This window comes from Lissotriton helveticus, chromosome 7, assembly GCF_964261635.1.
Source record: "Lissotriton helveticus chromosome 7, aLisHel1.1, whole genome shotgun sequence".
In the NCBI taxonomy this organism is placed as follows: Eukaryota; Metazoa; Chordata; class Amphibia; order Caudata; family Salamandridae; genus Lissotriton; species Lissotriton helveticus.
The window spans coordinates 1,436,286,887-1,436,358,975 of NC_136068.1; the positions used below are offsets into that span (position 1 = coordinate 1,436,286,887).

Sequence of the window (72,089 nt, forward strand, 5' to 3'; positions counted from 1 at the left end):
GATAGAATCCGCTCAGAGAATTTCTAGCCTTAGGGATAGTTCTGGTCTGGTCGCACGTGACTCTCGGGGAATTCTTGCTATATTTCATCAGTTTTATACTGAGCTATGTACTCAGCAGAAGAACCAGGGAGATGTGAACAATATTTTGGACATCGGGGGATTTATACAGTTAGACCGGGAGGAGGTGTAATGGTTAGACGGCGGTATTACTATGGAGGAGTTAGAGGCGACTGTTAAGGGATTAGCTAGTGGAAAGGCTGCTGGTCCAGATAAGCTTGGAGACTATATGCTCCGCTCAATAGGGTCATGCACCTAACTCATGGGATGAAGCCATTGTCGTTGTTTTTAAAAAGAAGGGGTAAACTTCCGAGATTCCGGGTTCATATCGACCAATTTCATTGCTCAATTGCGATGGTAAAATGTATTCCAAAATACTGGCTAATTGAATGGCTAAAATTATATCTCCTTTGGTATCTCTACACCAGCACGGTTTTATCCCCTCTCGAGGGACTGTGGATCATGTTAATAAAGTGGTGACATTATTTGATGTTGCACAGGCTGTAGGACGAGACCTGGGACTAATATTATTAGACGCGGAGAAAGCGTTCGATCGCGTCCCATGGGATTACTTATGGAGCATCATGGGCCAAGCAGGTTTCGGACAAGGTTTTATTCAGGCACTACAGGTGCTATATAAATCACCACAGCTAGAATGTGTGTGGGGGGCAGGGTATCTGATCCTGTGGTAATAACTAGAGGCACACGCCAGGGATGTCCCTGCTTTCCTTTACTATTTGTGATTTAAATGAACCCTTTAGTTAATATGCTGGATAGGAGTCCTTCAGTGCGACCGTTTATTGTTCAGGGAATACAGCATTCCGTATTTGCTTATGCGGATGATATTGCGATTACTACTAGCGACCCGGCTATGGCAGTTATAGAAAAAGAACGTTTAGCACAAGAATTTTGGCATGTATCAGGTTATAAGTTAAACAAGACTAAAACACAAATATTATGTACAAATGATATGCTGTGAGTAACTGTTCTGAGGAACTGCTTCTCTGTTTTGCTGAGCTGCCCTGCTGTCTGCTGATCTCTGTCCTGTTGAGGACAAGGACTGGACCCATATCACTTGAACCCAGAGTGACTCCAATGGCTTTGCCTCCTGTTTTCAGAAGTCTCAGGGGCACAAAAGAGTTCCTGCAATCCTGCTTATGCTTCTGGACTCCGCCATCTGTAAGTTCTACCCTTAATTAAGATGCCCACTCCAGTCCTGGGCCTCAGACGTAAGTTCTGCAGATGATTTCAGCAAAAGCCAATTCATTGCTTCAACTGCATGAGAATTTCTACCACATCGCCTTTTGACTCCGACACAGAGGCTGCTCAACAATAAATAATCCACAGTCTCAGTGGCTTTATGACAATGCTCTGTGCGGCTTGCCGATGACGCGTTGCATTCAGTTCAACAATGACACCGGATCCTATTTGTGCGGCTTGGCGATGATGCAGTAGACTCTTGACATCGACAACAGCCGGACCTGTCTGGATCTAGTATTCAGCCCGTCCTCCTCAGTTGGCCTAAACTTTGAATTTGCACCGGTCCCTCGCGACCTCAAGTAATCTTTTGACTCCTACTGACTTCTAAGCACTGTTTTCACATTAAAGGTTTAAAAATTCATATCTCGACTTCTACTTATTGAATTTTTGTTGTTTTGATCTTAGTTCACTCTGACAAATAATTAATTCATGGAGGATCACTAGTGTCATCAAAGTATAGTAGGACTGCTGGTTAAGTACTAATAAAGTATTACAGACCTGCTGGGAAGTGTTGGTAAAGTACTTAAGTTGGTGGAGAAGTTCTCAAGAACCATTGCAGATTTCTAAAGAAAGGCTAGTAAGGTGCAAGATGGTGCTGATTTGTTTCATGTGTGAACTCCTAACCTATGTTAGCCTTCTGTTTAAGTACTGTTAAACTAGTGTAAGCCTTTTGAGTTGTGCTGGAAAAGTGCCGAAGTCATGTGGAAAAGTCCAAATGGGATATTAGAGAACATTAGAGAAAGACTGATAAAGCGCTCTACCCCTGCTGAGAATTGCTTGTACAGTTATCTGCTGTGTATAAGTGACAACGGTTATCACAGGTTTACAAGAAAAGCTGATTAGGTGCTGTAGCTCTGTTATGAAGTAATGGAGAAGAAAAGTAGAGAAGTGCAGTAGAGCTGAGGAGTAATGCAGATCTTTAGGGAAGGCGATAAAGGTGCTATAGCCCTGCAGTCTGGGGTTGGTTCAGAAATGCAAGTCTTGGAGTGCTTTATGTGCAAAAATCAAATGAGCACCAGGGCTCTCGTCAGGAGGCCACTGCAACTTGCATCACATGTAGCCCCGGCCACTCTGACAACAATAGTAACAATGCAGGTACTAGCCATCTCACTCCTACCAGTGTGACATGTCGGACTATTTCAGGCCCCCAAAGCTATAAGAATGGTAATTGTCATTTTTAATGTTAATCGAATGAATTACCTGTTGTGGTCGTGTTAGACCTGGCATCTTTGGCGTGATTTCCCCGGACTTTTTGCCTCTGCCGCCCGTATTTTCGACGCTGTGCTGGATTTCGTTTTTGCTGGTTTAGATGCTTTGGGCACTTTGCCACTGCCGATCAGTGTCAAAGTGGAAGTGCTCCCTGGGTAAATTGCTATTATGATTAGTTATCCATGATTGGCAGATTTGTTTCATCAGTAGGTCCCTAGTAAAGTGCAATCAGTGTGCCAGGGCTGGTGATTCAAATGCTACTAGTGGGCCTGCAGCACTGATTGTGCCACCCACATGAGTAGCCCTAAAATGGTGTCTCAGGCCGGCCTCCATAGTGCCTGTGTGCAGTTGCTAACTGCCATACTGACCTGACCAGTGTCCCCACTGGCCAGGCCTTTCTGTACACATTGGACACCCCTATGGAAGGCCCAAGGTACCCCCCTGGGCAGGGTGCAGTGTATGTGAAAGGTAGAGCATGTACTAGTGTGGGTGACATGTTCTGATAGTGAAATACTGCCAATTTCGTTTTTCACTATTGAAAGGCTATCTTGCCCATAGGCTAGAATGGGGAATGCTGTGCATAATATTTACCTGCATATCTTCCCATAGGAGCAAAATAGAAAATTGAAGTCTGGTATCCCTGAACTCAGAATTTAATAACCCATCTTTTAGGAAGGATGTTTTTTAAATCGTGTTTTCAAAAACAGCACTTTTAGAAAGTGGCTGTTTTCTTGTCTGACCTTTCTGTGTGCCTCTGCCTGTTTGCGAATTGACTGTTTTTGAGTGACAGGGTCTGGGGTGGCTCCAGGAGGCTGGGTGAGTCAGCACTAGGCTGAAAAGCTCCATCTGCATCTTGAGTGGTGGGACAGGATAGCACTTGGGCCTGAATAGGGCTGTGTCTCCCTTCCACAATGCTGGCTCCCCCTCCTGCTGGGCGGTTGGTGACCCTGCCCCTCTCTCTCAAAGGAAAGAAGGAGTCATGTAACAGAGTGCTCCAGGACAGACCAGAGCTGGTTTGGACTAGGCAAATGCCTTTCTGTCTTCAGAGAACCAAGAGAATATTGGTATACAAAGGGGTACCCAGGCCCCAGAGCTTTAGATCATCCTGGAATCAATAAGGAACCTCTGCCAAGGAGAAAAGCTGGAAGAATGAAGAGGAAGGACTGCCCTGCTTTGTGTGTAGGCTGCCCTGCAGTTGCTATTCTGCCAAGGAGAGGGGATGGACTTTGCTGTTGCTGTGTCCCCTGCTTGAAGAGATCTCCAAGGGCCTGAGAAGAGCTGGCCTCCTGTTAAGAAGTCCCAGGAACAAAAGGACATCACCCCCAGTTTCCCCCCTAAACTCTGCTGTGTGAGTTCTGACCTACCTAGAGTGCTTGATCCATTTTTGGGGCCTCTGGGGGGTGTTTCCTGCTGTTTGGGGAGCTGGAAAAGAAGAAGATCTACAATTTTGCACGCATCGCTCTCTTGCAGAACACATCGTCGACAGTGCAAAAAGATTCCTGTCGCCGCGAAGATCGTCGCAGCGCCTGTTGCTGTTGCAAGACCCGACGCGTTGCCCGCTTGCGGAGCGCATTGCCCCGGTGTGGGAAGATTCCTGTCGATGCAAATATCGTCGCAGAGCCTGTCGTCGCTGTGAGGCCCGTCGCACCGCTTGCCTGGGGACCGCATCCCATCGCTGCAAACATTGTCTCAGAGTCCAGCGACAATGCAAGGACTGCGACAGAAGAGGATCAATGCTGTGCCATGCATAGCCACTGCACAGAAGATCGGCACCGTCCTGAAGATCGGCGCATCGTGCCTGTGCGAGACGCTTCCTACCGGAGAACCTGCAAACCAGAATCCATACAAGGCATCGCATCGCTCCCCATACAAACCGGATATGGCGCAACCCGTCCGTTGCGTGCAGCGGGGTTATCGCATCGCCTTCCCAGCGTCTCAGGAGTGACGCATCGCTTGTTTTCTGACGCTGCAGCTGCTGCTTGGAACTATAGGTCCTTTCGGCTAAAAGTGATGCAACTGTGGATTATTATGGTGCAAATCCTTGAACTCTTTTTAAAGACTTATTTTGGAACAGTGTATGTTGGATTTTTGTCGTTTTGGTCTTGTATAGTTTAGATAAAGATACTTTATTTTTCTAAACTGGTGTGGAGTCCATTTGTGGTGTTTTCACTGTGTTACTGTGAGTGTTGGTACAAATACTTTACACATTGCCTTTGATAAGCCTGTCTGCTCGTGCCAAGCTACCAAGGGGGTGAGCAGGGGTTATCCAAAGAGTGTATACCCCTTACCCTGACTAGAAGCAAGGGTCCCTATTTGGACATTGGTACCTACCTCTGCCAACCAGAGACCCCCAGATCTAACAGGTCATCTCCAAATTAGAGTGACAGTGCCACCTTGTGGCAGCTATCACAAGCACCGGTGTTGAGAATTAAGTGCCAGTGCCAAGCACCGGAAACCACCGGCTCAAATTAAGCACTACTTGTCGGAAGCATTGGTTAGGTATTAAAGCAGCCAGTCTGAGAAAAGAAAAATGGTGCCTTGCTTTGCATCATCGACTGTCTTTCACCAACAATAAGCGTTCATGAATGTCCATTTTTTTAAATGATGACTAATTGGTATGCAACGCCTAGTGTGACATGAGGAGATTGATGCCACAGTCAAGAGACTCAGAACGAACCTTGGAGTGTTGGCAGTTCTACCAACACTGGTTCCCTTGCTCAGAAATGCCCTTAGACCAGGTTCATTGACAAAACAGGAGAGGAAATAAGGAGACCCATCAAAGGCTGAGTGGCAGATGGCAGAAGGGAAGAGATGCAGGTAAAAGATGGAAGGGGGGGCGAGAGCTCACAAAGAGAATGATAAAGTACAAGCATTTTAAGGAGGGATAACTTGTTTTTTTTTTTTAAAGAAGAGAGCATGTCAGCAACAGAGGTACAGAGAAGGGAACAAAATATAATCAAGCACTGGCATAGCCAACATGACTGGCTTGCACTGTCAGTCCTGACTAAAACATTAATAAAAAGCAGGACGAAGTGAAAAAAATAAACATCAGAATAAAAAACGATCATTTGTGTATTTAATGTACCAACGCGATAAAGAATGTAAGGTGTGCTAATTCAGAGTACTTTGGAATATAAAATAGATCCTCAACTATTGCGATGCAAGCAGTCAGTAGGATCAGGAGAGATACATACCCTGAATTGCCAGAAGAGTGTGGTGAGAGTGGAAAACTTCTCTGAATCTAGCAAAAGCGCACTCTACTTATATTTTAAAGGACTGGTAACAAGAAGGCTTGCAGACCGCAGCGCTGACATGCCAACCCCGAAAAGTGGTAGAGGAGAATGAAAAGACTGGGGAAGAGATAAAACAAGGAGTCGAAAGAGGAAAATGCTGAAATAAAACAGATTAGACCAAACAGAGGAAAGTAAGAAATGGGAGGGAAAAATAAATGAAGACAAAGAAGGCTTCAAGCAGATAATACAATGGGGAAATCATGGGTATGATGGAATAAAGTGGGACCATGGGATGTAGAGCAACAGCAGACATCTGGGCCCCCTGGCAGCGTCCGAGTCTCCATGGAGAGGGGCCCAGGTGTCATTTGCAAATGACAGTGACACAAGGCATTATTACTAATTGGCCTGTGTTTGAAGCCTTGGAGGATATGTTGCGAAAGATTCCTCGACATATTTAAAGGCCCCCCTCACCACTCACCACTGGAGCAAGCAGCCTCCCCAGCGCTCCAGCCTCACAGATGTGTACCGGCGATTAGGCAACTAGACTGCAGCCTATTGTAGAGTACGTTGGCAGACATTGAACGTTGACAAATATTGCAGTGACATTTGTTGTAGCATTGGACTCCTAGCTACCTATCTACATTAGCTGCATATATAATTCGATAACTACTTACAGATCTGTCTATCTGCCCCCTCCCTGAAAGTCTATCTGTCGAGATAGTCATTTTTTTATCAGTTTATATCCCTGCTTACTACATCAATCTTTATATCTGTGTATTTCTGCCTGGATGCCTGTCTTTCAGGCTCTGTGACAATGTGCCTCTCTGCCACTGTCTGCAAATACGGTTGTTTGCTTCCCTGGCTGTCTCCTCAATTGTCTCTCTGGGGCATATTACCAACAACTAGCGATAATTTTTGTCTCTAACTTGTTTAGAGACAAAAATGATCGCCGCACATCGGCGATTTTTATCGCTGATAAACCTTGCTATTAGCAAGGTTTATCGCAAATGCGATAAAAAACGGCCGCAATGCATGAATATCGCTGAAAAGTCAGCGATATTCATGCATTATCGAGCAAATGCTCTTAGCCATGTTATCCACCTCCCATTGGATAACATGGTGAAGAACTGCTCAGGGCAGGTGTTAGCTTTTGGAGATATTCGCGCTTAGCGCGAATATCTCCAAAAGTTGGTAATAGGAGATAGCGATGTTAGCGACTGTTTCCAGTCGCTAACATCTTGGCACGCCCACTTTGCATGTCATTAGTGATAAATATCACTGACATGCAAAGCGGGGCCCAAGATGGTCGCTATCTCCTATTAGCTGTCACTAACTGGTGTTAGCGACAGCTTGGTAATAGGGAGATAATTTTATCTCCGCTTTCTTGGCTTTTAAAGCCAAAAAAGCGGAGATAAACCCCTTGATAATATACCCCTCTGTTTTTCTCCTGACTGTAAGGAAGGGAAGAGTGCAGCGCGTCCTGGCAGCAGCAGGGCTGTGAGTATGACACCTCTTCTATCTCTGATGATTGTCTGTACATTGGCGTCTCTTGTAAAGTACATGCATGTTCATTCTCACGTGAGGCGATGGGAGCAGTCGGTGGCTATGCCTAGATTTCACTCAGTGCACTGCTTCCACCTGTCACTCTGATGTGCTTGGTTGAAAGGGTCGAGCTTGGCTTCACGCTCGTGTTTTGTTGAGTCGCACTGCTGCCCTCTCTTCAGCATGTATTGATTTTTACAGTGTGATTACTTTATTTTAAGTACAGTTACTGTGTAATCTGCAACATCGTCCATGGGATATTGTAGGTTCAGACATGACATGCTTGTTTGTTTCGTTTTCACTCATTGAAAGGTATTCAGGTCTGTGCATCTAAGCAGAGACAAGGATTCAAGAACATTCCCTGAACATGCACCGGCAATTACTTTACTCTTCCAACAGTTGAGCTGCTCATCGAGACTACCAGAGTGAGGGTCTAGTGGACAGACTGTTCACCTGATTGTAGTGACTAACAGCCCCAAACATAGCACTATCTCACATGCAAACAATACTGATTCGTTCTACAATTTCACATCCTCAAAGTACAGCTATGTCAAAAAACATTCTCTATATTCATAAAACCCTGCATGAAACCTGGTCTTTACTTAACACTTCTGTTCGTCACCTGACCTTTTTCTTTCAAATGACCCTCTCCTTCCTCATTCCATCCTTTGCAAGTCTACTCTAACCAGTGCTCAATTGGAGCCAGTGGTTTCCAGTGCTGGGCACCAGAACTTAATACACAACACCAGCCCCTATGACAATCTGCCACATGGTGGTGCTGTTTGTCTTATTTAGAGATGCGTACATTTCAATATAAATTAACAATGACTAATACTAACCTAAGCCATTCTTATAGCTTTGGAAGCAATGAGTGGCACGAGCTGAAGTGGCCTTCTGAGTCTGACGAGGGCCCTGCACTTATTTGTTTACAAATTAAGCACTGACTAACTCACATGCAGGTTTGCTTTAATCTCTAAAATGTAATAATATTTTTCAACAAATTGCCCAAACTGCAACACAGCAATTAATAATCCAGTCTATTAACTGCACCACCCATCTGCATGAAGTCAAAACCCCTGACCCCAGTAATGTTCACACCTGTTAATTTAATCTACCACAAAGAAACTGGAGTAAATGCATGTATTAGTTTACTTGAGTGCACAAGACTCATCCCGACGAGTATTAATACCAATCATACTGCACCAACCACTCCCCTTGCATTCCGAAGCAGCGTTATGCCCGGCGTAAAGCGCTTCAACATCTCGTCTGGGGCATTAAGCCCTATATAAACGCAATTGCAATACAATGACATGATATGCCTATGTGGTTGTCTGTTTTCCTGTCTCTCCATCCGTGCATCTACCACCACCGTTCATTGCTCTGACTGTCTGTGTGTCTGGTGTTCAACAGTGTACAGAAGTTCTGCGCTGTTTCACACCTGATATTGTTCGCAGCTGAAGAGCGCTCCACAGCCGGTGAGTTTGTTTTATTTTCTACAGCATTGGTGAATAGCCACATGTAATTGAACTATGCACACTCAGGTCTTCCTTCCATCCCACAGATGGAGAGCTAACTGAGAGGCGTTTTCAAACGTAATGAATGACCAGTGACCTTTTTGGAAAATGATAAAAGGCTAAATCTTAAAACCAAAAGCAAATAAAGGCGAAGTTTACAGCACCCTACCTCCATTCATATCGACTGCATTTCCCCAGCACGTTAGGTTATGTCTTTATGTTTTCATTTTAAATGTTGGTGTATATGTGAAGTGCATATGTACATGCTGGTGTATATGAGTATATGTATATGCTAGGCCTTGGGAGTCTGAGTTTAGATTTTAGATGTATTCCTTTTATCGAAAAACACCGTAGTTGTTCAATACTAAGTGAGGCTCGTATTGTAAAACACAAGTTACAAAGTGGCTATTTAAATTGCATGGTTTTGCATTACCCTCAGAAAAACACACTTTAAGTGATCGTGCTTCATATTATAATCCTATCTGCAAATATCCAAACTTTTTTAGAAACATTTTCCCGTTTACAGTTTTGCTGTGTTTTTCTCTAGCATATTACTTCTGATAAATGAATTGTTCACTGGCTTTAAGAAAAATACAAAAAAACTTTACAAGTTAAAAAAATTAACAAAGTTGAAGTATGCGAAGTTTCGCAACTTCGCCCACCCCTAGTTTAGAACAGATTTTTTGCAAGTATTGAAGTTGGCACGCCCTTTCACCCATACGGTACTCTAAGTAAAGCTGCTCTCGCCATCAACTTAATGACTACGGGGCATATTAACAAGGAACAGGGAAAATTAACGCTAAGGGTGCTTAGCGGTAATTTTTTGAACGCCCGCTATTGCTGGATAATATCGTCTGGTAATCGTGTTATTAACAACGCTAATCGCCTAGGCGATAATAAATCCAGCGATAGCGGCATTTTGGGAGGTTATCGCTAGTAATGCAGCAATAAAACTGCAAGGATAGGGATATCCTCGTTGATAGCCCATGGTGGATTTAGCCATGTAATCCACCTCCCATTGGATTACATGGCTAAATATGAAAATTAGCAGACGTAAAAAAGCAGCGTTAACCGTGGTTAGCGCTGCTTTTTTTGTCTTTAACAGGGTTAGCATGAAGCTTGAAAATAGGAGACATTTCTCCTATTATTTTGCTCTGGAACTCCCACTTTGCATCTGGGAAGCATAGTGAAAAATGGTGCTAACATGCAATTTTGCATGTTAGTACTCTGTTGTTGATAGGGCGATATTTTTAACACCGCTTCTTTGGCTTTTAAAGCAAAAAAAACCGAGATAAAGCTCTTGTTAATATGCCCCTACATGCCACAAAGTTAGGCAGATTGGGGAGGCATAAGGAACCAATGCACAAATATCTGTCAATTTTTCTAAGAATAATTTGCATCTGCTGTGGGAAACACGCATTAGCAATGGGGCCCTTTGTTTGCAAAAGCAACAGTCTTCTTTCAGGTAGGGTGTGGAAAGAGAGAAAGGGATACTCAAAGGACGTGACTGGTGATGTTCTGCAAATGTTATGTCAGATTTTGTTCTACTGGTTAGACATGATGTAGAAGTGTAAACGCTGCGACATAACGCACACTGTTCAGTTAGCGGCAATACTTTGAAATGGTCTTTGTTACCCACTGTCTGCACTTGTGTGCAGAAACCAAATTGTGTTACCTTATCATTCAATAGATGTTGATTCATTTGAAATAAACCAACTCCCATAACGGCGGAGTTATGCTAGTCATACTTTTCACATATGCGTACAAATGTGATGTCAGACACAATTAACAAGGTTGTGCAGAATCTGAGGACGACATCAATCAAACAGCAAACAGGAAGTATGATCCATATTGCAAGCAGACAGTCGGGAATGTAATGTTATTCTCTTAAGGATGAGAGTGAGACTTGCATTGTACTTGGCCAACATGTACTTCTTGAGACCCGTTTTAAGAAGAAGTGCTTCTGTTATCATCAGTGCGGCCCATTTCTATTCTCCCGCTGATATATACATGTTCTAGGGTAAGATACTGTGGAATATTGCTTATGGCTGCTTCTTCCTATATAGAGAGGGTTCGAATGGGTGAGGTATCAGAAACATCATCTGATTACTTTCATGAAATTGTATCTTTTAGAAACATCTTCATAACTGGTTGATGGGCTCAGAGGATTGGTTCTGTTAGCCATATCTTTATTTTACAAATAGCAGCAAGATAGTTTCCGGGCTACTGTAGGCTTTCTGGCATGTCATCCTTGATTTTTTGTATTCCATTGGTGTATTTCAATTTTGTTCATTCTCACTTGCTTTACTTTTGCATGTTACATTGTAGGAATGAATCATTACAAATTCATGTCTCTATCTCCCGTGTCACTCTGGAATATCTACTTGGGGCATTCATTTATTGATGTTATTCGGCTGTCTAGAACATTGATTCTAACCTTCACTTGACACCTTAAATGTATTAAATGAAACATCTGTTTTCAGAATGCACTGTCGTGACTAACCTTTAAGTATTTGCTCTCACTTGTTTAAAATAGTTCCTTTAGAGATAGGGTGGGCATAGGACACTCAAGCTGAATCTTTTCTTAATACTTGAGACCTTCCATGTGTGCAGCAAGACTGTGCTGCAGGAGCTTTCTATATCAATTGAGCAGCAAATTTTCCATTATTTAATATTGAATATTAAGTCAGACTCTTATTTATCAAATAATAAATCAGCTTTCAATAATCGTAACCCTCCTAAACTTAGTGTCACAAATGCACGCATGTAAAATATTTTGGTTGTATGCGTTTAGACCAGAAATGTTGTCTTTCATTTAATATTGTAGGAACATGTTTTCAGTGGATGGTTGCTAGATTGGTCTACATTTTGTTATGCATGGCTAACAGATAACATATGTTCCTGAAGAGCATAAGAAGGTTGAGACCATCACAGTTATCTTAAGTCCAGGGTTCAGAGTCCCTATTCCAGGACCCCACTTCAAAGTCTGTTATTGTAGCTGCAATCTCTTCAGACATCCTTCTTTCATCTTTATTGTATTACTTTGTTATTCTGCTAGCCCACCAAGACATGCTTCCCATACATCTAAGCATTTGGGCTACAATCACAAATCCAGTTTTGAAATTAGGTGCATTGCACCTCGTTACTTGTGTCCTAGAAAATGGCAATGTCATTGAAATCTCAGGACACAGTATTTGCCTCAGTCCTTTTCTTTGCAATGGTAGAGGTCAGTGTTTACACTGTCACATAAAAACCCGATCACTCACCGAGAGGACTCGATCAAATGGGGAGGACAGAGCACAATTTAAGACAAATTGCTGTTTCCATAACTTAAAATAAAGTGTATGCATTCTCCAAAAATCCACAATTCTGACCAAAGATGGATGTTCTGTTGAGTTTGTGTATCCATTGCTCATCAGTTTGCTCGCCCAGATAACTAGTTAATTTAAAACATTCCTTCCATGGCATTCCAATAAATGCTTCCTATTATTTTGAGTCTCTCCAAGGCAAGTTTTCAGAGGCAGCAAATGGTTTAAAGCTGAACTTGACAGCGTTAATATGAAACACTCTCATGGCATTACGATGAAAATATGACTAGTTGGAATATAGCAGGAGGAAATAATTTTCTGAGTTAGGATGCCGAACTAATCTTTCTGGAAACATTGTGAAGGATTCAACAATTTGCCAGCCATACAGTTTGAGAGGTAATACATAACATGGCAATGTATTGCAAAAACAGAACACCTCAATGCCAGGTGTCTCCTCAAGTACTTAGATGCAAAGAAAATATAATTGACTAGAGTAATCAAGCACAATTTGCGGAAATATAATTAGAAAGGCTGACTATCTGTTTCAGGTAGAGCAATCAAAATGGTCATAATCAATGCAAAGAAACAAAATGTTCACACTCAAAGAGAAAAGGTAGTAGCATGGGAAGTAGAGTGTGGAACACAGATCAGAAGGCCACCCCACTCCAAAACAAACTGGAGTGCAACTCAAGTAATTTGGTGATGAGTACTTAAGGAACGATGATGCAGCCACAAGGGGAGGAGTGAGGTATGGTTGATGTTGCAACAGGAATCAATGAAAGAGTTTCTGCGTGAGGATAAAAACATTTCAGAATGGTCGGAAGGCACTCATGTGCACTTGCTTTCAGTTCTTAATTACATTCCAAGTATTCTGTGTAGGACGGTGGAATCTGACTACATGGTTGCCCCCACTTTTTTCTGGTGTTTTGATGGTTTTTGACTTAGTTTGGCTGGGATCCTGCTATTCAGGGCCCCAGCCTATCTGATTTCCTCTCTAAATTGATTGCATGTACATTAGGTACACTCCATATTGGTTACTGGGTTATCCGTGTGAGTCCCTAGTGTATGGTACCTTAGGTACTAAGGGCATAGGTACCCCAGAGGCCTACCAAGGGCTGAAGCATGTATTATGCCACCCCTGGGAAGCCGTCCAAAATGGCACCACAGGTCTGCTACTGCAGCCTGGGTAAGGTGGTGCATGCACCCCTTACTAAGATATAGATTATCTATATCTACCTTTAATCACTGACACACATAAACCTATAAGTCACTCCAATGGCAGCTCTTATCAATCCTGAAGGCAGAGTGATTGGTTTTGTGTGAGAGAGTGCCCATGCATGAGCAGGACTCCTGTGCAGCTTTCAGAACCCAATCTCTGTAGCTGTTCTATGATGCAGCCAGACCATATACTCTTAAGTGCATTATAATCTTCTTCACCTGAAATCACCCGACATCTGTTGGCATCTTCTCATCGCCTTCCTGGTCACTGGCAAGTGACCCAGACTCTGCCTCCTGTGCTATCAGGTTCTTCAAATCTCCAATCCACCCTTGGATCCACCCGGACACCTTCCACTTTGTCGCCTGCAGCATTTTTTAGCAGCTCGCCATCGAAATCTACGACGAAACCCAACACGAAAAGACACCTATGCACCCTCTTCCCTGCGTGAGGTAACTCGAGTACTCTGGTGCTCCCGTGGGTGTTGATTCTAGAACCTCCTAGGTCTAAAGGGGTTTTCTCCAATTCCTCTTCTAAGTGTCTTTTCTCTTTAAAATTACGACCGCAACAATTCCCGTAGAAGATAATGAGGATTCGCCGCTGTGTTTAGACACTGCAAGTGTCCCCCTTAGGTCCCCTGTTTCACATCCTTGGGTGGTTCCTGGTGGCCCCAGCGGTTCTAAAGGCTCTAGACCTTGTATCTATGTCAGTCATGGTTCTTATACCACTTTCTTAATATATGGTTTGGTACGCCCCTAGGGCTCAACGTATATTGTGCTAATTTACCGTGTGCTAAATAAGTTTACTGAATGCACTTTTGCCTCTAGCCTCATAAAGAGACTAGAGGGATGTGTTTAGAATAAATACATATATTTTATATATACCTGGTGTGGTTCTCCTTTCATTTGGTCATTCATGAGATTATAGACTGGTAAAACAAGCTGCTTTACATTCCTCCACGACTCAGCCTGAAGGTTGCTCTCCACAGCTACCACTTGGATAGCTTTCTATATAGGTTGTCTTTAAATCTACTGTCAAGAAGGGTCGTTTGGACTGGTGCAAGGTGCCCACTGGAATAGTGGACAGCATATGCCAGGCAAATTTCTCACATTCTGTTTCAGGTAAAAAAAGGATCTTGTATGTTTGCTTGGAAAACTTTAAACTGGCTATCAGTAAAGGCAAGGATCTCACACAAGTTTCAAAGTTCAGTACCTGAATATCTGCAGAACGTAATATGTTTTCTACAGTCTAGTTAAAATACTGAGCTAAGATGGCAATATCTCATGAGAGGTACTGACACTTTGGTTCATGTGAAGATGCAGCACAAAAACATTATGTGCTGTGTGAGATAGACAAGGTTCAGGAATAATTCCTGGTTAGCATTTGCATGTTGACCACTTTTTAGTTCTACAAAGAGATTTCTTTATGACCACAGTACCTAATCCATAATTCCTTTCCGTATCAACTTGGGGAACTAAACAGTGGCGTAGGAAGGGGGGTGCGGTGGATGCAGGCCGCCCCGGGTGTCATCTCTGAAAGGGGTGACAACATTTTTTTTGCCTTCTTTTAATAATTTTAATGTGGGGGTGGTGACATTTCAATGGGGGGGATGGGGTGACAAGAACCGCACCGGGTACCACCTGACCTTGCTACGCCATTGGAACGCCAGGTGTACCAAGTTATTAGTGGTAGCAAGCAGAAAAAGTTCTATATCCCTTGCAAAATATCCCTCTTCTATTTGTGAGAAGCAAATGGCTTTTGACCGCAATGGAGGTTAGAAATCATTAATGAATTACAGGAACGGGAGTTGGTGTGGTGACTCTTTCACAAAGGATACGTTGCTCCTGTGGGTCGCCTTAAGGGGGCAGACAGTGGTCCTGGGGATGACAGCATGCTTTTAGTGGTGTTTGCTCTGCCTCTAAAAGTGCATTAAGCAGCATTTATACATTTGAGAGACACAAGCTTGTTTAAAAACACATGTTTTCAGGCAGGCACCGAGAATCCGGGATCATAAGGAAGGACCTTTCCTGTCGCTCATAGACCAACATCGCTGCGTTCACAGAAGTTCACAAGGGGTCACAAAATGCCCCAGGCTCATTAATATTTATGAGGTGGGAGTTTTTTTTTTGCTCTCCTGAGAATATGGGTTTTGCTGTGTGACTGATTAGTACATCACTCGCACTGTAATATTCAACTTTGCTTTCAAAGCAGTCAGTATGCTCTTTGCAACCTGTAATTTGTAAACAGAGCTTGGTACACGGGGTCCTAAATATGTTCATGGTTTGAATACCATTAAAAAATAAGGGCCTGATTTAGATTTCGTGAACAGGTCTCTCCATCGCAACTGTGACAGACATACCACTTGCTAAGTTACAAGTGTATTATATACAATGGCACTTGTAATACGGCAGACGGGATAAGCGTCACCGTTGTGACAGAGTAACCCATCCGCTGAATTCTAAACTAGGTCCTAAGTTTGCAGTGGTAATAATAGACGCCCCAAATGAAATAAAAAGTTAATTACCATTACTACTGATAATCTGTGAATGTGCAGTAAACACAGCATTTACTAACAGTGGTGGGTTTTCTGCTAAGGCAGAGAAGCATTGCCGCACTGCGCACGGAGCAGTGTAAAAGAAAAAAGAAAATGATAATAACATGAGTTATTATCAATTTATTTTAGTATCTTCTGGTGCGGGAGGGGCAGGGCCGGGCTCCTGTGATGAGGGAGGAGGAGTGGTTGCTGCACTTTAAAGTGTGCTTGATGGTTTGGTCGGAGGTCTTGGCCTGGCCAAACCGTCATGCGCACTTTGCATGTTCTCCACCCAGGCTGCCCTACAGCCTGGGTGGAGAACCTGCCAAGGCTACCATTTCCCGTCTGAGCACAGAACCGCGGCACTCAGCCTCATCACAATGCTGCATTGCAGTGTTGTGATTGGCTCATAGGAGCCTGTGTGCTTCCTTTTTCCAGCCGGATCGAAGGGACGATTTGGGAGAGATAGAGGAGAGACGTGGCGATCCGGTAAGTGAATTCTTTTTATCTAACCTCCCACCCCTCTTTACACCCTCCCCATCACCCCGCCTACCTGCCCCACCACCACCGTACTGGCCGCCACTGTTCACTAAATACATTATTTGAATTTCAGTTTGCCTACAAAAAAGCATGTGGGTCTCTATTTTAAACTGATTATAGGTCCAAATGGGCAATTTTGTCTCTTAAATAACGATTCTGAACAAACAAATATACTTATCCTTCTCCAATTGGGATGATGTGGAAGTTGCACTTTTCTTCTATTCTACATGTTTTCCTAAACTCCTTCATTTGTGATTCAAACGCGTTGTTCTCTCTTATTCTTATAGCACTTTGATTGAGACTGCAAAAACATCCTTGGTTCTTCGAAGGCAAGAAGAAATTTGTAAGTTGGTTTTGTTTTCTCCTAAGTACATTGGAAAGCCAACTATATCTGATGTACATGAGCCAGGTTACAGTCCTGCATTACTACTAGAATGATTTTCTAGTTGCAAGGGTGTTCTTTCTAGCCTTGTACATAGATTTTGGAAAGTGCACTCAAATGTGCTCCAAAAGACGTAAGTTTTTTGTTTTCTTCCTGTTCTAAGTTATTTTCATTGCTGCATTTTTTTCCTGTTTTTTGTTTCATTTTGTACATTAGTTATGCATGAATGTCAACTGATCAAACAAATTGGTTTGTCAGTAGGGGCATATGAAGTGCATTTGTGAGTGTGCATGGTAAATAGAAAGACCCTGAGCATTTTATTTAAGGCTCTTATAGTGGTTGTGCAAATAATTTGTGTATGTTTATATTTTCGTGCTTCATTAAAAATATGTAGAATACATTTTCACATATGAGTACACATATAAAAGAATGTCTATGATATGTAGCAGTGCGTTTTCCTGACTCTTGTCAACTAAGCCTCAATTTAGGCCTAGTCGCCATGTTTTCCAAAATGTTCTCTTGTCACCCGTGTCCTCTCCCTTCACAACTCAGTCCCTGTGGTTTCTGCAACACGTAGTAAGGTGAAATATTCTTTCTTTATTTCCATTATCATTGTTCATGCTGTCTAGGATGAACACTTCCCCGCTCAGTCACAAATCTACACCTATTTGCATAAGTTCTTTAGGATAGATCACTGTACCCTAGTCATTCACACACCACACTGTTAATCTTGTATCTAGCTTGTGGCACCGTCTCCGGATGACATCAGCATGGAGCGGGCACAATAATACATATTTATGTAGTTGGATAATGCATAGTTGTAAAGGCAATATGAGGTGTTATGCGGCTGTACTTTGGAATGTTGTTTGAATGTAACATTCTTAATCATACCACGATGATTCTGCAGTTCTGTTAATTTCATATGCAAAATTAATGTGCAAGAACCCTTTGGAGAGTGAGTGAGGAGACTTTCCTGTTCTACTAGGGATGCTGTCTGTTCTTTCCCAATTTTTCTGGCCACTTCGGACTCAAGGCAAGTTTTTTTATTTTACATTTCTGTGCATTGCCATTTTTTTCTGACAGCCTTCATGGCATTGACTCTGTACTGCCTTACTTTTGAGTTCTGTGATACAACCCTTCAACTATTCTGTTAGATACTATATAGATATAGATATATGATATATATAAGGATAGATACTGGTAAGTTATAAAAGAATTAGGTTTATTGGCCTAATTGTAGGTTACGGATAAAGCCCCACCAGGAGCAGCATCCTTGCTACTCAACCCATTCCTTCACCTGACATTCATCAAAGCACGAACACTCTCAACTTTCTGATGTTGTTCTCACGCGCTAGCTGAGCAGCAGGAAACACAAAGACAATGAGGAGGATTCAAAAGGTTACAACACATCTCCTCCTTATAAAAGCAATACAAATACAATAGGACATAAGATGGAGAATGCCCAAGCAATATGTCCTACTAATTCATATACACCACTCCAAAGAAATAAACAGAATAGTTGAGCAGACAACTCAAAATCCCACTACCAATACATAGGGGAGACCAGCTCCACGCTCCCCTGTAAAACACACTTAATCAGTGAAACCAGATCCACCAATCAATTGTGCTTTCCACACATGGGTTTGTATCCCATCCTCGTCGCCATTGTTACAATCAAGGATAGATACTCGTAGGTTATAAAAGAAGTAGGTTCATTGGCTTATAATTCTCTTAAGCAGACCCAGGGCTTCACCTACCCTCTACTGCAATGGAGTATAAAAAAAATCGACCCCTTTCACAACACACGTAAACAGGACCAGGGCTTCACCCTGGTCCTGGTCACTCTATTGCATCGGGGTGTAACACACATACCCCCTACAACATACACATTGGGTTTAACACACTCACCCTACACATGTTACCCCTTAGGAAGGATGGACACAAACGGGGGTGTAACACACGTTCCCCATACAACATACAAATTGGGCTTAACTTACTTCCCCTACACCCATAACCCCTTAGGAAGGGTGGGCACATGAACTGGGGTGTGATAGCTGTAACCCTTACAACATAGAACTTTGAGCTTATATCACTGTCCACACACCCTTAACCCCTTAGGGCGGATGTACAAATGAACTGGGGTGTAACACACGTACCCACCCCTTAAAAATGTAGGCTAAACACACTTGCCCCAACAACATACATGACAACATCATCGATAAACAGTAAGGCAGTATTGGAAAATACACTGAAACAACAGATTCAGGAAGGTTTTAATTAAAATCGCGCCTCTCCCCCGAATCTAAAGCTATCCACATGCAGCAACTCCGGATCAGAATGGACCATACACCTAGGCAGCAAATTCAGCATGGCATACATAAAAATAGCCTTAGTCATATCTTATCGAGTGACTTGTGATAGGTTTGTTTTGAGTGTGTTCGTGTCCCACTTCAGTGCTTGGAAGGGGTGGAGTGGGATTTGGAGTGGGAGTTTGAGAATCTGAATGTTAGTTCCTCACTTCTATACCCTGTCTGGGGTGGGGTTGATGTTTGCATATATCACACCAAATACCATATGTGAGGCATATCTGTATCTCACACTAATTTCAATGACTGTAACACCTCAACATAGAATGTTTTCTGTAAAACGTTGTAGATACCCCTGGAAAGTGACTTTTTTTTTAGTAAACCGAGAATATTATAAATTGTAAGACTGAAGAGTGAAAACTACAATACACCCAAGAAATTATTTCTGCTTGCACCAGGCTTCCAGAGATATGCATAAATGTGTCAGATGTGTTCAATAGCAATCACATTTGCTTGGGGTCTTGCACTCTTCTCACTTTGGGAACCCACTCCAAGATAGACTAAGAACCTGAGTGATTTTCACTCCACATGGGGCATATGACCGTATAATCAATCCAAGGAAAGGTAACCCGATATTACAGCACCTGTCACTTAATTCGAACAGTAAACCGAGAATATTATAAATTGTAAGACTGAAGAGTGAAAACTACAATACACCCAAGAAATTATTTCTGCTTGCACCAGGCTTCCAGAGATATGCATAAATGTGTCAGATGTGTTCAATAGCAATCACATTTGCTTGGGGTCTTGCACTCTTCTCACTTTGGGAACCCACTCCAAGATAGACTAAGAACCTGAGTGATTTTCACTCCACATGGGGCATATGACCGTATAATCAATCCAAGGAAAGGTAACCCGATATTAAAGCACCTGTCACTTAATTCGAATATGTGTTTTGCACTTCTCCCCACTTTCTCCCTTGTTTTCCTATCACCAAGTCTCTTAACTACTGGCTTATTCTTACTTCCAGATGGCCATTTCAGTCTTCGATCTTCACAAAACAAATTATGTGCAGAATTTCCAATCTCCAGTAAGCCTTTCCTGTGTCAGTTTGCTTTATTCCTTTTCCAAATGAAGGTTTAGCAGAGATTTGTAAGTCAGAAATGTACATCCGCCGAGTCTGGTACCTGTTCCTCTTGCCACTGTTGTCTCTTTTGTGCTGTCTTCAAGAGAGGGCATAATGGCATTTGAAATAGGTAGTCACTATATCTTCAACACCATTACAAACCAGAGTATCAAGTATGCTCTTCCATTCACACTCGCCAGCATTAACCAATGCATGTAAGGGATATGTTCTCATCTTCTGTAAATGTGTTGCTTTCTGTACCATGACTTCTCAATTGCCTTCTCATTTCATGTAATAGATATTTTAACATATAAATGGGTTCACAAATAGTGGCCTGCATGGCCATTTTGATTTTCCAACACCGATTACTTTAGAGGTTGTGTTTTTACAAACAATATCACAGGCAACCCATTGAACTAGTTATACGTCCAGTCAGTAACAAGTAACACACAGTCCTCACAACAGACTGGGTCAAGGTAACAAAACCAAAACTAAAAACCAAGTTCATCAGATGTTGTAATTGAGATCTTGATTTAATGGAGTTGTGAGCCAGCTGGTAAAGTATTAAGAATTTACAAGTAAAGCTTCTGACTTTGCACATTAGCACCATAGATGTGTCGTGCTGTAACATCTGTCAATTATGGCTCTGTAATCAACACACAATCCCTACCACAATGTATACTCAACTATTGTTTTCATATGTGATAGTCCCTGGTTTTCTCTGCTCTGTCTGCAGAGTGACCTGCATTGCCCACTAGGTAGGTGGATCAAGTCACCAAATAAAGGTATTTTATTGGCAGAAATCTCATATGCTCACCAGACATTTGGGCATATAAATAACTGAAATCAACTGACCTCTGCCGCAAACTGTATTTACAATGCGGTCGGAACCACGCATTCATCACAATGCAAGCTTTCAAAGGCATACGTCTTTACCATGCATGACTTCACCATGCATATCTTTCGACGAAAATGATGTTACCACATATACCCTTTTCAATGAAAATGTAAGTATTTTACATTTATATATTCTTGGACTTGGCCCTTTTTGGCTAACGTTCCCTAAACTGTTTGCCTTCCTCCTAGACCTTTTTTTCTGACATGGTGTTGCCAACATAGATGCTTTGGGCTCTTTGCCACTGCTGATCAGTGTCAAAGTGCAAGTGCTCCATGTAAAAAGTGTACTGGTAATTGGTTATCTATGATTGGTATGTTTGCCTTACTAGTAAAGGCCCTAGTAAAGTACACTATGTGTGCCAGGGCTGGTAATGCAAATGCTACAAGTGGACCTGCAGCACTAATTGTGCTACCCACACCATTAGCCTAAAAGAGAGAACTGAGGGCTGCCACAGCAGAGCCTGTGCACAGTTTGTTAAACTGCCATGTTGTCCTGACAAGTGCACCCACTTGCCAGGCCTTACCCATCCCTTTTTATGCACCTCAGACACCCCTATGGTAGGTCCAAGGTACCCCCCTGGGCAGGGTGCAGTGCATTGGAAAGGTAGAACGTGCACTGAGGTGTGTACCATGTCCTGACAGTGAAATAAACTCCATTTCGTTTTTCACAATTGAAAGGACAACTTGCCCTTAGGACAGAGTGGGGGAGGCTGTGTAATATGTTTCCAGCCTATCCTCCCATAGGATTAAGATGGAGAGGTGAAGTTTAGTGTGCCTGAACTCACAATTTAATAACACATATTTTTGTGAAGGCAGTTTTCCATTGTGTTTAGAACCCACTCTTTTAGAAGTGGCTGGGTTTTTGTGTTTTAACATTTCTGTGTGTCTCTGCCTGGTTGTGGATTGACTGTCTGGATTTGAATGTGTCAGGCTCTGGGGAATGTCTTGACCCAGGGGAGGACGTGAGACAGCAACAGGCTGACCTGCATCTGGAGTGTAGGGGGGAGGACTAGCCCCTGGAGGTGAAGATGCCTGGGCTGCCGCCATAAACCAATGGCTCCATCTCCTGCTGAGTGATTAAGGATCCAGACCTCGACTATCAAAGGGAGAAGGTAGGTGTCACAGGCAGGGAGACACCCAGAACTGGTTTGGACAGTGGTCAGTGCCCCCCTGAACACAAAGACTTCAAAAATAATTAGGGGAATAACTATGAGAGCTGTACCCCTGGACTTTGGATTGCTCAAGACTGAAAAGGATTGAAACTACTTTGTGGTCAAGAGGAACCTCTGCCAAGGAATAAACAGCTGAAGAGACTTAAGGAAAGGACTGACCCTTGCTGTGTGTTCTGGGGCTGACCTGCAGTTTGCTGATTTAACCAAGGAGAGGCTACTAGGACTTTGCTGTGTGCTGTGTCCCCCTGCTTGAAAGGACTTTGCTGTGTCCTGAAGTTATCCCCAAGGTCTTAGGAGAGCTGGCATCCTGTTGTGGAAACTCAGGAACACAAAAGTTTCCAGGTGTGTCTCGGCGATGCTCTGTGCATGTGCTTTTTGCAGCCTGAGACCCTCGTAAGAACTGCCCTATGATCGTGGGCACCAGGAGTCCAAGTGAGTCTCAGCATCGCTGAGTGCGTGTGCTTCGTGCAGCCTGAGACCTTCATGAGGATCGTCCTGTGATTGTGTGCACCCGGAATCCAAGTGAGTCTCAGCAACGCTGTGAGCATGCGCTTTGTGCAGCCTGAGACCTTCGTGAGGATTGCTTTGTGATCGTGTGCACCTGGAACCAAAGTGTGTTGTGTTATGTTATGTTATATTTATTTGTACCGCGCACGGCTACTCAACAGAGTGTCCTGGCACGTGCAGTGGAAAAGAGAGCTAAAGCCAAGCAGTGACTAGAAAAGAAGGGTTTTTAATTTTTTGTTAAAGATTATAGGATCCTGGATGCCACGCAATGCCAATGGCAGTGCGTTCAAGGCCAAGCCAGCTTTCCGAACAAAAGAGCTCCCGACAAGCCTTTCGCGGTTGAACCTAGGGTCTGCATCAGTAATTGAGAGGAGGAATGCAGCTGTCTCCCTGGGTTATAAAAAGCAGATCTCTTCTGTAGATAGAAAGGGCATAAGCCATAGAGGCCCCTATGGGCAACGGTCAGCATTTTACATTTTATTCGAGACTCCACTCGGAGCCAGTGCAGGGTGTGCAAATGAGCGCGCACCGTACACCTATTTGACAGACCCAGAAGGAGTCTAGCTGCTGAGTTTTGGACTACTTGCAGTTTCTTTAGGAGGTAGCCAGGGACACCCACAAAGAGTGCTTCAGCATAGTCCAGGCGGGACAGGATCAAGGTACGGACCACCGTTTCTTTGGCAGGTCTAGGAAGAAGGCGGAGAAACTTCCTCAGTGCTTTCAAAGTGCTGAAACAGGTCCCAGCTAGCTTTTGGACCTGTGTTTAAAAGTTAACATTTTCATTTAACCAAATGCCCAGATTTTTTGCAGCATTTCTCCGTGCACTAGGCAGGGGGAAGCGAGGGGACACAGTGTGTCTCAGCGACGCTGTGTGCATGTGCTTTTTGCTGCCTGAGACCCACATAAGAGTTGCACTGTGAACGTGGGACCCAGGAGTCCAAGTGAGTCTCAGGGACGCTGTGCTCGTGTGCTTCATGCAGCATGAGACCTTCGTGAGGATCGTCTTGTGATCGTGTGCACCCACAATCCAAGTGAATCTCAGCGACGCTGGGTGTGTGTGCTTCGCACAGGCTGAGACTATCGTGAGGATTGCCCTGTGACCATGCACACCCGGAGCTCAAAGGAGTCCCAGCGCCGCTGTTCACATGTGCCCTGTTGCATCCTGAGATCTTCGTCAATGCCATCGGCCCAGAACGGCATCCCCAGAGGAGTGAGCCGCCAGTCCGAGCCTGTCTGTGCCAAGGAGGAACCTCAAGCCTTTCCCATGTCGGGGGGAGCCCGAGTTCCACTGCCAAAGTCAACAAAGCTGCATCGGAGGCCCAGTCGCGAGGAGAGGAGTGCAAGGTCACACTCAGCGAGCATGTGTGTGTTGCGCCTGGGGTGGGGTGTGGGCTCAAAGAGGAACGCTCTCGGCCTTTCCCATTCTATCAGCGTGAGCCTCCGCTCAAGCTCATATCGCGGCCCGTACTTGCCAGGGAGTGACAGTAACGAGGCCAGAGTGTTGACCTACATTTTGTTTACACCATATCCATGTTGGGGGCATATTGAGGCATTATGGAGTACATTATTTTGGTATTACGAACGACCTGATGGTTGCCTTACGCATTACACCATTTTAGGTAATACTAACTGCCTGATTGTTGCATCATGCATTGCATTATTTCTGCATAACGAATTACCTGATTGTTGCATTACGCATTACATCATTTTTGTTAAAATTGCTGGAACCCTACATTGATAGACCCAACCTGTACATCCTTGGAGATTTTAATTTTAGAGAATGACAGCTCTGCTGATACTGCCCTTCTGCTGGATTCTCTGGCCTCTTGTGGGCTGACCCAAGGAGTAGTAGGTCCCACCCACTTAGCTTGACACACCCTGGACGGGGTCTTTACCAACGACCCCAGGGTAGGGTTAGGGCCCCCCCTTCCCCTGTCCTGGTCAGATCATTTGGCCGTCCCATTTAATTTTACACCCCCCATCCTGGTATACCCTTAGCAGATCCTAGTAAGTGGGAATTAAAAAGGTATTTTAGGGGTTTAAACAACGAGACTTTAGCCCCTCTGATGGCCAGTCTTATGCCTACCTTAGCGAGAGATACGGATACTGCTGCCCTTTTTAACTCTATCTCGAAGGCCGTGGATATCCTGGCCCCGATCAAGCAGCACTATTCCGCTAGAAAGCGACCCTCAACACCCTGGTACTCAGACACCCTTAGGCTGTTACGGCAGGGCTGCAGGAAGCAAGAGAGGCTCTGGAGATCACACCTTGACCCACACAAAAAAGATAAACATAAAAGCTTACTTAGGGACTACAAAGCCGCGGTGTTGGTGGAAAAGAAAAAACACTTCACTAAACTGACTGCCTCCCTCAGTTCTCCCAGGGAACTGTTTAAAATTGCTGATTCTCTGGCTGTCCTTCAATCACCCGACCCCATAATAGCAACACAGGAACTCTGTGATCAGATTTCAACCTTCTTCCATGTTAAGATAACCGACATTTATTCAGGCCTAGAAGCCCTTAACCCTTTGCATGCTGATGACGGAACCGCTCCGTCATCAGCTGCGGTGGCGCTGTGCTGATGACGGAGCGGTTCCGTCATGGCCCTGCCGCCGCGCCTGTGCGGCGTGGATTCCGCGCCTGCACTGGGTGTTCTATTGAGCGAGCGGGGCCATGACGGAACCGCTCCGTCATGAGCACAGCCCAACCGCGGCTGATGACGGAGCGGTTCCGTCACCAGCATGCGGCCGCCGCGCGGCCGCCCCGCCCCCTTAGCACTGCGGCGGAATAGCCGCCGCAGTGAAGGGGTTAATCTAGACCCAGGGGCCCCTCCTGATTCAGTAGCATCGCCTTTGGAAGAAGTTTCGGTGAAGGCTCTGGGTTGCGTTCTCACTAACTTCCCTCCGCTCACACTGGTGCAACTGAATCTGCACCTGGACAAACTTAAATCCGGATCTCCTCTTAATCCCTGTCCTTTGAAAACTTTCAAAGAGTGCAGGGAAGTTTTACTTCCTCCACTCCTGGAGGTAATCAATCTGGCAATCCACGAAGGCGTTTTCCCGACAGCGTGGAAAATGGCCATAGTTAAGCCCCGCCTAAAGAAGGCCACTTTGGACCTGGCGATTTTAAAGAACTTTCGCCCAATTTCCTTACTCCTAGCTCCCTCGAAAATGCTAGAGGCCCATCTAAACAACCACCTGAGTGCCTTCCTGGACAATTCCAGCCTACTCGACTCTTCTCAGCACGGCTTTCGGAGGGCACATAGCACTGAGTCCGCCCTGACAGTAGTTACAAATAACATCCGCGCTAAGGTCGACAGTGGCCAGACTACCCTTCTGGTCCTGCTCGACCTTACATCTGCTTTTGATACCCTGTCCCCTTCCATCTTGGCCAAGCGCCTTAGGGGGATAGGAGTGGACGGACCAGCGCTTAGCCTTCTGACATCCTTCCTTGACCACCGTGAACAGAGGGTCAAGTTGGGTGACTTTCTTTCCCCAGTCAAGCCTGTGCAGTGTGGGGTGCCTCAGGGCTCGTCCCTGAGCCCCACGCTCTTTAATATCAATGTGGCGCCGCTTGCCAGGCTTGTGAGATCATTTGGGTTGGAAGTCCTATCATACGCTAACGACACCCAGATTATGGTTTCCCTCTCGCAATCTATAGACATCACGGCCCGGAACTTCAGGAATTGTATGGAAGCAGTGGCAGGTTGGATGATAAGGAACTTCCTAGAATTAAATGGGAAGAAAACTGAGGTCCTTCTCTTCGGAGGCAAGGAAGAGATCTGGTCGATGGAGTGGTGGCCTTCTGCTCTTGGAGCTTGCCCTATGCCCTCACAGTCTGCCCCCAACTTGGGTGTAATCTTTGACACTAAGCTCTCCTTCGACTAACTAGTCAGCAGAACTGCCTCAACCTGCTGTGGGGTCCTAAGAATTTTGAGGAAAATTGTACACTATCTTTCCATCGAGGCCCGAAAACAGGTCACTGTGGCCCTCATATCCTCAAGGCTAGATTACTGCAATGCACTATACCTAGGAATCAACAAACAACTAGTCCACCGCCTCCAAATAGTGTAAAATGCAGCAGCTAGGTTCGTTGCTGATGCCCCGAGGCTTTCATCAGGCTCCTCTATCAGGAAGAATCTGCATTGGCTCCCCATGCAGGCCAGGATAGAGTTTAAGGTCCTGTGTCTCAGCCACCGGGCCCTGTATGGATCCGGTGCTGAAGACATCAGACCCCTTGTGACCCTCTATACCCCCGGTAGGGCACTTCGCTCAGCATATAAAAATCTTCTTTCTGTACCACGAGTCATCAAAGCCAGGTGGGGCGGGAGGGCCTTTTTCTCCCTCGCCCCCAGGATTTGGAACATACCTCCGGCTGAGCTCAAAGGACAAACCTCCTATCCTCTCTTCCGAAAGGCATTGAAGACTTGGCTGTTCAGGGAGGCCTACCCATAGTCGGTTCACCCCTTCTCCCTCCATACAGTTAGTACCATCTTTAACGCCTTGATGCCTACGGGCAAAGTTGCGCTTTATAAATCCTTACTCAACTCAACTCAACTCAACGAACTGCCTGAATGTACATTACACATTGCATTATTTCTGCATAACGGACTGCCAGATTGTTGCATTACGCATTGCATTATTGTTGCATAACAAACTGCCTGATTGTTGCATTCCGAATTGCATTGTTTTGGCATTACTAACTGCCCGATTATTGCATAACAAACTGCATTATTTTGACATTACAAAGTGTCTGATTCTTGCTTTACGAACTACATAGCATTGCACTAGAACTGAATTTGATCATAGAAAATTGCTATTTAATATTACAAGGGCTGGCTGGCCTAATAACCGGCCAGGTGAAATATTACACATACGCATATGGTGGATTTTTATCGTGTGGTCTCATCGTATATCTTTTATATAAACATATACTTTTTTTTAAGAAACTCGTTTGGAGTCCATTTGTGGTATCATCATCATTGGATTGCTGAGAGCATGGTTGCAAATACTGTACACATTTGCCTTGGAGATAAGCCTGGCTGCTCGTACCAAGCTACCGAGGGGGTGAGCAGGGGCTATCTGAGAAGGTGTCCTTCCTCTCCCTGATTTAGAAGCAAGGGTCCTTTTTTGGCCTAAGGTAAATATATATATATCCAACACCAATAACTACGTGTCAGAGCCCCAACCTCCACAGGGCAGCCTCAGCGAAAGGGGACGGAGTTCCCTGCAGAAATCCAAACAACCTTCCTTGTCACCAGCAAAGAAACAGCCAGACCTTCAAGATAACAGGTGCTTTATTTTTCCAACCACAGTTTAGCAGCTAGCATTAAAGTCCATAAATCGTTCCTGACGCGTTTCAGCTCATTTGTGCCTTGATCACAGATGAGCCATCATTGTGTTTGCAGTGATGTCACACGTATTTGTATGCCATCTAGAACTATTCATTCTCCAGTAGTCCTATAGATATTGCAATGCCCATAACGCACCTTTTGAAAGCAGATTCTCCGTATTTTTCTAATTACTGCAATTTGATTTCCAAGTAAACAGCTCATATTACGGGGACATTATAGTTTTACTTTCATATGTGAGTATGTTCAAGGTGCAGATTATCAAGTTCATAACAATGCCATGTTGCCACATTCTTGTCAATCTCAGTCAGCGTCCCTATCCCTAAGATCCATTAGGATGGAAACACTTTTCCTTCATATTCCATTGCCACCCTGCGCCTTCCATTCAAATGTTGGGTCCCTTCCCATACCTCTCAAACCTGGTGCATTAAGCGGGTGGGTCAGGCTCCATCCTTCAATAGCCAACACCAATAACTCCATGTTCAATTTTACATTTTGACTCTATATTTATCTATACATTATTAATAATATGTAATTTTCTAAGCAGTTGCAGGCCCCCTAAGTATTTGTTGTGGACCTCCTGTGGTCCAGGGATCATCAGATTAGAATCACTGCTCAAGAAATGAAACCTGCCATCTGAAACTAGGAGACTATAAATTCTAATCTCAGCATTCAAATACATCTGTGAAAAAGCTATATCTGAGTGCTTCACCTGCTTTCCTGTATGTCTACTTGTGGTGGCAAATTGAAACATCCCTATATAAAAAAAACTCATATTTTTGCATTCATGGTTGCTACAGGCCGTTTCTTACTGAATATTTGTCTACTAAAGAAAAAACTGTTAAAACAGTTAAAGAAATCAAATAGTAAAGTGTGGCAATTAAAAAGCAACAAACAAGATGCTGAAAGGGGCGAGATCTGGAATTCAAATACTTTAATAAGGTCTATTTCCTTTTAGATTATTTCCATGTTAGCAAATTAGATAGAGTGTGTGTGTGTCTCTATCTGATACTCAGTGGCCCATAAGTGTAAAGCCTAAGAGGAACAACTTAATCTTTAAGTTCTCTGAGCTTGATAAAACTAGTATGATCAAGCTGGTGAATTGTACTACCTGTAAATTATAGCACTGCAAACTGTCAAAAGCTGTTGTAACATACTCTACATAGAAACTTTAACCCCTGCCATGCTCATGACGAGCTCAGCTCGTCATGAGCCACGGTTGCCATGTGCTCATGACGAGCTCAGCTCGTCATAACGGCTCCAACGCTCGCACGCGGGGCTAATTCCCCCGGTGTGCTGAGCATTCCAAAGAAACGGGTGTGGCCATGACGTGCTCAGCTCGTCATGAGCACACGGCCACCGTGGCTCATGACGAGCTGAGCTTGTCACGAGGACCGGGGCGCTGTGCGTGCCCCCCGCCCCCCAGCACAGCGGGGGAATTACCCCCGCGGCCAAGGGGTTAAGAAAGAGAGTTATTTATAGGTAGGGGTATTCCCCCTCAGCTAGTGATGATACCACAATCACTAATAGGTCCAGTCTGGTCTTGGTAAATTAATCCTTACTCAACCATTAATAGCCTGGCGAACAAGCCATCCAGCATAATTTAGGAGATTCCACATGTAAAGCCACCAAAATAGTGAATAAGTAAAAGACACAACACAACAAAAATCCAGCACCAATTTCTAAAATTAGAAAATATTTTTACCTTCATAATGACACCAAAACAAAAAAAAGCCAATGTAGGGAACTGGAGATATGAATGTCTAAATATTAAATCAGAAATGTTACTTTATACCGCTAAAAAGCCTAAAGCGCCACTCGTGACCAGTTGGGGGATGCACTAGTGGGACAAATTTAAGTTTCAGGGAGACCGCGATGGCGCGTGGGCCAGCTTGGCTGGTGGCTAGTTGCCGGTCAAAGTTTTGCCTTCTGACTTTTTCTTGGTTCTTTGCTGTGGGCACTGAACTCCTCTGCGGGTCCTCAGGCTTGCTGGGTTCGAGTCAACGACAGCGGACTGCTGCAGCTCAGTGGCTCGGTATATTACCAGTTTACCTGCGGGTCAAGTCATCTGCATCAAAGGTGAGGAGAATCTCGAAGCAGTCGCTGATTGTTGAGCCAGTCTCCTCTGGTCAACAGGAGTGATCCTCTCTTTGGCTTGGCAGGAGTCTTCTTCCAGCTCTGTTGTATCTGTTGTGATCAGGAAATCTAATCCTTTCTCTTCAAGTTAGGCACAATCCTTTCTTTGTGGAGCCTTGTGAGTGCAGCAAGTACAGTCTTTCAGAGAGTAGGCCCTCTGTAATGCAGTTCAAGAGTCCAGCAGGCAGTCCTGTTTCATCTTTTGTTCCAGGCAGAGATCTGGGGAGATACTCAGAGCTACCTCATTTATTCCTAATTTCTGGACTTGATGGAAGGGGCACCCTAACCAAAAGGGAATAAGCTACCTCCCTTCAGTTAGACTACTTCCTTTGACGTGTGGCAAACATCTAGCCCAGGATGCACTATTCTCCACAAAATCTAGAAGTAGAACACATTTCTTTGGTGTGTGTGTCTGTGTAACCCAACCAAGAGATGTGGCTAACTACTGGTTACATTCCCCTTTTGGTCCCTCTCCTAATCTATTTGGGGGGCTCCCCTCTTGCTGGGGATCAAGGAAGTGGAGACTGACCGGGGGCCTATGGTATTTGCTCTCCAGCTTTTGATGTCCAGCTTTTCTCGCCAGCCCCCTTACTGTCCCAGCAAAAAGAATAATTGATGAACAGGTTGCAGAACAATGTCATACATTCACCCCAGTACAGAGATCTGGGCCTAAATCCGTCGTTTTTTTGCTCACCATGCAATTCCAGTTCGGACCCATCCATATGCAAATCAGTCTTGACCCTGCCCCAATGGGAACAGTCCAGCCTGAACTGCCAGGCCAGGTCCTCCCTGGACTGGAAACAAGCATCCTAGGACATTGTCAGTTGTGGAAACAGGTAGCTAGAATCCCAGGGGCATATTCTCAAGGACTTACCACCGAGTTATCAGCACTTTACTTTATCACAGCCAAATTAGCTCTAAATTTATCGCCCCATTCACAAGCTGGTGCTAACAGCCGATATTACCAGTTTACCTGCGATAGCAGTCGCCAAAAATATCGCCACAGATGACCCCGGCAACTATCGCTAATGATATTCAGAATAGTCGTTCCCGTGCAAAAAGCCACGACAACACCACTCCGCAACATTCTCAACGACCAGCCAGAGCAGTGATAAGATTCCAAAACAGGCGATAAGGCATGTTAGCAGCAGGAAATTAACACCTGCTCTGACCTGGTGTAAAGTCGGACGACAGCCTACACCAGAAAAGGGAGCCCAGGCCAGAGCCACACCTGAAGAACAATAGATGCCATGGAGCTACTGAACATGCAGCTCGGAACCCCAAGAGGGCCTCAACACCCACCTCCACCAGACCCAGGAACGTCACGCCCCCCCGGACTACCACAGAGGCAGTGCAGACCAAGACAGCGGACCTTCAGAAAAAGCACCAGCCTTACAGACCCAACACAAGAGTATGCCATTGCCCACTACAGGCTCAAAAGGACAACCATCCTCCGCATCCTGAACATCATTGCCCACAAGCTGACGGTACCCACACAGTGGACAGCCAACATCCCTCCGCAGACAAAGCTGCTGGCTGTGCTGCATCAGTTAGCCTCAGGTACCTTTCAACCAGCAACTGCCAGAGTTGAAGGAGTCTCACAGCCAGCCCTATCAAAGTTCATCACAACTGTCTTGAATGCCAATATCAGCTTGATACCCCAGCACCTTAACTTCCCCCACACGGCGCAGGAACAGCTGGAGGCCAAGCAAGGCTTCTACATCATAGCTGGCTTCCCACATGTGTTGGGGGCAATTGACTGCACACATGTCCTACTTGTGCACCCTGCCGAGACTGTACGCAATTACCGCTACAGAAAGCACACCATTCCATCAATGAGCAGGCAATAGTGGACCACCGGGGACTCTTCACCAATGTCTTCGCCAACTACCCAGTAGTACAGAGAAAGGGGGTCCCAGAACGCAAAAGGTTAAAAAGGGTATACACATTTAGGAATTGGAGACATAAATCCTAAAATAGTAACAACATTGTTGTTTAATCACAATGTGTAAGTACATTTAGTCACATAATATTAATCATATGCAAAAATTCAACGTATTTTGTGCCCCTAAAGAGGGAAAAGGGGTAGGGAAGGTGGTAGTGTAGGAAGGAGTGTAGGGTAGTTAGAAAAGTGACATAGCAATGGTCAACCGACCTTAATATACAATGCAATAATTTCATTAACAAAACATAGACCAATGGTTCCAAATTGCTATATGTACATCATGCTTCCGAAAGAAAAAGCAATCAATGATACATATGGAAGGAAGCTGAGGATAAGGAGGTGGTTGACGTTTCGACCCACGGATAATTACAGGCGATTGATGGTGCCTTGCTAGGGGGTCTTCATCAGGACGGGGGTGGGGCGTGTTACCATGAGGTGTTGAGTACTCTGGTCATGGTAAAAAGTGTCTCATAATAGGCGAGGAACATCATAGCGTGTAAGTGAAAGTGACTCACGGTCATGGGTACATCAATGGGAGGTGGACACGACGTCGTACGGTCTGAATGCTGTATTTCTAGTTAACGTTGTTAGGGATGTGCTTAAAAGATCCCGCCGACATATCGGGAATCTGAATTAATGTATGGAGAAGAATGTCTACTGGATTCCGCCGGAAAACCGATCGGAAATATTGTAATCGGGACGAATCCTCCAAAGGCGTGGTCCACAATGGCGGCCGACGACCAAGTGCTGTGGCTGGGTGCATTATTCCTACATCTTCCGACAGTCCAACATCAACCGGCGCTTCCCGGATGGCACCTACGGAAATGCTCGTTGAACAGTACCAAATGAACACACCACACACCCCAACTCCACAATCATGCAAGTCACAACTCTAGGAATGCACACATTACACACTCACACACAACATCCATCCGTCCTGCTCCCAGCAGAAGCGGTCGCTCCACACGCTGCTCCACGCCTCACCTGGTATCGTAGCGATCTCGCCTTGCACTGCTTCAGCCTGCATAATTATTTCATTTAAATTCATAGCGATAGATTGCCCCGCCTGCCTATTACTAATTAATAAATTGCTGAGGTATATTTGATCGTAGCGCTCGTTTGCCAAGGTGCGCTTGTACAACCTTTAACTTGTGCCGCTGTGCTGCCTGCAGATTTATTTTGCCTGATTGTGCCGACGCCACTGCCATTTGCTTCGCGCTATTGCCGATCGTGCCCCAGTCCTGTTTCATTATTGGCTTGCTGCCATTTTGTTTGTTGTTGTTTGTGCCTCCCTGCCCTGATCTCCACCCCGCTACCGCCTCCCAGCTGACCCTCCCTCGCCCCTCCCCTTCCACTATCCACATATGACAGATGCTTTTGCGCGCAGGGTCCACCCGCAGCGGTCGCGCCCCTTGCTCGCCCAAGGTGCGCCAAAGGTAAGCCCGTCTACGCCCGTCCGCGCCTGGACCGCGCCCAGTGCCAGACCCCCTGGACCCCGCAAGACCCACCCCGCTCGCATTACATACGACGCAGCAACCCTCTCAGCTCTGAACCCCGGCCGCTCACCACAATGCTACCAGGCTGCCCCGGGACACACCCATGGACCCTTCACCTGCCACTCCTGCAAATTCGACTGTATCAGAATCCACAACAAACCCACTAACTCCAAACAGTGCCCCGACAACAACTACCTGAAGTGCATCCTCCTCAACACCCGCTCGATCCACAAACACTCCATTGAACTCTGGAATCTCCTCGACACCACATCTCCGGACGTCGCCTTCCTCACAGAAACCTGGATGAACACCTCTTCAGCTCCAGACATCGCCATAGCCATCCCGGACGGCTACAAGATCATCCGGAAGGACCGCACCAACCAAACAGGAGGAGGCATCGCCATCGTCCATAAGAACACCATCCGCATCATGACCAGTTCCGACGATCACCTCGCAGCCGCCGAACACCTTCACTTCCAGATCCACACCGACCCCAAGACCACACTCAGAGGCACCCTCATCTACAGACCACCAGGACCGCGCACACAATTTAGCGAAGATATCACTGACTTTATCAGTCCACATGCCCTCCCCTCCGAAAACTACATCCTACTGGGAGACCTGAACTTCCATCTGGAAAAGAAGAACGATAGCAACACCGCCAACGTTCTAGACAACCTGTCCAATCTCGGACTCAAACAACTTGTTGACACCCCCACCCATCTAGCCGAACACACGCTCGACCCAATCTTCACCTCCAGCAAGCACATCTCCTTCGATCACACCACTACTCTCTATTGGACAGACCACAGCTGCGTTAACTTCAACTACAAAAAGACCTCGACCCACAATCCCCCACAACCTATTCCCCGAAGAAACTGGAACAAAATTACCACCGACCAACTTCTCACATCGCTTCACCAAAACCCCCCTGCCAAATCATCGGACCCAAACCAAGCAGCCACCAACCTCACACATTGGATCACCCACAGCGCCGACGAACTAGCACCCCTGAAAAACCATCAAATCAAGCAAGGCAACAAAAAAGCCCCCTGGTTCAACAACGACCTTAAGAAATCCAAGAAGCTCTGTCGTACCCTCGAGAAAGCCTGGAGAAAAAACCCAACCATCGACAACCTGGCCTCCCTCAAGAACGCCACCCGCAAACACCACCAACTCATCCGATCCTCCAAGAAATCAGCATTCAAGGATCGACTCAACAACAACGCCCAAAACAGCAAGGAACTATTCAACATTGTCAAAGAATTTACCAACCCCAACGCCGGCTCCAACGACATCACCCCCTCCCAAGACCTCTGCGACTCTCTATCCTCATTTTTCTACAACAAAATCGCCGACATACATAACAGCTTCAAAAACCAATCCGAAGACCAGCCCACTTCACCCACCCCCGAACCAAAACCGCACTCTAACAACCTCTACGCCTGGAACACAATCACCACCGAAGACACCATCCGCCTGATGAACTCCATCCACTCAGGATCGCCAACCGACCCTTGCCCCCACCACAATTTCAACAAAGCAGACTCTATCATCGCACCCCATCTCCGCGATGTCATCAACTGCTCCTTCAACTCCGCTACCTTCCCGGAAAGCTGGAAGCACGCCGAACTCAGCGCCCTTCTAAAGAAACCCACAGCAGACCCCACTGAACTTAAGAACTACCGCCCCATCTCGCTCCTCCCATTCCCCGCCAAAGTCATAGAGAAAGCCGTCAACAGTCAGCTCACCGCCTTCCTTGAATCCAACAAATCCCTTGACCCCTCACAGTCCGGCTTCCGAGCCAAACACAGCACCGAAACAGCCCTTATCGCAGCAACAGACGACATTAGAACACTACTGGACAACGGAGAAACGGTTGCCTTCATCCTACTTGACCTCTCCGCGGCCTTCGACACAGTCTGTCACAGCACCCTCATACAACGTCTCAACAATGTCGGAATACAAGGAAAAGCATTGGAATGGATCATCTCGTTCCTCGCCGGAAGAACGCAGAGAGTCCGCCTTCCCCCTTTCAGATCAGAGGCCACCGAAGTCATCTGCGGCGTACCACAAGGATCATCACTCAGCCCCACCCTCTTCAACGTATACATGAGCCCCCTAGCATCCATCGCACGCCAACACAAGCTCAACATCATCTCCTACGCAGACGACACCCAGCTAATCCTCTCCCTCACCAAAGACCCAAACACCGCCAAAACCAACCTACACGAAGGAATGAAAGATGTAGCCGAGTGGATGAAGAACAGCTGTTTAAAACTAAACTCGGACAAAACGGAAGTCCTCATCTTAGGTTCATCCCCCTCTGCCTGGGACAACTCTTGGTGGCCTCCTGCCCTGGGAACCGCTCCCACACCTACGGATCACGCACGCAACCTGGGCTTCATCCTAGACTCCTCTCTCTCGATGTCCAGACAAGTCAACGCCGTCTCATCATCCTGCTTCAACATCCTACGCATGCTCAAAAAAGTCTTCCGTTGGATCCCCACCGAAACTAGAAAGACGGTCACCCACGCCCTGGTCACAAGCCGTCTAGATTACGGAAACACCCTTTACGCCGGAACCACAGCCAAACTACAGAAAAAACTCCAACGCATCCAAAATGCAACAGCCAGACTCATACTGGACATTCCTCGTCAGGCTCACATTTCCGGTCACCTGAAAGACCTCCACTGGCTCCCCGTCAACAAGAGAATAACGTTTCGTCTCCTAACCCACGCACACAAAGCCCTCTACAACCTTGGACCTGAATGCCTCAACACACGACTAACCTTCTACACCCCCACCCGCCAACTACGATCATCCAATCAAGCCCTCGCCGCTATCCCACGCATCCGTAAATCCACCATGGGGGGCAGATCCTCCTCCTACCTAGCGGCCAAGACCTGGAATTCTCTCCTCACCCACCTCCGCCTTACTCAGAACCACCTCCCCTTCAGAAAACAACTAAAAACTTGGACATTCGATAAGTAAATGCACCCCCCTCCCCCAAGCGCCTTGAGACCCTCTGGGTGAGTAGTGCGATATATAAATTTCTGAACTTGAACTTGAACATGCCAAACAACATGCCCACCCACCAGACATGACAGCACACCCTACTATGGTAACCTGGGCTAGCCATGTACATGAGAGCAGTGTGAGCTGGCGCTGACAGCGTGAGGATCATTTTATTGAGTGTCTGGCACTGGTGCGGTTGATTGCAAACCGGCCAGCGCAACTTTCTTTCTTTTGTGTAGCGCCTTGGTGCACTTACTTTTAAAATCTAAAAACTTCTATTGGGGGTGAACTGTGTGCTAATTACATCTCTGCTTGCACCTAGCACCCACCTGATTCAGTCCCCGGTCCGTCACGGCGATCTTGTGCCGATTGAACGTAGGGACGCGACTCCTCCCCCTGCTGCCTACATAGCTGCCTGTAATTTCTGCCGCGCTGGTGAGAGCAGTGTGAGCTGGCGCTGACAGCGTGAGGATCATTTTATTGAGTGTCTGGCACTGGTGCAGTTGATTGCAAACCGGCCAGCGCAACTTTCTTTCTTTTGTGTAGCGCCTTAGTGCACTTACTTTTAAAATCTAAAAACTTCTATTGGGGGGTGAACTGTGTGCTGATTACATCTCTGCTTGCACCTAGCACCCACCTGATTCAGTCCCCGGTCCGTCACGGCGATCTTGTGCCGATTGAACGGAGGGACGCAACTCCTCCCCCTGCTGCGTCACTTCCCTTACCTTCCTATATGGGCTATGGCCACTCGTCCGCGCAGCGGGCGAGCGCTAAGGCAAGCCCGTCTGCGCCCGTCCGCGGCCGGCCGGGGACAGGGGCCCCTACCCCTGGTCGAAATAGGTCTACAATACACTGGAGCGCTCAACAACTCCGCGCCCTATGTCCGGTATTTGCTGATGCCTGTTTCCACAGTCTTAATGTGGAAGGTTCTAGCAACTGCAAGGAATGTCAGTATAACTGGCGCAGTATCCCCACGCCTAAGGCTGAGATTACTAGCCTTACTTGCGGACTACTTAACACCCGATCCATGCGGAAGCATAGTCTCGATATTTACGACCTGCTTATAGACCTGAAACTTGACCTTCTTTTTCTTACTGAGACATGGCTGGATGCCAACTCAGAACCGGACATAGTCGCTTCTCTCCCTGTTGGCTATTCCATGGTAAGACTAGATAGAACTGGGGGCAAAGGCGGCGGGGTAGCCATTATTTTTAAGCAGCCACTTTGCTGCCAACTTGAACCCCATGATATTGCTGACAGCGAGACAGGAGCCTTCTCCATTAAGGTCAACGCTAGCAACACACTAAAGGGCTTTTTGGTCTATCGCCCCCCAGGCCCTTTTTATAACTTCACTGTCAGCCTCATTGAAGGCTTAACAGAAGCTGCTCTACGTAGGGACAAGTTTATGCTTTTAGGTGACTTAAACATCCACTTGGATGACCAACTTGACAGAGGTGCTACCGACTTCTGTCATCAATTACTATCCCTCCTATTACACATTAAATCTAATGCCCCCACCCACCAAAAGGGCCATCTATTAGATCCTATTTTTGCCAATTGGGAAGGCATGGAAGTTAAGGCCCCCGTCCCTATTCCTTGGTCTGACCACCTGTTAGTACCTTTTACCATTAATATTTCTGCTGGCAATACTCATAAATGCACTAACTCTAAATATATGAGCCGTAAGTGGTCGGCTTTTTTCAAAGCTAAGTTCCAAACTGCACTGACTAAAGGTGGCAGACCAGGAGGTGAGGATGCTGACACAGCGTCAGACAGACTAGAAGGCCGTATTAATAAAGCCTTAGATGAAATAGCCCCTCTCTGTCAGAAAAACCTCAGCAGTAGACCCCAGAAATCCGCCCCCTGGTTCAGTGATGAGCTTCGCTTAGCAAAATCACAATGTAAGAAATTGGAAAGACAGTGGCGGGTGGAATACCTCGACCAAACTAAACAGAGGTATTTGGACAAACACAGAGAATATCATAATTCCATCAGGCGTGCTAAAACAACTTATTTCTCAGGTAGGATAGGAGAAGCCAAGAACTCAACCAAAGAGCTGTTTAAAATGTATAAAGAGATCTCTTTCTGCGGCTCTTCTGTGGACCCGACCTTGGTCTCGGAAGAATCTTGTAACCGCATTGCTGCTTTCTTTTTTGATAAAGTGGCTACCATCTACTCTACCTTCACGGGGGGAAAGAAAAAGGGAATTTAGTTTAGAGAAAATACGCTAGAGGTTGATGGAGCCAACAGGTTGGACCACTTTTTCACTCTATCCCCCGACAGGCTCCAGCAGATATGCCGCTCAATTAAGTCTGGATCTCCCTGTGATCCGGTGTCACCTAAACTTCTTGGAGAAAGTATCGAGACTCTAGAACCCTATATTAGGGATGTTCTTGATCTTTCCTTTAAATCCAATATTGTACCTAAAAACTGGAAGCAGGCGGTAGTCCTCCCTCTTCAAAACAAATCCAATCTTAGTTGGGACCGGCTAGATAACCTACGCCCCATCTCACTCCTCCCTTACCTGGCCAAAGTGGCTGAAAAGGTGGTGAACTTTCAGCTTATGGCATTCGTTGAGCAAGCCAATCTGCTTCATCCCACTCAATTTGGCTTCTGGTCCCGCCATTCCACGGAATCTGCGCTGCTGATGGCCACTGAGACCATCAGGCAAGGGGTAGATGAGGGTCAAACTATGGCCCTCATTCTACTAGACCTAAGCGCACCGTTTGACACTGTGGCACATTATACTCTGCTACAGTGTCTAAACAAAGGAGGAGTCACGGGGTCAGCACTGAGATGGATTCAATCTTTCCTCACTGACCGGGGTTTTCAGGTTAGACAGGGTGAACACTACTCCCGTATGTTCAATCTTGAGCAGGGGGTGCCTCAGGGCTCGGCCCTGAGTCCCACCCTGTTTAACCTTTATGCTTCCCCGGTGGCCACCATTGTTGAACGCTATGGAATCCAACTAGTGTCATATTCCGATGACACACAACTGGCCATCTCACTGTCACGAGCACCGGATGTTGCGGCGGTCAGCTTCAGTGCTTGCATGCAGGAGCTTGCATCCTGGATGTCTGACAACTGCCTGAAGCTGAATGGGTCCAAAACTGAGGTGCTGGTGGTAGAGGGTGGTCCGAATGTGTGGTCCTCGGCATGGTGGCCTGCGTGCCTGGGCTCCACTCCAGTGCCTTGCCAACAGGCAAAAAATCTTGGGGTAATGTTTGACTCCGCCCTGACATTTGCTCCCCAGGTAGACCGGGTAGCCGGGATGTGCTTCGGTATACTCAAGAGTCTACGAAAGATCCTGGACCTACTTCCTGTCGGTGCCAGACAGACTCTTGTGCACGCCTTGGTTACATCAAGATTGGACTATTCCAACCTTCTCTATCTGGGAATAACAGCAAAAAGCCTCAATCGCCTCCAGGTACTGCAAAATGCCACAGCCCGGCTGGTGCTAAGGCTACCAAGAAGAACTGCCTCTAGAGTCGCTTTGAAATCCCTTCACTGGCTTCCGGTAAAGGAGAGGATCACTTTTAAACCATTATGCGTCTGTCATCGTATCATCAATGGCAAGGCGCCTAATCCCCTACAATCCCTCATCACTCCCTATAGTCCAGGACGCAGGCTTAGATCCTATGGTACCGGGCTACTTGTAGTCCCCAAAATTCATAAAACCCGAATGGGAGGTAGATCCTTCAGGCTACTGGTGGCCAAGAGCTGGAATACGCTTCCGATGGAGATGCGTCTCGAACCTTCTGAAGCAAAATTCCGCAGAGCTCTAAAAACTTATCTTTTTCGCTCAGCTCTGATGTAATCTCCATGTTTCGTCTCTCACTCTCTCTCTCAGCGCAGGGACACGCCGGTGTGCATAATGCCATGCGCTTTATAAAACTCCTAAATAAAAATAAAAAAATGAGCCAACAACGATATGGCACCCCAGCCAGACAATAGCAGAATGTGGGGAGAGGTGGGAACCAGGCATGTGCGAAGGAGGCAAGTGACGCATATATGAAATTGACACAATGCCAAGTGTGGCGTGGATGTGCGGGGCAGACTGCAGTATGCAGACCACAGACAAATCCATGTTGACATACATTGCTGCTGTTTGGAGTCTAGTGGACAGTGGATGCAACCATGTCACTCCAGCCAGAGGGGAGGTCCCGGAAATATAGCTTGTTACGTCCCCCCCTGTAAGCGTTAGCGGAGTGGACCGGCCCAGTGTATGCCAGGCTGGCATAGGGGTGTGAATAAAAAGGATGTAGCTCTGGGCGTGGTTCTCTTCCGGAATGCCCAACATGTCTGCCAGGGTGGCGCCTCTCACCCTGCCATGATGCCGCCGCCGTCACTATGAGCGGTGTTGCTTAGGATCCTGTGCGCCTGCTGCACCCCTGGCCACTGGTCCCCGAATCCGTCTTGGCCGCCCCTCCGCACACAGGCCTCACTGCTCACCTGCCGACACCGGCGTGTGTCAAAGAGGGCCCACCACGTGTTGGTGCAAGCTCCAATCCCGAGGCCTGTGACCTTGGCAGCCTCCTCCGACTATCATGGCCACCACGACACAGGCCCGCAGTACTCCTTTCTCGTTGACGTACTCCACAGCTGCCTCCTGCCTACACTACGGTCAAGTAGGGCACACATTTGGAACTAACTGAGTCTTGATATCCTGATGGCCGAGTTCATATGTTGATGGGACATATGATATCACTGTATTCCCTTCGAAGTGGTGCCACCAAGCCTGTGTATAGCATTCCAACCACACATGTCTGTGGTCCCTCGCTGACTACTGCCTTCGGCCCACACTGCTGTCCAGTAGGTCACACATTTGGAACTGAGTCTTGATTGCTCAATGGTAGAGTTCATATCATTGTGCACGCTAGGAGAGGTGTAAGAGGAAGACGTAGTTTAGTTCGGAGGATAAAAGGATCATCATTACAGAGGTGTTCGAACACTACCAACAACTGCTCTAGTGTCACTAACTCTGTGCATCGCGAGCCAACAACACGTGGCTGTGGGCCCCTGCTGACTGCTGCCTCCAGCCTACATTTCAGTCGAGTAGGTCACATATTTGGAACTGAGCCTTGATTTATTCATGGCAGAGTTTATATCATTGTACAGGCCTCATCACAGACTGCATCCCATTTCAGCTCCAGTGCCACTAAGTCTGTGCCCCGACATTCATGGACACTCTCCAGTTCAACTTTGGTGGCATCTGAGTCTATGGACTGGGAATTGTCTTCATCTTCATGTAGTGATACTGACTCGGTGGTAAAAACTAGGCTGTAGCATTCCACCCCTCCATTTGCCACTTCCTGCCAGCTTCTGCCCTCTGCATCATGCCCTGGAGGACACCTTCTACTGTCCCCCGCAACCCTCCGCTACGGATGTGAGGTTGTACATGTATATTTTCATCTCACAGTTTCTTGCTATGTCAGGTGTGATTGACCAGGTTCAACGCACAAGCAGACCCAGTTGTGTCCTCTGTTCTACAGTGTAAGTGTTGCACTTTGTACCACATTACCGTCAATGTGGGTGTGCTGTTATTGCTATGGGCGTGTGCTGCATTGTGGGGAACAACCGCCCCTGCAGCAGAATTTGCTGCCCCTTATCCCTTTGAGGTGGTGTGCCTTTGACTTTTGTGCTTTTACGGTGCGGAGATGTTGGCTATGTGAAGTGTTGCGTTAAGCTAATTTTGCTGTAATTATCACACATTCTTGAGAATATCCCTCCAAGCGCGGGCAATAAGGTCAGAACAACCTTGTTCCAATAATAGGAACCCAGCTACACCTAGCATCCTGTCTTTGGCCATCCCTGCACTCACTTATCAGCTCATCAAGTCATCCATCCATTCACTTTCCCATGCATGTGCTCACCCATTCATCCAGAAAATGTTTGAGGTCACTATTTGCTCTACAGGTGGTATAAATCTTTAGAACTGGCCCTGTCACATACTTCCACTTTTACATTTGCAGCTGCACCGCTCCCTGCCCCTCTGTACCACGCCATTTCCATCTATGAGAGCACACCCCAGAATGCATCTCTTGTGGGGGGCTTGAGTGTGCCACCAAGTTGCACTGTGTATCCCTCGGGTTATCAGTGACCTAGTGGTACGAGGGTCAGCCATTGTGTCTGCTAGGATTTCGAAAAGGGATGCTGGCACCTCTGTGATTTGTCGTCGACCGGTTCTCAGCTCCACCACAGGTTCTTGCTGGCCATATGTCACCGTGAGGCAGAAGCTTCCAATGGGCTTCTGAAGAGCCGGCTATCCAGTGCACGACCATCCACACCCATCATGTGATTTTTAAACAGAGCAAATACTAATTTGATTGATTCTATTTGTGCTAGAGTACTTTAGAGGTAGACTGGTCCAGAAAATGTTCCTCTTCCACACAGCGGAATGCTGATTCCAGAAAAGGGGTTTCAATTTGCTCAGTAGGAATGTTCATGAAAGAGGGGTTCTGTATTTTTAGTCAAATGTGAGGAAGCCATCAGTGTTGACAGCTGCGCGCAAGAGCTGCACTTTCCCTGGGTGTCTGCTGCTGACACAGAGTACACATCTCAGCTTCAAGAGCTTAAGCCTCAGGTGTGACTGCAATATCAATTACTTGTTTCTGGACAGGCAATAACGGGCGTTGTTCATCCGCAGACTGATGCATTTTAACATAATTTTCGGGCAGGAGGACATTAAGTAGTTGCAGGCAGGGAGTGACAGGGTCGGCTCTTGGAGTACCTCACAGGTGGCTGCATCAAGGGCCATACAAGAGCTCATCAGCTTGAACTGACCCCGAGGAAGTATTGTTCATATGTGTGAAACGTATATATAAGTTAGAAGTGTATTCCTTATTTTTTGTGAATTTATCAAGGATAACATACATTTAATGTAAATACTAATAATTTTGTGTCAGTCTTGTTGAGAGTAAATCAGGAAACCGAACTGCAACTGTTCTTTTGTAAAGAATCTTGTTATTGCACTGAATTGAGAAGTTCATCGTGTGCCTTTTAAAAGGATATTGAAAGTGTGTCTTCGTGTGTGATTCATTCACTGTGTTGGAACGTGCCCTTGGAATTACACTGACTATGGCCTTCCTCTTTTTCCACTGATAATATTGTTCCTTTAACATGTTGCTTTCATTGAGTTGTAGAGCTCTGAAAGGTCAAATATCAAGAGTTCACCAAAGTATCTAATTTTGGTGTTTTCCCAGAGGGTGCTATTGAGGAGGACCCTGGAACCTCCGTGTGATTGATGTGTTAGCGTTGATTTTGTTTTGTTTTAAGACATTTTTCACATGATGCAAATTTTTGGGGCAAGTCAAAGGTGAGTGAAGAGTGGGATGTACATATGCAGTGTTTCATTTCATTACCGATTTATCTGCTTCTGCTAGAAGAGGTGCTGGCGAAGAGTGTGGAGTAGCCTCATCTTCTTTGATTTCTTGCCTGCAGGGTGTGAAGGGAGGTCTTTCTATTGTATGATTAAGTAGCTTTTGTTCTCCTGTCTTCTGAAAGAGCATTTTAATTATTGTGCATATCATAATGTGGGTGGCTTCAGCTTCCAGGAGGATTTCAATGGGACATGAGTGTCAGCCAAAGTCTGAGGATAATACTGATGCCAGGAAGTGGGGAAATTACATCTTTGTCGGCATCTAATGAGCCTGTCAGGGAGGTCAGTTTCATTTGGCATGCGTAAGTCGGAAAATTTGTTGACTTGTTTTGGTTATGCTCGATGAGAATTTCTTTAGCGGGATACATCAAAAGTGATGACTGCATGGTAAATCCACCTAGATTTAGGGGCCCATTAGGATGTCGGGCGGATATCCCCTGCCAGGCTGGCGGTAGCCACCGCCACCCTGGCGGGGGCAATCCGCCCGACATCCTTCCCTGAATTCCCCCCCGCCATATTACAATGGCGGGGGGACCGCAGTGGAGAAAAACATCGGCCGCCACTTTTCCGCCCCGGTCGCCTTGCGGCCGGGGCGGAAAATGTTTAATATGGTGGCGGTGTCTATTAGATACCGCCAGCCATATTACAATGGGCTTTGGTAGATGCCTTTCCGCCCGTCATCCTAATGACCCCCATAGTGTTCTGCAGGAGGAGAAGTGAAAAGAAAGACTAGCTCTAGTGGGATAGATATATGCAATGAAAGGAACATCCCAATATTTATTTGTGCTTCTGGCAGAGTGGCTTGGCTGCTGTGCTTATTTTTGGAAGAAAATATATTTTTTCACAATGGTAATTATAAAGGAATTGCTGTGTCGAATCTAGGGATGTACAAAGTTTAGACCGACGTTTTCCTTCGTTTTTTATTTTTTTATTTCATAGAATCATAACTTTTAACCCAAAATCCATAGATTGATATAACTCACAAACGATTTCAAAGTAATACACAAACTAATAAAACAAATATAATACAATAGGTGAAATAGGTGTCCGCAAATGACGGATAACTAGCCCATTTAAGGCCACCAACAGGAAAATCGCCTTCAGGTACCAGCACTCAATTAATATTAGACCATCTAATGCATTTCACTAATTAATTAGCAGCAACATTGGTTTTTTGGTCTAATCCAAATGGGGTTATATCTTTTTTCTGAATGCTGAATGGTGAAGGTCCAAGATGGTAAGACGCCGCTGCTGGATCAGCAGATGCCCTTGTGAAGTCTAGATTATTGCATTTGATGCGGGTTGGATGTGAATTGAGGTGTTTCAGATCAGCAGTATCAACTAAACTGAGCGTCTTGAAGAAAACTATGTAGAATTAGTGACAACTCTGACTCGGGTTCCTGCTGGCTTTCCTACCAAGTGTATTCACTGTCATTTTTATAGTCAGTTATATCCCTGCAGTACTTTTCTATTGTGGAATCTTGTGTTTTGTTTGCACTGCATTTCTCTTCCATTCACTGTTTCCTTTCTTCTTGCTTCTTATCTCATTGCTCCAAACTTTCTCTTCCTTGATGCTTTCTTTCTAAATTACAGCTGCGTTTTCCTCCCCCCTTCCAATGTCAACATCTCTCTCTTTCAATCAGGAATTCATTATCTTTCTATCCTTTCTTATCCCTGGATGAAATTCCATTCTTGCCACTATTCACCACTAACCCCCCACTCCATATTGTCTCTTCTTGTCTTCATCCTGTCAACCATTTTTCTTTCCTCTAATTGTTTGTCACCATTCCCCAACGAATTGCCTTGCCGTCCCTCACATTATATGTTTCCCCATACAATGAATATTTTATGTTTTCGTTTTGCATTGACTGATATCTCACATTTCCTCAATGTTTTTCTATCTCCTACCATTTCTTATCTCTTTATCTGTCTCTCACCAACACTAGCTTATTTCACTGTCTATTACAACATCTTTTCAACATTCTCTCACTGTTGTATGGTCTCTCCTGACCCCATTGACTGCTTTCTTTTGTTTGCGTCATCAGTGGTCTCTCATTCCACCTCTTCGTTTTCTCATTTGTTTTTTTTCACTCCATTTAAACCTGTTTTCTTTATTAGCGCCATGCTTTAACTCTCATCGGTGGGATATTCTATTCTTATTCCTGCCATATCCTTCCACACTTCCATCACATTCCACCAAATGACCCTCCCTAAATCTGGGGCCAGATTAATTTGCTGCTGTGGGTAGTGACTCGACATATAATCATTTAGTCCTTGTCCATCCAGTTCTTTAGGAATTATTTGTACCACTCTAACCATGAATAGTAAAAGCAGTTTAAAGATCTAAAATAGTGTTTTTGAGGTTGCAGTCCTCTTCAGATCTGTTCATTAAGCAAACGATCAAAAACGATTTTTAAACTATGCTGGTGTTTGTGTAACTCTTTGATCAATAAACATATGATTGTTTTTATTGAAGGTTTAAGCTGTGGAGATGATGGAGAAAGGGAATCACAGCAGTGTGTCTGAATTCATCCTCCTTGGGTTTTCCGAGCCTCCAGAGCACTCAATAATCCTATTTCTGGCTTTCCTATTTATGTACTTGTTGGCCCTGGTCGGAAACATCACCATCATTTTCATCATCAGGGTGGATTCTCACCTCCACACACCCATGTACTTTTTTCTAAGTATTTTATCTTTTGTAGACATCTGCCTCACTACTTGTACAGTCCCAAAACTTCTATCCAACATCTTCTTGGAAAAGAAAAGTATCTCTTTCCATGGGTGTTTTCTGCAGCTGCACTTCTTCACCTCCTTTGGTAACATGACCGGGTTCCTGTTGGCCATCATGGCTGTGGATCGATACTTGGCTATCAGTAAGCCACTGCACTATGCCATGATAATGAGCAAGGGAGTCCAACTGAGGCTGGTGGCCGGGTCTTGGGTCATCGTTTCTATGCATTCAGCAGCACACAGCATTATGGCAGCGCGATTATCATACTGCGCATCCAACAAGATACACTACTACTTCTGTGACCTGCCACCACTCTTCAAACTGTCCTGCTCAGACACATCCCCAAATGAGCTCCTTCTTCTGACAGAGGCAACCGTAGTCCTGATGAGTCCATGCCTCTGTATCACCATATCCTACATCTTGATTATTGCCACCATCTGCAGGATGCCTTCAACAGAAGGAAGATTCAAAGCATTTTCCACTTGCTCTGCCCACCTGACAGCAGTGATTCTGAACTATGGCCCAGTACTATACACATACATTCGCCCAGCCTCTGCTTATTCCTTGGAAAAGGACCTCATTATCAGCGTGTTGTACAGCGTGGGGAATTCCATGTTGAACCCCTTTGTCTACAGTATTCGAAACAAGGAAGTCAAGGGTGCATTCACTAGAGTTCTGAGAAAAAGAGGACTTTTTTGGAAGAAATAAAATCTGAGACTATCCATGTCTTTCTGCTGTAGTGTCTATGTTATCTGTAGCTTCATTTTGCTACGCTAACAGATTTTGCAGAACATTTAAATCAGCAGGCGATCCCTTCGTTGTGCTGGAGTTTGGAGAGGGTGGGTGGGAGAGTTGGAAAGGATGTTCTGAAGGCCCAATCTTATGCAATGTATAGACTGGTGAAATACCTATAGAGTTATTTTCAGCAGCTGGGATACATTTGTGGCTTGAAACAATTACACCTCCAGATTTCATGTTGAAGGTCAGGGAGTATGAATAAGAAAGAAGCTGGGGCAGGGTTTTGCAGAGAAGGTACTCTGTCACATCAGTAATGGAGTAGCATCTTCGCCCGACTGAAGTCCCACCCACCTCTTTTAAAGCTAGATGGAACTTACGTATGTCAACAACAAAAACAACTCCAACTTACTGGACCTTTCGGCTTTAAATAAAGCTCTCTGTGGCAATTCCCCCCCCAAAATGGCCCCGAAATGGAAATTGCAGCAAAGACCACTCAAACCTGGCTTTCTGAAGCCGTTGATTCATGTCTGCCTAAACCTTACATAAAATTCAATAATCATCGTCCCCCAGCCCCATGGTATAATGACTTACTTAAAATTGAAAAGACAAAGTGCAAAGCACTAGAGAGGCAATGGCGCAAACACTATTCACCTGAGAAAGAAATCATATATACTAAAGCTAGAAATAACTATCATACTAACCTGTATAAAAACGAAAGCCTCTTATGGTTCTAAAACTATTACAGAAGCTACCAACCGTGCTAAAACTCTGTTTAACATGGTCAAAGAATTGGCAGGTTCCCAAACAGTTGCAACTCCCCGGCCTCTTAATGAGCTACAGTGCGATAATCTCGCCCAATTTTTCATAGGGAAAATTGATAATTTAATCCTGGAAATGAATAGCTCAAATCCTTACACCACTACATCCACGAGTCAAGAGGACACTGTAACTTTTCCCGCCTCTATGGGTACTTTAGACTGTTGGCCTCCCATTATTATGAAGGACTTTAAGACTATCCTCAAAAGTATCAAATCGGGATCACCAATGGATCCAGTTCCCATTAATATTCTGAAACAACTTGAAATTTCTCATCTGGAGGGGATTCTTAATACTCTTAATACTTCGCTTTTACAATCTACTGTACCTGCTCTCTGGAACCACGCAATGGTGACTCCCCTACTAAAAAAAACAATGGCTGATCCTGAGGTACCATCCAATTATTTACCCAATTCTCTCTTACCAGTCTTTTCGAAAATCCTAGAAAGACATGTCCGCTCACTCTTAACACATTTCACAGAAATCAATAATTCTCTCCATCCTTCTCAATCTGGCTTTCGGGACGGTTACTCCACGGAAACAGCACTACTGGGAGTGACCGAAAAGATCCGTAAGCTTCTTGATGAAGGCCAAACAGTTGCACTCATTTTATTAGACCTCATTGTGGCCTTTGATACCATCTCGCACAATAGGCTGATAAATACACTGAAAAATACTGGTATACGTGGTGCAGCACTTGAATGGATTTGTTCCTTTCTAGAAAATCGCACTTTTCAAATCATGTCAGCTTCAGCTTACTCTAAAATCTTTACCTCACCTCATGGAGTACCCCAGGGTTCAATTCTTAGCCCACTGCTATTCAACCTGTATGTGAAACCAAGCGCGGATATAGCAGACCAAGCTGGACTCATTCTAATGACCTATGCAGATGATTCCCAAATCATCTTTTCCCTCTATGACTCCAGTCCATTAGGTCCTTCCCTTCTCAAACAGGGCCTTACCGATATTTCTAACTGGATTACCCACAACCAGTTAAAACTTAATGGCGATAAGACGGAGGTTCTTGTCCTAGGACAACATAAAGATCTTTGGAAGTCCTCCCACTGGCCTACTCAAATGGGCAATCTCCCGGTTCCGACCAGCCATGTTCGTAACCTGGGTGTCATTATAGACAGTATACTGTCTATGAACCAACAAACTGGTAAAGTAGCTGCTCTATGTTTCACCATTTTAAAATGGCTCAAGAAAATGTTATGGATGTTGCCTGTTTCCACCCAAAAGACCGTAGTCAATGCTCTTATTACATCAAGACTTGACTACGGCAACATTCTTTATCTTGGGTCAAATAGGGCCGTGGTACGTAGACTGCAGCTAATCCAGAACTCTGCCGCCAGGCTGTTTTGTAGTGTTCCAAAGACCTCCAGTATCTCTGGTTACCTACGTGACCTACATTGGCTCAGGGTGGAGAATCGCATACAATTCAAAGCCCTGAGCTATATGTTGAGGATAAAAGCTGGTACTGCTCCCAAATACCTTCAAGCACTAGTGCATCCCTATGTACCTGCTCGTTATCTACGATCTCAAACTGCGGCAAACTTTTGTGTGCCTAGGTTTAAACTCTCAAGAATGGGTGGGAGGTCGTTCTCCTATCTAGGCCCCTCCATCTGGAATACTCTTCCTACCTCCATCCCCAAAGAAACTAACTATATGTGGTTGCGAAAAAACCTCAAAACCTGGTTGTTTGATCAGTAATTCCTACGGAAGGTCCTGCTCTACTGAATGCTCCGTCTTGGCGCCGGGAAACCCTTCTTGGGTAGCTGTGCGCCTTATAAACTTAACAAATAAATAAATAAAATAAACTCCTCTTCCAATGGCCCAATGGAATGAGGGCAATCGTAAGTTTGGTTATTTTTCCACCTGCCCTATTGAGAGTGGACGGATAAATGATCAGTTTTTACTTTCACAGACCACCATCGAAAACATGGTGGTAAGTGAAAGTCAAAACGTTTTACCAATCCCCATGCAAAGGTAGAAAACTGCCATGGTGAGGGGGTCACTGCTTTTTTATTTTCAAAAATAGAAATCACGCTTTGGGATTTTGTTCTTGAAAATACAAAATAAACATATTGAAAGTGTGTTTTATAGCACCGTGATTTTGATGGGGCCACAGGGCACACTCAATGTATTGACAAGAACCACTGTTATGGCGCTTCCTGCCACATCCTGTTAATGTAAGTGATGTCTCCTGGGGCGGCGATCATCTCTAAGTCCAGAGTACGGTAACAGTGAATTTTAAATTAATTGTTTATTGCCATCTTGGCATATTGAGGACAAACTTGACTCTGAAGCAGTTAAGTGTGAGTGATTTCCCCAGATGTTCCCTCGCAAATATTGAAGATCCAGGAAGGTTTGAAGGTGACACGGAGATTCCTTTATGGAAAACATAATGGTTATAGGGTCCTGTCACCTCCTCAAATTTGAGGAATATGTGAGTAGGTGCGGGTGATAAAAGCGAGATAGAGAAAGTTCAAAATCCAAAGGGAAGGATATTCTGACATGCAGTAATTAAGTCAAAAGAGTCAGTTTTACATGAAAAAAGGGACAAAATGCTTATAGAAAGAATGCCATGAAGTATAGCAACTGAAGCTTTAACAAGTGGAATGTAAAAAGTGGCACTGACAGGTGAAGAAGACCAACACGATTATTTAGAGTCTCAAGGCAACTACATACTTAGGTGTAATGCTGAGTGTAATGCAGTGTTAGTGCATTGGTGAGGTTGCCCTATCCTGCATTACGTCTAAATTAGCCAGGCACTCTAACCCCTGGGGAACGGCTGCAAAATGTTCTGAAATGATGAAAGCCAATGACCACATTATTTCTTTCTTTATTGTCAGATCAGCATTTAACTAAATCTATCAACAAAATGCACATAAATCCCAATATACAAATCATAAAACCTTCAAAAAAGACTGCATTACAAAAGGGTTGGCGAAAGAACTGTATATAAAAGAACTAGTGGAATATTACAGGGCGGGGTACCCCAGTTTACTCCACTGCTCGTAATTTTCTTTCACAATTTGGGATCTGGTCTACCAGCACCGCATTTCCGCATTTGTTTGTTTTCTTAGAGCAGCATAAGAGCCACATTACATCAGAGGCCTGGTGGTAGTATTTTGCTTCATTGCTTTTTGCAACTATCTGTGCTGTTTCTTCACAGCGAAAAATGGATTGCTCAAATTGTATTTAAATTGACAAAATATGACCGTAGATTTCTATCTCAGAAGAAAGCAGTGACCACGGGAAAAAAACAATTACAGTAGCCTTACAATATCCAGTATGGTGCCAAATTGCACCTCAGTGTAAAATTCTGCCACCGGACTGCTAATGTATTCCAAAAGAGATTGTTTTCATCTAACTTATTTTCTTCCTTTATAACGATAGTCATTTGACCCTTTGAAAGCAATGTGGGACAGAATATGAACTGGGAATATTTATGGGAAGCCGTTCACGTCAAAAGTACAGATCTCCATATAACACACCCCCTAAACTGCATGGAGTGCTCCAAACATGAACTTCAATCAGTGATACAGAACAAAATCTAAAAAAGCATTATTTCTGGAATCCGTGGATAATTTCAGCAGAAGAGATACAATAATTTGTCAATGTGGAATATGCCAACTGAATTGTTCTCTGTTAACAACAACAGTTGAATTCCTGTTATTTGACCATCAAATATATCAGTTGGGATCAGCAAGGGTAGCAGCTGTACTCCTAGTTTATATTTGCTACCCCCGGTATTAACCTTGATATCCTTAGTTTTAGAAGCAGTGACAGAAGAAGAAAATAAACTGGACACAAAGGAGCATTTTTATTTTTAGTGGTTGCCACGTTCCTTATCACCACATCATAAGCAAATAGGAGGATGTGGAACTGCTCAAGGTGGGACAAGGATACTCTGTGATGTCATCCTTTTCTAAGGGTTTGTGATGTCACTTTGTAGTAGTCTTCGCCCCATTCTTAGCCTGTGGAATGCTCACGCCATTGTGTTCCGGCTGTGAGTATTCCACGGCAGAAAATAGAACTTGGGGGCATATTACCAAGGGCCTTATCGTCGCTTTAGCGGGAATTTTTCCCGCTAAAGCAGCGATAATTTTATCGCCCTATTACCTAGCTGTCGCTAACACCAGTTAGCGACAGCTAATAGGCGATAGCGGGCATTTAGGGGCCCACTTTGCATGTCAGCGATAATTATCGCTAATGACATGCAAAGTGGGCGTGCCAAGATGTTAGCGACTGTAAACAGTCGCTAACATCACTATCCCCTATTACCAACTTTTGGAAATAATTGCGCTAAGCGCGATTATCTCCAAAAGCTAACGCCTGCCCAGAGCAGCTCTTAGCCATGTTATCCAATGGTAGGTGGATAACATGGCTAAGAGCATTTGCTCGGTAATGAATGAATATCGCTGACTTTTCAGCGATATTCATGCATTTCGGCCGATTTTTATCGCTAAGGAGATAAACCTTGATAATATCAAGGCTCCTAAGCGATAAAAATAGGCGAAGCTCGGCGATATAATTTCGGCCGCTAACCAAACTTAGCGATAATTATCGCTATAGCTTGGTAATATGCCCCTTGGTTTTGAATATGTACTTGTCAATTACTAATTATTAATTGCCTGAGCTGGCTGCTGCGCAGCACCTGATCTATGGATAAAGCTCATCTTTAGGACAAAGCACTTTGCCTAACGTCTGACATACTTAATATTAATGGCGACGTTCATAAGGGGACTGCTGAACCCACGGACTTCGATTGGAACCTTTTCCTGTGGTTTAGTCCATCGATGGTGTCCAAAACATTCGGAGAAACCTCATCAGGTGAAGGAAGATTGATGAAAGATTCCGTCTCAAACATTCACGACTGTGAGGTACAGTCTATGTTTTTTTTTTAAATTGCGGCAGCAGCATATTGAAGGCTACGGCTATGCCCTTGTTGTGACGTCAGACAGTAAATCTGCACAGTGTAGTCTGCACAATACTCATTCGACGCGTGTCTATGTAGCGCCATTTTGGAAGTGGTTACGCATTTGTGTTAGTGAAAGAGACCTCAATGCCCTTCAGGAAGCTGCAGCAGACATTTTGAGTGACAATAGAGTTTCCCTACATTTAGATGTGACATACTACATAAGCGCCATCTCGTGTGTGGCTAAAAGTACTAATTTCAACAAACTTGCTTGTTCTACAAAGACACAAGCAAAGAGCAAAAAGCAGCCTGTTGTTTATTTTAAATTTTTTTAAGTGTCTGTGCCATATGACTTGCTCATGGATGTACGTTGTTACAACGCATGCTTTTACCACGCATGCTGTAACAACGCAAGTTTTAAAATGCATTCCATTACAAAGCATTACACTGGGGGGTGCTGGATAGTGAATAGTTTAATTTACTATTCCAACACCAGTCCCCGTGGACACTAGGGAAGGTGTTGGATAGTAAATTAAAACTATTCCCTATCCTAGAGCGCCCCCCAGTGTAATGCGTTGTAATGGTTTTCGTTTTAAAGTCTGCGTTGTAATAGCACTGCGTGCTAAAAGTTGCGTATTAAAGGTTGTTCCCCCTTGCTCATCTGTGACGCACAACTGGCGTTTCAAAGTAATAAAATTGCGTACCTACACATCGGTGAAACACACACACCCGGCATGCCAAAAGGGAAAAAAAATTAAAAGCTGATTTATTTTAAATTCACATGCATATTTTGTTATACGGTGACACACACCAGGCGTGTCGAGATTGTGCTTCGTGTAAAAAGAAGAGGGAAACACAGAAGCATGCCATCTTCATGGTGACATGCACACCACTCGTGTTAATGAGCCGCAACAAAGATACTTTCCCCTCTGTTGAAACACCCATTTTGTGTTAGTGTGTCAACGCACTACTTCAACACCTTTCTTCTTCAACAGTGACACGCACACTGTGTGTCAAGACGTGGTACATTTAGTATATTGGAGCATTGCTATTATTTACCGGACCTTTTTGCTTTTAGTTCCACCTGTTTTCTAGCTAATGTAATGAGTTTTAATTTGGCTGTGCACTTGGAATAAATAAATAAACTTGTTTTGTATTGCATTCTTTGTATTATTGTGTTTTTTCACAAATTTTAGACACTATTTTCTTGGAGAGAATAGTTTGTTTTTTTTATTTAAAAAATGTACTCTGTATCTCCACTTCCACCTTTCCTCGAACTACCAATTAATCCTTCCATTTCATGGAAGAGTTTGTATGACACTTTTGTCACATATCTCGGTGCCATTGGTGCATCACGTTACAGAGCTGAAAGAAAAAAAGTCTTCTTCATTCTCTGGGTTTCAAACGGAGGTCTGTATATAAACATTTGCCTGCTTTAGTGCATGCACAAGATGAAGTAGACATAGATGAATTTGTTGAGGCCGTCAAGAAGTTAGAGTTACGTTTTGACATTCAGCCTAGTCTAGTTGTGATCAGACTCACATTTTTCAAATGTGAACAAAGGCATGGAGAGGATGTTGATGCCTTTATCTCTGCTTTATGGAAGTTGAGTGCAGACTGTCATTTTGATGCATTTACAGAACAATTAATAAGAGATAAAAACATTCATCAGCAAAAATTGCTGTCTATGGGCAACCCTTTTCTTGTAGAGTCCATCCACACTGCAAAAAGCATTGAACTCTCCAAAGTTTGCATCAAGGAATTGCATGAAAAGGTCTAAAAGAATGAAACAGTGACTGTTGTCAGATCAAAGGATGTTAAGAACTCGGTGATGCCTCGTCCTGATAACACATTTTTCAAACAGTCTAATTTTTGTTTCAGATGTGGGAATCTCTCTCACTTCAAGTCAGGAAAACCTTGTCCTGCTAAAAATGTCATTTGCAGGGTGTGTGGGAGGTTAGGACATTTTGCTAAAGTCTGCCAGAGTGGGAAGCGTGGGAGTTCTTCTACCCTAGATGGAAAACAAATGTCCAATTCTTCTTCTGTCGCGAATGTGTCTGTCTCAGAATGTTCTGGCGACAGTTACAGTAACATTCAAGATGACCTTGAGAGACATGGTTGTTGTTGGCGAAATGAATGTCACAGAAGGTGACATCTCTGAGTGTGTGGATCCCTATGTTGATGTTGACATCGGTGGAAAGAATGTGTGCTTGTTAGTTGACTCCGGGGCAAGAATAACTATGATAACTCAAGAATTGTTTAGTGAGGTTTGGGGCTCTCATTTTTTTAAGCTTCCAGATAGGTCACCAGTTTCATACAAAGGAAGGAGAATTGAGTTAGCTGGTTATTTTAAAGACATCCTGGAATTCAGGGGTAGGAGAATACATGGTAAAGTGTATGTGGCGATTAAAGGCTTGTCCATTCTTAAATGGTTTCATCAGGGCTTGTTCAAAATGGTGGTCAGACCTGGGACTAAGGAACAGGTTTCTACTCTTCGATCAGAAGATTTCGTTGGCGATTTTACAGAATACTACCCCTCTGTTTTTGGTGGGGGTCTAGGTCAGATTAAGGGTTTCACTCATGTCATCAGGGTTAAAGACAACGCAATACCTATCAAACACAGGCTTAGGAATGTTCCATTCAGTGTTAGGGAACAATTGGAACAAGAACTTAGTGGGTTATGTCAGAAAGGGATCATTGAGCCAATCGAATCTTCCATTTGGCTTTCCTCCTTAGTCGTCGCAAAGAAGAAAAATTGTGACTTGTGCAGCCTCAATGAAAAAAATTGGATAGATTCCCATCCTCTTCCGAAGATCTCTGACATGTTATCAATGATCAGTGGTTATAAGTTGTTCAGCAAGCTGGATTTAGGGTCAGCTTACCACCATGTGGTTTTGGACCATGCTTCTAGGCATCTGACTGCATTTATATCACCCATTGGTTCTTTCCAATACTGCTGTATGCCCTTTGTGTTAGCCTCTGCGGCAGCAGTATTTCAGAGGCTTATGTCTTCCATGCTTAAGGGAAAATAAGGTGTTGTGGTCTTCCAAGATGACGTTTTGATTTTTGGTGAGTCAAGTGAGTCCCATGATGAGACTCTGTATTGTGTCCTAGATGTCTTGCAGGAAAGCGGTGTTGTCCTAAAGAAGGAAAAGTGTGTATTTAAGGTGCAGAAGGTGGAATACTTTGGGCATGTGTTTTCAGAGCATGGTGCCGAGCCCAGGCCTGGTCTTGTCAAAGCTATTATTGACAGCCCTGCTCCCAAGGAAAAGGTTGGCTTGAAATCATTTGTTGGACTCTGTGAATTCTACTCACGGTTTGTGCCAGACTATGCAACAAGAGTTCAATCCTTGACCAACATGCTTAAGAAGAGTGTTTCTTTTGTCTGGGATGGCCATTGTCAGGAGGTGTTTGATTGGATCAAAGCCCAATTGGTTAGTCCCAAGGTTCTCAAACCTTTTGACCGCAATGCAATGTGCACCATTACTGTAGACGCTAGTGGCCTAGGCCTAGGTGCTATTATCAACCGAGCACACCTTGGAATATGCCTCCAGGGTGTTGCGAGGGACTGAATTGTCATTGAAAAAGAACTCTTAGTGTGCTGGTGGGCTGTCAGGAAGTTTAATCCCCACATCTGGGGCAAAAATTTCCAATTGTGCACAGATCATAGCCCCCTGGTATCTATTCTCTCAGGGGATAAGCTCAAAGAACACACCCCAAGAATTGCTCGCTTGTCTACCAAGTTGCGGCAGTATGATTTTGAAGTTTCGTATATTCCTGGAAACAAAAATGGAAGGGCAGATTACTATTCCAGATTTCCCGTGGAGGAGGATGGTGATGTTTATGATGATGATGAAGACAATTGTTTTGTCACTAGCTTGGTTTTGAATGACATGTGTGCCGTGAGTGAAAGAGAATGGAGAGATGAACTCTCCAAGGATGCCTTACTCTGTCATGTTGTCAACTATGTTAAGAATGGTTGGCCAAGAGAGAAAAATGCACCTTACTCTTTGAAGACTTTTGTGAAAGTTTCAATGGAACTTTCTGCAGAGGATGGTTTATTGGTGCGTGGTGACAGGTTGGTTCCCCCAGATGTGCTGAGAGCAAGGTTGGTCAAAGTTGCTCATGAGGGAAACTTGGGCAAAACGCTCACCAAGAGAAGGTTGCGTGAATATTTTTGGAGGCCTCAGATGGACAAGGACGTTGATGTATTCATGGGTGAGTGTGTGGTGTGTTCCGGTGCTGAGAAAAGTTTTAATCTGAGAATTCCCCCTCTTCAACCCATTAATTTGCCTTCCAGGCCTTGGTAGAAGATTGGCATTGACCTGGTTGATCCGTTCAATGTGCTTCCATCTTCTTCAAGGTTTGTGATTGTGGCCATTGATTACTATTCCAAATGGCCAGAAGTTCATGTCATTAGTGAACCTAACTCTAAAAATTTAATATATTTTCTTAAAGATCTTTTCCTGCATGAGGGTTTTCATCCACAATAGTAAGCTACAATGGAGTACAATTTGTTAGTCAGGAATTTGATCGTTTTCTGCTGCAAGGTGGAATATCTCATTCTAGGAGTTTTTTCTATCACCCACAAATGAACGGTCTGGTGGAGATAATGAAGAGGGTCCTTAACAGCTGTGTGCAGTGGGCGTTGGCGGGGAAGTGCAATGTCCAGAATGCTGTTAGGTCCATGTTATGGTTCTATCGTACCACACACCACTCGTCTACCAAGTGTCTCACTAAGAACTTCTGCGAGGCAGAAAACTGTGTTCGAAAGTATGTCCTGGATGGATGTCTAAATGAGTGAAGATGGACTCCGTGATTGATGTGGACTTGCTTTAGATTTGGGGGTCTCTAGTTGGCAGAAGAAGGTACCTTTGACAAATAGGGACCCTTGCGTCTAGTCAGGGTAAGGGGTACCCTCCTAAAATAACCCCTGTTCACCCCCTTGGTAGCTTGGCACAAGCAGGCAGGCTTATCTCAGAGGCAGTGTGTAAAGCATTTGTGAACACATACAGTAATCCAGTGACAACACTAGAAATGGACACCACACAAGTTGTATATATATAAACATAGGTATTTTTATATAGACTTATCACAAGACCATAAACGACAAAAATCCACAATACTGTATCAAAAATAATGTTCTATGTAGGAATACTTCAAAATCAAAGTTTGTACGAGTCGGTAGCTCCGTCCGGCTACTACGATGTTCTCAACAACAGAGTCTAGGAAATCAAACTGATTGTGTCGATACGGGTCAGCACCAGTGTTAACAGACTCGGTCACAGTACCTTTTACTCCTTGCTGCAGGCACTGGGGTGCGAGCCGGATGTGGCAACCGTTGTGGTTGCGTTGCAAGATGGCAGCGGTGCAGGACGCGGTGTCCTCTTGATGCGGTACAGGCAGTGGCTCGGTGATGTTGTCAGGACAGCGTCAGTGAGGCCAAGGCGTGCGGTGCAGGGCAAGACGGTGCTCGATGCGGTGCTGGCAGGTTGCGTTGCAGCGACGGGCTGCTTGGCGGGAGCTGGCATCATTCAGACCAGTTCAATTCGGTGAAGCCAGGTGGTGCGGCGTCGTCGAAAGTCATGGATGGTGAGGCCAGGGTTGCGGTGCGAGATGCTGACGGTGCTTTTGCGCGGTGCCTTCTGGACACAGAGTCGGTCACAGCTCCATTCCTCTGTAGATAATAAAACAGCATTTCCAGAAGTGATACGCAGAGGTTGGTGAAGTCTACTAGCCCTGAGACTTTGGTCAGGAGGCAAGCTCAATCTCAAGCCCTTGGAGATCCTTCACAAGTGGAATGAAAGTAGCACAAAAGTCCATTCTCCCCTCTTTAGCAGTCGGCAACCACTGCAGGTCAATCCCTCATGCTTAGGGATAGTCTCTCCTCAGTCTCTCTGGTTCATCTCCTCAGCAAAGGTTTCTTTTTGTTTCCCAAAAGTGATCTAAAGTTCTGGGGTCTGGGTCCTTTTTTTATACACTGTTTCTCTTTGTTCTCTGAAGGCAGAGAGGCCTCTGCCTAGTTCAAACTGGTTCTGGTCAGTCCTGGAGCACTTTGTTGACAAGACTCCTTTCCTTTCACAGTGTAGGCCAGGGCCATCAGACGCAACACAGGAGGTGGAGCCAGCATTGTGGAAGAAAGGTACAGCCCTATTAAGGTCCCAGGTGCAACTCCTCCCTCCCATCTACATGCAGATCTCTCTATTCAGCCCTGAGCTGACTCGCCCTGTCTCCTGGAATCCCCCAGCCCCTGTCAGTCAAACTCCAGACAAGGAATGCACAACTTAGCAGAGGCAGGCTTGGATGGTTAGACAAGAAAATACCTACTTTCTAAAAGTGGTATTTTCAACCACAGAATATTAAAACCAATTTCACTGAAAGATGCATTTTAGGCATACTAAACTCGAATTCCTAACTCGTTCCCTGAGTCAGTTAGGATTACAAAAATGTAATATTCAAACTGCCCATTCTGGCCTATGGGGAATAGGTAATCTTGCAATAGTAAAAAACGAAAATGGCTGTATTTCACTATTAGGACATGCCACACACATCAGGGCATGTTGTACCTTTTACCGACAATGCACCCTGCCCTCAGGCCTACCATAGGGGTGACTAATATGCAGAAAAGGGAAGGTTTAGGGACTTTTTTAACTGCAACGGTAACAACCTCATCTATTTGCTGACTTGCACTTGTTCAATTCAATATGTGGGCATGACAACCCGCAAAGTTCACACAAGAATGCTTGAGCATAAGAGCTCTTTTCGCTGTAAGAAGTTCCATACGAGACTTACAAGACATTTTTTGGAAAAACAACATCGCGAAACGGATTTCCAATGGACTGTCTTGGAAAAACCTTTCATACCTGGAAATATAAGGGATGTGTCTGGTTACCTCTTCGCCAAGGAACAAAAATGGATTTACAAGCTCCAGACTAACACCATTGGGCTTAACGATGACATCCCTTGGACCCTACTATAGGGAATGCACTATTACCACACATTAATCTCTGGTTTAGTTTTATCATACCAACGAATACTTTATAACGAGGATTGTGTGTATTTAGAAGCACTATACCGTGAGCAGTGTCTTGTACATCAAAATGTGGGCTTTGCTCGCCCTTACAGTCAGCAGTCGGGTTATTTTGCCATTTATTTACAACAGGAAATATGCTTTTATAACATCAATCAAGAGTACAGTAGCTAGATCTGTTCCCTTAAAAAACCCTGAATGCATATTATTTGCTCTGTTTTGAGACTAAAAACGGGCATTAGGGCATGTGCTTGATAGTCGTTTCCGTGATAATCGACCCAATTGGCTGTTTCCTTTTGCACAAGATCGGGGTCACAACTAGGGAAGGCGCCCGTTTATATCTCGTATCTGGCAATCATTATATGTAGAGAAACTACCAAAATGGTGTTTTTGATGTCATCCTGTAGTTTCGAGTGGCAGCTCACGCGGGATTTCGAGCGTAAAAGAGTGCACTCTATATTTTACAACAAAGAGAGCAGATAAGCAGATATTTGTGTAGATGGCTGTTTCCTTTTGCACAAGATCGGGGTCACAACTAGGGAAGGCGCCTGTTTATATCTCGTATCTGGCAATTATTATATATAGAGAAACTAGCAAAATGGTGTTTTTGATGTCATCCTCTAGTTTCGAGTGGCAGTTCACACGGGATTTCGAGCGTAAAAGAGTGCACTCTATATTTTACAACAAATAGAGCAGATAAGCAGATATTTGTGTAGATGGCTGTTTCCTTTTGCACAAGATCGGGGTCACAACTAGGGAAGGCGCCTGTTTATATCTCGTATCTGGCAATTATTATATATAGAGAAACTACCAAAATGGTGTTTTTGATGTCATCCTGTAGTTTCGAGTGGCAGTTCACGCGGGATTTCGAGCATAAAAGAGTGCACTCTATATTTTACAACAAATAGAGCAGATAAGCATATATTTGAGGTTATTATGCTTCAAGGGTTGAAGCAAAGTAACAATGAACCAAAATTACTTTATGGTCGGTCAAAATTACTTTATGGTCTGTCACGATTTGAACAACTTAAGGTGGAGGGATACCATACAAACTACCTTCCATGACACTATGTAAGAACAGATCATCAGCCGATCGATACCTCCCCCAAGACTCAGATGAGTGCTTGAGGTACCGACGGATAGGTGAGTCCTCTTGTACTAAAACAGACTAATGGTCTGATAGAGTTATGCAGAGTCAATACAGAGATAATGAATGAGATGGTTTGATTCTGCTGTTTATTACTAGTCCTATGTAGAACATCCATTCTATCCATGTGTGCATGTGCTGAGTGATATTCCTGGGTCACTTTGAGATTAGGCCCATTCAGTTTGAGTGCTGGGTTTTCCACATATGTTGGTTTTTAGATATAAGTTGATGGGATATACAGGAAGATTCTTTTTGGGGCACTTTTAAAGGTTGTATATTTACGCCTTATAGTTTTTGCTTTCTGTTTTACTTCTTATATCTATGTAGTGTGGGGCCTCGTAATACCGGAGCAAGGTCCAGGTGAGGTGAGGTCAATTCCCCTACCATGAAGGGTGAGCATCAATACTTTATCTTTTTATTTCAAAGTGATTTGAGTGTAAACACAGTGTATAGGTAGATAACACATATATGTTCGGAATGATAATGTTATATGTTGTATATATTTTTCATCTTCAGAAATCGTATTTCCCATGGAGGTGTAATGTTTCCAGGTTGTTACAGGTCGTACCGTATTCAACCTTTTTCTTTTTCTAAGTCTACTCACTTGGTGAAGGTGGTGTTTGCTTTGTTTTTCACTACTATTTAAGTGCAACTAATAAAAGAACAAAGGCCCTGACGAATGCCATGGGATTGTTTACCCGGTAGGCAGAAACATGTTGGCCCGTTACAAGACAGATATTTGTTGACTATCTCTTTTGCACTGTTCTTGGTTTTTAATTAGGAGGTGGGGTTCGTCCGCAGAATAAAGTTTTCTATAGGAGAACACTCCATCCTATTTTAATGTCACTCTATAATTTGCGTTGCACTATTTTTCACTTGACCATCATAGATCAGCCATTACTGACGTTTCATTTGCAGCGGTGGTCCAAATCCCTTACCAGCAACAAATGGTGTGGTGCTTGATGTCCCAATCATCAGGGGACCAGCCGGATTTACACCTGGGTTTGGCCAGATGATAGGACTGATCATTGAGTCAATTTGATGGTAACCCATTGCTACAGTGTTTGGATTTGTTAACCATCTGTGATTATTTCGAATGGTGTTGGGTCTTTCTATACACAGTGTTCACTCTTCATTATAACACGCTGTCTCCATGCGATTTATACGCTCCGTGATTTTGGTAACTCGGTTTGACAGTGAAGCCATATAATAGATTTGGCAGACCCTCTGTTTTCTTGTGTTATATATAAGGTTTAGGGACTGGCAAGTGGGTGCATTTGCCCAGTCAACACGGCAGTACCAGACTGCACACTGGCTCTGCAATGGCAGACCTGGGACACACTTTTACAGGCTGCTTCTGTGGGTGGCACAACCAGTGCTCCAAGCCCACTAGCAGCATTTGGATTACACACCCTGGGCACACTCAGTGCACTGTACTAGGGTCTGACATTTAAACCAAATCAGCCAATCATGGAGTCAATACGTCAATTTACCATAGGGAGCACTCGCACTGTGGCACTGGACAGCAGTGGCACAGTCCTCAAAGCATCTATAACCAGCAAAAACACCTGAGGCAACAGCAAAAAATGGAAGGGAGACCCACGCCAAGGTGCCTGGTCTAACAACATCTTTGTGGGAGATAATGTTTCTCAAGCCTAATCCCGTCAGAAATCTTACTTTGATGCCAGGAAAAGATCTGTTCCCCACACATTTGTTGTTGGTGATGTAGTGTGTGTAAAGATCCCAGTACACAGCAAAAAGGGAAGCTCGAAGTTCTCAGTTCCCTTGGTTGTCGAGAACATTTGTGGTAATGCTGTTCGTGTGAATCACAAGCATTGGTGGAATGCCTCCAGAATTGTAAAAGCACCTGGATGTTGTGTTAGTGAAGATTTGCACTGTGGTCGGGTTGAGGTTACGCCTTCCACACCCTCTCCGCCTGTTTGCTTATGCAGAAATTGCAGACAACGCTTTGCTCCTGCCAAATACAGTTAGGGGCATATTAGCAAGGGCGATATCGCCAATTTAGTGGGACTTTTTCCCGCTAAAGTGGCGATATTTTTATCGCATAATTAGCAAGCTGTGGCTAACAGCAGTTACCGACAGCTTGTAGGCGATAGCTACAGGTTGGGGCCTGCTTTGCATGTCAGCGATATTTATCGCTAATGACATGCAAAGTGGGCGTACCCAACCTGTTAGCGACTGGAAGCAGTCGCTAACACAGCTATCGCCAATTAGCAAGGAAGGCAAAGCAATAAAAAAAATCGCCAGAACCCCTGCTCAGACCATGACTTAACCTGTATATCCAATGGGAGGTGGATATTCAGGTTAAGTCCCCATTGGCGTCAATGCATGAATATTGCTGGATTTCCAGCGATATTCACGCATTGAGCCGCAATCGCTGGATTTTTATAGCATTGGCGATAAACGTTGCTAATAGCATGTTATCTCCGCGATAATATCCGGCGATAGGCAGCGATAAAACAAAATGCGCTAAGCGCATTTAGCGATAAATATCGCTATTTGTTGCTACTAGGCCCCTTAGTCTTTTATTTTATCTCTGTTCTTCAAGTTTTCTCTTTCTCCTCTTCTCTTGGTTGTGTTTTATCTTTCTATTTTTCTTTTTCTCTTCTTGGCACTTTCTTTCTTTCTCCTTTTCCGTTTGTTTATGAGGAGGAGGATAATGTAGTGGTCTTCTTCCCATTCTTAGCCTGTGGAATGCTCACACCATTGTGTTCTGGCCGTGAGTATTCCACTGCAGAATATAGAACTTGGGGCCATATTCTCAAGAAAGGGTGATACTTTATCGCCGCTTTTATCGGCAGGAAACTGCCTCTAAAGCGGCGATAATGGGCTCGATAATATGCCCTTGTGAATTCCCATAGAAGCCCGGGTTAACACCAGAACCTGGGTTTCTATGGAAATTCACAAGGACATATTATCAAGCCCATTATCGCCGCTTTAGCGGCAGTTTCCTGCCGATAAAAGCGGCGATAATGTATCGCCCTTTCTTGATAATATGGCCCTTGGTTTTGAATATGTACTTGTCAGTTACTGATTATTATTGCCTGAGCTGGCTGCTGCGCAGCACCTGATCTATGAATAAAGCTCATCTTTAGGACAACGCGCCTTGCCTAACATCTGACTTACTACACTTCTCCTACCCTTGTCATGTTGGTGAATCGATGTCTATGTGGAGCAGGAAACCTGAAGTATGCTGAAACCCAAGGGCTTCATTCCACAGATCAGATTCTATTCCATATGAAGGAAGTGCATAGATGGACATATGTTTATACCTTATTAAGATCTGGTGGCAACTGATTAAAATTTGATGACGGGCATTTAGCACACTGCCCTGCTACTTTTTTCTTCAGAGACATGGTAAATATTGCCTTAACAAAAATGTTATACTTAGATCATGATATACATATATATATATTGTGGGGATCTTGGTGCTTTGTTGTTTCACGTCTGTGTCAAATTATCCCATTCTTTGTCTCAAGATACTAAGAAGCAACTAGTAAATGTATTAATACTGTCTGATCAGGGTCTACATCTACTCTAGTCATAGTCATAGAGGAGACCATTTCAGGGGTATTACAAAGCTTGCTGTAGGTCATAGGTCCTTTGGTGACATCAAGCTAAGCTGATGTATGAACTAGCACTTGAAATAGCAAGTAAACATAATGAATTTCAGCATGCATTGAATCTATTGCCAGTCCATTTCACAGAGTGAATGACGTTTATTTTACATTTTTGGGCTGTACCTATTGGATTTTATGTTTATATTTAAGAAAAGCAGAAGGATAAATAAGCATGTGGTAATTTGTTTTATTTGAAATCAGTGTGGGAACTGTTCTTCTACAGGCCATGTGTTAGAGTTTCACGTGGCATTTTACCTTTGCGATATGTGCATTGTTGTTAGACCTCTCAGACTTAGGGTGCTCTTTCTTCCAATTTTTCACCTTCCTCCCCCACTTTTTTTCGATCTTGCGTTTGGTAGTATTCAAACTCTGTGCACTTTACCACTGTTAAAGTGCATATGTTCCCTACCCTAAACATAACATAATATGTATTTGTAAAGCAAAACATTAACCCAGGGTTATCTTGATGATGAATAACAGATGTTTCATACCCAACTGAATGTACTCACTTTATCAGCCTCATGAAGATGAATGAAAGGCTGAGTGGGTCTGCCGGGACATGAACCTTTGATTATGAGGTCGAACACAGGCCCTACAGTGTATGCATTAGTCCACTGAGCCACCAAACCTTAGCCATTTGGTGCCTGCAGCCTGTCTCTGGTCACATGCCTGATTGTAGTTGAAGTGGAGAAGTGTGGCTCACTGGTTAGTGCAGCGGACTCTGAAGCAGAGATCGGGCCCGAGACCAGGGTTCAAGTCCCGACGCGGCAGGGTCTTGGGCTCAATGTCCACGGACTCGATAATTCTCGCCTCGACGCCTACTCTAATCATGGGTCCCACGCTGCAACTCTGGGCAATAGCTTGCTTAATCTCCACAACGGCCCCAACAACACTGGGATGCCTGGCTTCACCTTGGGGGTGCCCAGGAGGGGCATCTCACAGGGAGAGCCAGGAAGGGTTCCACAGCGTTATACAGCGCCGGGATGCCCCGTTGGGGCAGCTGTGCGCTTTACAAAATACACTACATTTAGTTGACAGGTGGACTTTGTGTATTCCTCCTAGACAGCCAACACAATGTAAGCTTAGGAGTGATTGGATGGGCAATCACTGGCAGGATGGGAAGGAGGAGCTGGGCACAGCTTTACTTGCAGCTGAATAGGCTGTGTCCAGTCTCCGCACAAAGGGCTGCATAGCCCCTTTAGTAAGTTTGGGGCCAGGACAGGGAAGGCAGGGTGTTAGACCTGGCATCCTTGACATGGTTCCCCTGACCTTTTTTTCTCTGACCTCCTGTTTTGCTGACTTCATTTTTGCTGGCTTTAGGATTCTGGGCAGTCTACCGCTGTTGACCAGTGCTAAAGTGTATATGCTCTTTCCCTAAAACAACTGGCATATTTAATTGTTTTACTTATAAGTCCTTAGTAAAGTGCACTACAAGAGTCCAGGGCCTGTAATTTAAATGCTATTAGTGGGCCTGCAGCACTGATTATGCCCACCACTCAGGCCTCTGAACTTACAATTTGAAAACACAACTTATGGTGAATTTGTATTTGAAGTTGCAGGTCTGAACATGCCACTCTTAAAAAGTTGGCATTTTGATACTTTAACCATTCTATGCCTTCTGCCTGTCTCTGAATTCACATTTGGGGTGGGTGACTGCTGGGCTTTATGCATTGCCTCTAGACAGTCACAGACAAAAGGACTTAGGTATGCATGATGGGCCATTCACATCCTGATGGGCCATTCTGGGCAGGATAGGAGTGAGGTGTTGACAGTGGCACCAAAATAGGCCTGTGCCTGTCCCCACTGAAAAATCTGCATACTCCCCCTGTGCTCAGTCTGGAGCAAGGGTAGGAAGGACAGGGACCATGTGCACCTCAAAAGCCTTTCTTTGAAGTCTCCACCACTTCAGAGGCACAGCTGGGTATAAGTACTGGACTCCTGACATCACCATCTCAGTGCACATCTAGACCTGAGAACACTGCAAAGAAGAAGGACTGCTGTGAAACTAGAAGGACTGTCACTCTGCTGCACTCTGCTGGACCCCTGCTATGATGTGCCTGCCCTGCTGCCTGCTGCTCTTCTTGCCTGGTAGTGAGAAGGACCTGCAGCTCTACATCCCCAAAGTGCAATCCTCAGGGACGAGGTAGTCCCAGTTAGCTTTGGGGGCAGTTAGAGGTGACCGTAGTTTCCCCGTGGCCATATACGATACGCCTGCAAATACTTCTAAGCAAGGCAGTGGGTTACTATCCATGGGCAATGCGTGGAGGCTCTGAGGGACACAGGAGCAAGCATAACTACTGTCAAGTCAAGTCAAGTCAAGTCAAGTCAGGTGCATTTGTATCGCGCACATATCACTCCAAAGAGTTTCACGGCACTGTGGTGTGTTAGCTGGTCTCCCTTCAGACCAGGTCCTTCTGAGCACATTCCACCAGGTCATAGTTGGTAACAATCATGAGAGTCACCTACTGGTAGCTCTGGTTCCCATTGTGGGATGTGGGGGTCCGTGTCTGTCCAAAAGTAGCTGTGACTCCAACAATGCCTGAAGATTGTCTTTTGGGCAGCAACCTGAAGCATGCTATCTGGAGGAAGGTAGAGCTCAGGTCACACTACAAGATGTTGGGATTATCTGAATGGGTTTTCATTACCACAAGGTGCATGGCTGCCTGGGAAGGGAGTGAAGGGCATCTGGAGCCTGGCACATTGTCCCAGACAGCTACCAAGAGGGAGAGTGGCATTGTAAAGGTTGACAGGGAACATGAAGATGATGACCCCGCGCCAACTGGGGAGGATATTGCCACACTGTGTGACCTACCTAAGCGTGCTGGGTAGTAAGTTGAGGGGAGGCCAACCGGGAAGGAATTCTACAAGGCGTAGAAGTAGTGCACCACTCTTAAGTGCTTGAGATGGCAAGTTGAGGCCCAGGCAGCAAGTGACATCTCTCAAGATCACCTGATCTATTAGGAGAATTACCTCCTACATAGTAAGCCTAATGCTCCTGGGCCTGGGGCAGCCCATGTGCAGATCGTGACACAACCCTAGCAGGACATCTGGGGCAAGAAAAAACCTTTTCCAGGCTTGTTACCCATTCCTATTGGCCCCAGTTGAAGATGCCTTGGATGCAGTCTGTGGGTTCTGTCTCATATGCCAAGTCAGTGGGAAGTAAGGACACATTCATTTTTGGTAGGCACATGGGGATTAAGTGATTTGCCCAGAATCACAGGATGTGCAGCGTCATTGTAGGGACTCGAACCCAGTTCCCCAGATTCAAGGTCGACTGCCCTAGCCGTTAGGCCAACCCCTCTCCCCTTTGGTTGATGAATGGCTTTTGACTGGCTTGTATTCATATTGTGGAAAGTCAAAGACTGTTACCCACAGTTGTCACAACAAATGACATGATGTTGTTGCAGTAGCATTTGAAATGTTTCTAGTTATTTTGTTAACAATGCGCATTTCTGTGCCAATGTGAATAATAGTTTTTCTTACAATACTTTTGTTCAGTGGAGCATTTTTGCTAAATTCATAACCTTTACAAGGATTATCCCTCCAGCATCGGGTAATTAACTTAAAGAAGTTAGCCAGAAAAATGAAGATTTTATGTTCATATAATACTACTTCACTGTAATGAGATGTTGCTTCGATTCAGAGCTTTCTGTGTTAAAGGTACATGAGAAGGTTTTGAATACTAGGCTGACATCCATACTTGGAAACCTAAATGTCTACCACTATCTTAAGTTTGGTATGGTAAGGTATGTAAATACAAAGAGAAGCCCCTGGGAACAGTCATTTTTACCGGGATTTAGCTACTTGATTTGGCATGACGTCAAAATATCTACCAGTGAAACATTTGTTTACACATCAGTAGGAACAAAGATGTATATTGGAGTGATGAAGGCCAAGACGTTAATTAACTAAAATGTTTTATGCAGTCACAAGGGAGCAATAGTTCTCAGATTGCTAGGGTTTCGCTGCGAGCCATAGAGGAATTATGTGAGCGTTCTAAGTCAAGAAAAAAGCTTAAGGCTCTCTTGACCCCATTGCCTGTCATTGGCATTACCTTTGAGAGGGTAGGCATCAATATTATTGGATCCTTGGACCCAAAGACAGCTTTGGGTAACAGTTTCATCTTGGACTTGATGGACTTTGCCACTTGCTACCCAGAGGCCATTCCTCTGAGGTTGGGACTGCACCTGTGATGGCCAGGGCCCTGGTGAAGATGTACACCTGTGTGGGGCACTAACTTCATAAAGTCCATGTGGGAGGAGTGTGGGGTGACTCATAAGTTCTCCACAGTCTATCATCCTCAAACCAATGGTCTTGTGGAAAGATTCAACAAGAGCTTGAAAGGCAGAATAATGGGCCTACCTAAACCTATGAGGAATAGGTCAGATGTTCTCCTTCCATGCCTGCTCTTTGCCTACAGGGAGGTGCCACAGAAGGGAGTAGGATTTAGCCCTTTTGAACTCCTCTATGGCCACCCTGTCAGGGGACCTCTTAGCCTTGTGAGATAGGGGTGGGAGGAAGCTCCCAGAAAACCTCCTCAGGATATGGTAAGCTACTCCACAACCGGAGGCACTGCTTCTGGAAAAAGGCAAAAAGTAATCTGGAGGCCAGTCAGAAGGTTATGAAGCTTTAGTGTGAACAGAAGTCCACTCTGGAAGAGTTTCTACCTCGCCAGAAGGTGTGGATTTGGAGCCTGGAGAGCCCAAAGCTGTCAAAGACAGCTGGACAGGCCCATGTGAAGTGAAGGAGCAGAAGGGGGAGTCCACTTTCTTTCTGGATCTCAAGATCCCTAGAAATTTCTTAAGGGTGCTCCACATGAGCCGCTCACCCCACACTTTGAGACGTCGGAAATGAACATGCTCCTGGTGACAGAAAAGGGAGTGGAAGAGGAGAGGGAGTCTCTTCTTGACCTCCTGTCTGTCTAGGAGCATAATGGGTCAGTGTGGGGCATCAACCTCTCTCCCACACTGTTCTCTCTCACCCCAGACTCACACACCTGTGTGTCCACAGCATTGACACTGAAGACAGTTCACCTGCTAAATATAAAATGTACAGGTTGTCAGAAAAGGTAAGGGACAGTGTCAAGGAGGAGGTCTCCAAGAGGCTGATGTTATGGGTGATTAAGCTGTCCAACAGTCCCTGGTGCAACCCTTTGGTGCTGGTACCAAAGGGTAACCCAGTGGGCTCCACTCCCAAACTTAGGTTCATAATCTTATGCAGAATATGAACCAGATTGAGGTCTCCTAGACCCTCTGGTCAAATGCAGGCTTACTGGCAACTAATCAACTGGTGACAAGAAAACTGTAACTCATGAACCACCTGAGCAATGTGATGATGGTGCATTGTGCCCCGTGAGACAGGGAAGATCATTTGTTTGCTAGTGAACTCTGAACTTCTTTCATGGATTGACACACACAAGAATAAACATTGTAGATATATTTTAAGACTTTATTAAAATCATCATCCTAATTTAGTGCAGATAATGTGTATAGCTCTTTATCAACAGACAAACAAAACCTCAACCAAAGAAGTCACGCATGGCTAGTAATAAACACTGATAAAAGCGACCAACAACAAGGCTTCCTGAAGGAAACTTTCAAGGCCTGCTATAAATCAGACATATGCAGCTCCACGTTGGGCTCTTTTTCACCCATAACTATATGCTTAAGTGGGCCTTTTGCAGACTGTTCGCAAATCATCTGGAAAAACTAGCTCACCTTTTGTGCACCTTCACAAGGTTATTAAAAGAACGCAGACTCTGGTTGCAAACTTTATTTAACCAGTTCGAAATTTGTTCCTATCTTCACCCTAAAATCTTCCTGGAGGGAGAATATAGGTATAGTCAACAGGTTAATTCAATACATAGACTATGCAGACAGACTGCTAGCAAGGCAATTAGGTCTTAGGTATTTTATTGCATTTTAAGAATTGTCTTGAACTATCTTGAAGAGAAATAAGAAAAGTTCTTTAATAAAGGATATAAGAAAGTGGGTGTTATTGTTTCATATTCATTATGTGGACTGTCCTTTTAGACACAATGGGGTATATTTATGAAAGAGTTGTATCGCTAGACGCAACTCTTAAGTTCGAATTTATCAAGTCATGCAATGCCACCTTGTGGGGCCTTGCATGGATTGATACATCTAGAGCAATGCAGATCAAATTGCTGTGTTGGGTTACTCTGCCCCCGGGAGGCACTCCATGGGTGAAGCATAGGTGTTCCCATACATCCACCCATGGATTTTGATGCATTCCCAGATTTACAATTAATGGAAGACCTAAGAATGTGCCAAACTGGTACGCCTCCCAAGGTGAGGTGTAACGAAGAGAGATGTCTTTATTTCTTCTTACTTCGCCTTTCTATGTGTGCTGCATTCTGGAGCACACATAGCAAAAAGAATATGCTTAAGGGGATTTTTTTGTGCAGGAAGGTGTTTCTGCCTGCACAAAAACAATCATACTTACAAGGGTACCTTCTAAATTGCTCTCCAGCACTTGCACATGACAGGTATTCACAGTATATTGTTAAGTACTGCGCATTCCTTCACTTTCCCTGTCACACAGCACAGCAAGGTGACTTGCTGTGATGTGTGATTATTTGTTAAATATGTCCCTTAATTGCATTTCAAGTACTATCATGAAAGGAAATAGGATACATTTCTTTATTGATGAAATTAAGGAAGTCGGTTTTTCTTTTCTTCTGATCTATTATATGGACCGGCAGTGGTACGTACAATTTAATGCTAAAAGCAACACATATTTTAACAATTTATTTCAATAGGACATCACAGGTCCCAAAATATCAACTTGGTAAGCTTCTTTCTCAGCTTTTAATATGAAAAATGATTAGGCTGCTGAGATCCTTGTCTTTGAAGCAATTAGGCAAAATAATTTTAACTGTAGGTACTTACAGGCACAATGCATCAAAGCCTTTTGC

General features: G+C 44.7%; 1 protein-coding gene across 1 annotated transcript; it reads left to right on the forward strand.

The window, feature by feature from the left end:
- Positions 1-16,716: 16,716 nt before the first annotated feature.
- Positions 16,717-47,564, forward strand: LOC144767455 (olfactory receptor 1f45-like). The gene is made up of 2 exons (XM_078650879.1): positions 16,717-16,755; positions 46,602-47,564. Exon 2 carries the CDS (start codon positions 46,617-46,619, stop codon positions 47,562-47,564), a length of 948 nt encoding a protein of 315 aa, XP_078507005.1. The 5' UTR covers positions 16,717-16,755; positions 46,602-46,616.
- Positions 47,565-72,089: the final 24,525 nt, after the last annotated feature.

Bases quoted from the DNA above. Each gene is read 5' to 3' on its own strand.
- LOC144767455 (XM_078650879.1), top strand. From the start codon at position 46,617: ATGATGGAGAAAGGGAATCACAGCAGTGTGTCTGAATTCATCCTCCTT.